This window comes from Salvia splendens, chromosome 6 (genome assembly GCF_004379255.2).
Source record: "Salvia splendens isolate huo1 chromosome 6, SspV2, whole genome shotgun sequence".
Classification (NCBI taxonomy): Eukaryota; Viridiplantae; Streptophyta; class Magnoliopsida; order Lamiales; family Lamiaceae; genus Salvia; species Salvia splendens.
In genome coordinates this window covers 16,673,688-16,745,019 of record NC_056037.1, presented here as the reverse complement: position 1 = coordinate 16,745,019, position 71,332 = coordinate 16,673,688, and the positions used below count along the sequence as shown (strand labels likewise).

At 38.6% G+C, this 71,332-nt stretch overlaps 6 protein-coding genes and 1 long non-coding RNA gene across 10 annotated transcripts; 3 read left to right on the top strand and 4 right to left on the bottom strand.

The window, feature by feature from the left end:
• The first annotated feature begins 18,338 nt into the window (after positions 1-18,338).
• On the top strand, positions 18,339-19,486 carry LOC121807171. Its single transcript, XR_006051766.1, has 2 exons — positions 18,339-18,694; positions 19,246-19,486. It is a non-coding gene; the product is annotated as an uncharacterized LOC121807171 (long non-coding RNA).
• Positions 19,487-21,212: 1,726 nt separating this feature from the next.
• LOC121808656 (thioredoxin-like) lies at positions 21,213-22,808 on the top strand. The gene is made up of 2 exons (XM_042209252.1): positions 21,213-21,516; positions 22,349-22,808. The coding sequence occupies exons 1-2, from the start codon at positions 21,327-21,329 to the stop codon at positions 22,660-22,662; spliced, it is 504 nt and encodes a 167-aa protein (XP_042065186.1). The 5' UTR covers positions 21,213-21,326; the 3' UTR covers positions 22,663-22,808.
• Positions 22,809-23,259: 451 nt separating this feature from the next.
• LOC121808655 (general transcription and DNA repair factor IIH subunit TFB4-like) lies at positions 23,260-27,396 on the bottom strand. 4 transcript variants are annotated; one of them, XM_042209250.1, is made up of 12 exons: positions 27,202-27,396; positions 27,018-27,095; positions 26,807-26,901; positions 26,390-26,639; positions 26,214-26,260; positions 25,748-25,785; positions 25,616-25,661; positions 24,738-24,791; positions 24,555-24,623; positions 24,217-24,293; positions 23,777-23,872; positions 23,260-23,486 (listed from the first exon to the last, which is right to left on the bottom strand). In XM_042209250.1, the coding sequence occupies exons 2-12, from the start codon at positions 27,046-27,048 to the stop codon at positions 23,408-23,410; spliced, it is 882 nt and encodes a 293-aa protein (XP_042065184.1). In that variant the 5' UTR covers positions 27,049-27,095; positions 27,202-27,396; the 3' UTR covers positions 23,260-23,407. The 4 variants fall into 4 exon arrangements, with proteins under 4 accessions (XP_042065184.1, XP_042065183.1, XP_042065182.1 ...); XM_042209249.1 differs by having other exon boundaries at positions 27,018-27,062; XM_042209248.1 differs by having other exon boundaries at positions 27,018-27,062; positions 27,244-27,396.
• Positions 27,397-32,334: 4,938 nt separating this feature from the next.
• LOC121808885 lies at positions 32,335-33,998 on the bottom strand. The gene is made up of 3 exons (XM_042209448.1): positions 33,300-33,998; positions 32,954-33,037; positions 32,335-32,874 (listed from the first exon to the last, which is right to left on the bottom strand). Exons 1-3 carry the CDS (start codon positions 33,996-33,998, stop codon positions 32,335-32,337), a joined length of 1,323 nt encoding a protein of 440 aa, XP_042065382.1.
• Positions 33,999-37,901: 3,903 nt separating this feature from the next.
• Positions 37,902-40,158, top strand: LOC121809752 (E3 ubiquitin-protein ligase RMA1H1-like). The gene is made up of 2 exons (XM_042210527.1): positions 37,902-38,056; positions 39,183-40,158. The coding sequence occupies exon 2, from the start codon at positions 39,188-39,190 to the stop codon at positions 39,953-39,955; it is 768 nt and encodes a 255-aa protein (XP_042066461.1). The 5' UTR covers positions 37,902-38,056; positions 39,183-39,187; the 3' UTR covers positions 39,956-40,158.
• A 1,858-nt stretch (positions 40,159-42,016) lies between these two features.
• LOC121806597 (protein FAR1-RELATED SEQUENCE 5-like) lies at positions 42,017-43,686 on the bottom strand. Its single transcript, XM_042206706.1, has 2 exons — positions 43,552-43,686; positions 42,017-42,994 (listed from the first exon to the last, which is right to left on the bottom strand). The coding sequence occupies exon 2, from the start codon at positions 42,947-42,949 to the stop codon at positions 42,194-42,196; it is 756 nt and encodes a 251-aa protein (XP_042062640.1). The 5' UTR covers positions 42,950-42,994; positions 43,552-43,686; the 3' UTR covers positions 42,017-42,193.
• A 787-nt stretch (positions 43,687-44,473) lies between these two features.
• On the bottom strand, positions 44,474-50,070 carry LOC121809845 (MLO-like protein 11). Its single transcript, XM_042210667.1, has 15 exons — positions 49,275-50,070; positions 48,857-48,914; positions 48,464-48,699; positions 48,259-48,375; positions 48,011-48,071; positions 47,633-47,727; positions 47,301-47,375; positions 46,640-46,725; positions 46,210-46,259; positions 46,036-46,076; positions 45,703-45,873; positions 45,564-45,599; positions 45,232-45,299; positions 45,108-45,168; positions 44,474-45,014 (listed from the first exon to the last, which is right to left on the bottom strand). The coding sequence occupies exons 1-15, from the start codon at positions 49,413-49,415 to the stop codon at positions 44,625-44,627; spliced, it is 1,686 nt and encodes a 561-aa protein (XP_042066601.1). The 5' UTR covers positions 49,416-50,070; the 3' UTR covers positions 44,474-44,624.
• Between the last annotated feature and the right edge of the window lie 21,262 nt (positions 50,071-71,332).

Genomic DNA, 71,332 nt, shown 5'->3' with positions numbered 1-71,332 from the left:
CTTCGGGGCAGACCTCGTTCTGGTTTTAGGAGGACGTCCCGGTATAGTTTTTCCAATTGAATGATGGGGAACCAAATTGAAGAAAAACGTGAATGAAAATGCATAGAAGCTGAACTAAATTAACATATGCAGTGGACTAATTGGAAAAAACGTGCTTTCTAAAAAAATTTCGATGGTCTAAATTAACATATGCACTGAACTCACCAGCACAGATGCAGTTCAAGAAAACAACATCCCGCTTATCTACAACTAAAATTTAAAAGGTTAAATTCGTAGATTGTTAAAGTCGTAGAACACAACAAATACCGTTCAACTTTGCCCGCCTTGTGCCCACCATGGTGAGAATCGACAGATAGCTAGGGTTGAGAAGGAAGACGGAAGAATCGATTCTTGAAGATGATTAGAGTACAGCGCCGCATTGTGGGAGAAGAAAGTGGGGTTTTTTTTGTTTTACCCTAATTCATACTCTCATGAATTACGCATAATAACTTTCACAAGGTTTGACTCATATACAAAATGACTATACTGTCCCTTGGATGAACTAATTAATTGACTGGATGTATGACATAATTAAGATGTAGTAGCTTTAATCTTAGCCATCAAAATTTAAATCTAATGATCAAAATTTAGTCTCTAGTTCTACACTAAGGAGGTGTTGTGCATATAAGGGGACCCTTCCCTTCCCAATAGGTACTTTATAGCCCTTAAGTTTCCGAACATATAAGTGATGATCGGCACGAACATATATGTGTAGCCCAATGTCGGAGGTATATACTCCCCGCCTTCAAAGAATATGTACTTTAAATTCGGCACGAGTTTTAATATAAAATTGGTAAAGTAGAGAGAAAAAGTAATTAAAATATTCTTATGGGATGAAGAGAGTATATAATCGTAAATTAATTTTAGAATATCAATTTTGTTTTGTTTTCTACAAGGAATTTATAAACTTTACTCAAACGTCATCGTGATCTTACCTAAACCCCGTATGTATTTGGTCGCGTTAATAGAATTGTACACTAATTTTAAAATATCAATTTTGTTTTCATACATAAGTAAACCTATTTACGTCATCACATTTTCTAATACATAAGTAAACCTATTTACGTCATCACGTTTTCTCTATCAAGTCTAATTAGCTAATAAAAAAAGGATTCCAATTTCCGTGATTGCTTTACATGTCATCCAATTAATGTCTTATATGTTGTTGACCAATTAAATATGAAAACACTTGATATTGCTGGGCCAGCTACGAGCATCCGCAATAGTGGACTTCATGTACACGTCCGATCGGGACGTCCGCTATTGCATCGTTGGAGGCGAACACGGGCGTCCCTTGCAGACGAGAGGTCATCCGCGGATTTCAGCGGACGTCCGTCGTGACATCCGCTATTGCGGTAACACGACGGACGTCCCAAATTTTGAATTTATTTTAAAAAACTCTATATATACTGCTCGTTGCAAACTCTGTATATACGATTTTCTTAAAAACTCTAACGCATGTATTATCGTCGAAAATGAAGGCCTAAAACAAAAACATATCATACCCTTGACCCCCTGACTCGCTGACCGGGCAGCGAGACCCCGTTCGGCTAGCGGCAAACTATACAGATTCAAGGCATAACATGTAAATTGTTTTAATCGTTTTTTGGTTTGAGATGGTTTTTTTTTGTGAACTATGTATTTTTTTTATTTAAATATGTATGCTTTTTTTGAAATAAAATGGTTGCATTTTTCCCGTATTCGTGTCGAAATTTTAATTCCGTAAAAATTGCATATTTGTGAATTTGTGAATTTTTATTATTGTGGATGTCCGTCGGGATGTCCTTGGGGATGTCCGCTATTGTGGAGTGGGATGTTCTTATGACGTGGCAGGAGGTGTTTTAGGATGTCCGTCGGGATGTCCGCCGGGACATCCGTCCCTATTGTGGATGCTCTAAGCTGAGAAAGATGAGTATACTAATTGATACTACTTCTATACTGGTTGTGCATCTCATATATAACTTGGCCAATTCTGATGATTTTTCAAAGTTGTTGAAAGATATTGTAATGACTATGTCAATAATTGTCACCTTTTTCCTTCCGCAAAAATTATGAATCAAACTAATCGAAATCGAGAAGGTCATTTTGATTATTTGTTGATAATACACAAAGCAAATTATTAATATCAATTAAGTATTAGTGTAAAAATAATGAGAAACCATTCATGTTTGCGAAATTGCATAAAATAAATCCTATAGTTACTCACGGTGAACCTTTTTATCTACAGTATATTTTTTAAATCTTTCTACGCATTGATCCTTTACTTTTTATAATATTTTCTCTGAAATCAAAATAAGATATGCTATAACTTAACCACTAAACTACATTACATATATTCTTCAACAAGAATTTTAATAATAGCACAGGTATATGTAGTATTTACTTTTTACATTGAGTCGATTTCATAAGGAACATTGAATCTGGCCAGCCACGTCCAATTTAAATTCCAAAAACTATGTAATGCGAAATTTTTCTACTAGAAAATTAGAAATAATTACGAATCCGGAACATTAAAACGTTAGATAAATTCAAAAACATTAATTCTGGAATCCCAAGTGAGGAAATTTATAAACATATATTTTTGGATTTTCGAGTGTTCTAACTGAACAGTTTAAAGCACTAGAACAGAAAATAAGTAGAAGCATAAAAGCATTAGGCTTGGTTAGACCTGCCCAAGGTTTACCAAACCACCGGCTACGGATTCGAACCGAAACCCTGAGAATTTACCCGAATCGAAACTGTAGATTTTTTAACCGTGGTTCGATTCAGGTTCAAAATTTTTTGAACCGAAACCGTGTCAGAACCGCCGGTTCCAAACTGGAACCCCGAAAAACCGTGAAACCAAGCCGGAACCGTAAAAAAAAGGCGGTTCGGAACCGTAAAAAACTGCCGGTTCGGAACCGAAACCAAAACCGGCGGTTTTGGAACCGGAACCTTAACCGCGAAACACCCTCGCAGTTCGGCTCCGGTTCGACAATTTCCAAAACCGGAACCGCCGGTTCCGGAACCGTGGGCACCTCTAGGCTTGGTAAAGCTCACGCACGCAGCTGCCCTCCCACCCAATCTTGGGTTGTGCGCAATGACGATCACATGATTTTAATATTGTGACAAGAGATCCAAGATTTGAGAATGAACAATATAAATTAAAGATACATAAGATGACAATGTCGATGACAAAATAAATGAAGAATAGATTTTTTTAATAAAAAATAATTTCATAATTAATCTACTAATATTATACTAGTAGTATAATATATATGCATATTTATGAAGCTAATAAATTATTTTGTATTCATAAATTATAAAGATCATTACTACGAATTAATGAGAATCGGGAAGAGTTCATTCTGGATCTTTCGGTCCAAAATAGATTGGGGTCTCTCCTCGTAGCTCAAGTCCGGATTCAAGGCGACTTCTTGGTAATGGATCACGTGCTTTGGGTTAAACACATATTTCCGTAACTGCGACACATGAAAAACGTTGTGCACATTTCCAAGGCTTGGTGGTAGCGCCAATCGATATGCAACTGGGCCCACTCCTTCAAGAATTTCGTAAGGCCCAATAAATCGCGGCTTCAATTTGCTCTTGACGCCAAATCGTGTTATCCCTTTTAACGGGGATACCTTCAGGAAAACTTTGTCGCCAGCTTGAAATTGTAAGTCGGCCCGTCGGACATCCGCGTATGATTTCCGTCTGTCTTGAGCTTCTTTTATCCTTTCATGAATTTGTCGAACAATTCTAACCATCTCTTCAACTGCATCGGGTCCAAGTATTCTTCTCTCGCCAACTTCGTCCTAGTACAGCGGCGATCTACACTTTCTTCCGTATAATGCCTCATACGGCGCCATGTTTATCATTGCCTGAAAACTGTTGTTGTAGGCGAACTCAATCAGTGGTAGTGCTGCCTCCCAACTTCCTCCTCGGTCGAGTACCACGGCTCTCAGCATATCCTCAAGAGTTTGGATCGTTCTCTTGGACTGTCCATCGGTTTGCGGGTGAAATGCTGTGCTGAAGTTCAATTGAGTTCCAAGTTCTTTCTGTAGACTTATCTAAAATCTTGAGGTGAATTTTGGGTCATGGTCGGACGTGATAGTCACTGGGACTCCATGCAATCGGACTATCTTCCTTATGTAAATTTGAGCTAGCTTGTTGGAACCATAGCTTATGAGAATCGGTATGAAGTGCACACTCTTGGTAAGTTGGTCTATAATTACCCAAATGACGGTGTTCCCTCTCAGAGTCCTTGGCAATCCCGTCATGAAATCCATGGCGATGCGCTCCCATTTCCACTCCAGGAATCTCTAGTGGCTGTAACTTTCCATACGGTGTTGATGTAGAGCCTTCACTTGCTGGAAGACTAAACATCTCTCAACAAATGACGCTATATCCCTCTTCATACCATTCCACCAAAAGGACTTCTTCAGATCTTGATACATTTTCGTACTTCCTGGCTGGGCGATGTAAGGAGTCTCATGTGCTTCACTCATAACTTCGTTTTTGAGTTCCTCGTTATTCGGTATGCATAGTCTTCCTTCGAAAGTGAGGGCGTTGTCACCTTCTTCACTAAAATTCTCAGATTCGCCGGTTCGCACTTCTACACGAATTCCCTCCAATTTCGCATCCATCCGTTGTGCTTCAATAATTCTCGACCTTAGATCAGGTTCAACAACTAAAGTGGCGATTCGTGCTTCCACTATTTCAGGTGCCCTCACCACTTCCAAACGCATCTTGCTAAACTCGCGTATCATGCTTTCTTCTTTGGTGAGAAAAATAGTCAATTGGGAATGGTCCTTTCGGCTCAAAGCATCTGCCACTACATTTGCTTTGTCGGGGTAGTAATTGATGCCACAATCGTAGTCCTTCACCAATTCGAGCCATCTTCGTTGCCGTATGTTCAAATCTTTCTGCTCGAAGAAATACTTCAGGCTTTTGTGGTCCGTAAAGATCTCACATCGAACTCCGTAGAGATGATGTCTCCAAATCTTTAAGGCGTGTACTACCGCTGCTAACTCCAAGTCGTGGGTTGGATAGTTCAACTCGTGTGGCCTCAATTGTCAGGATGCGTAGGCAATCACTTTGTTGTTTTGCATTAATACGCAGCCAAGTCCCACCTTCGAAGCGTCAGTGTATACCACGTAGTTCACTCCAAGGTCTGGCACGGCTAGAATCGGTGCACTAGTCAGCTTCTCCTTCAAGAGTTGAAAACTTGCCTCACACTCCGGGGTCCAATTGACTTTTACCCCCTTCTTGAGTTGTTAGGTCATGGGTCTCGCTATCTTGGAGAATCCCTGTATAAACCTTCGGTAGTATCCTGCCAAGCCTAGGAAACTCTGAATCTCGTTTGGTGTTGAAGGTGCTTTCCACTGTTGTACCGCCTCAACCTTGGCGGGATCCACTCGGATTCCTTCTGCCAACACAATGTGACCAAGGAAGTTTACTTCATTAAGCCAAAACTTACACTTACTGAATTTGGCGTACAATTTCTCACTCCTCAACGTCTCCAAAGTGATTGGCTGGTGTTCCTCGTGTTCCTTCTCATTCTTCGAGTAGACGAGTACATCATCTATGAAGACCAAAATGAATTTATCCAAGTATGGGTGAAATACTCGATTCATCAATTCCATGAATACTGCAGGTGCATTCGTCAATCCAAACGGCATTACTACAAACTCATAGTGACCATATCTTGTGCGAAAAGCGGTCTTCGGTATATCTTCTCTTCAGACCCTCAATTGATGGTATCCGGACCTTAAGTCCATCTTTGAGAACACACCGGCTCCTCGGAGTTGATCGAATAGGTCATCTATCCTCGGCAGTGGATACTTGTTCTTGAGGGTCATTTTGTCCAATTCTCTATAGTCGATACACATCCTCATCGACCCATCCTTCTTCTTCACAAAAAGCATAGGCGCGCCCCACGATGAAACACTGGGTCTAATGAAACCCAAGTCCAAAAGCTCTTGAAGTTGTATCTTGAGTTCTTCCAACTCTTTAGACGTCATTCGATATGAGGCCTTAAACACCGGTGCCGACCCTGGCTCTAGGTCGATTGTGAACTCCAATTGTCGATCTGGCGGTGGACCATGCAAAGCATCTGGAAATTCTCGTACCACAACAACATCTTCCACTTTCATTTCTTTATTCTCATCTCCTTGTAGATAGACCAGATAGGCAGGCCGCCCTTTTCTCAACATCGTAGTGGCTTGGAGTGCAGAGATGATAGACGTTTTCCGGTTCATCATGATTCCATGATACACAATTGGTTCATTTCCAGGGCTTGTAATGATATTTGTCTCGCCTTACAACAAATAGTAGCAAAATTCGCAGTTAACCAATCCATTCCCAAGATTATATCGATATTCCCCATTGCCATGATTTGTAAGTTGTGCGCGACTAGCTTAAGTTCTCCCATAACAATTTCTACATTCGAGCATGTTCGAGAAATCTCTATTACCCCTCCCACTGGTGAGGTCACCATCATCTTATGTTCAGATTTATTAGCTGGAAAACTAAATGTGTCCACACATAGTTCTGATATGAAAGAATGTGATGAGCCCGTATCAAACAATACAACTAGAGGTGTATCGAGGAGTTTGCCCATACATGCCAAGTTTCTGTTCTTGTGACTCCCTTGTTCAGTCTTGGGTTGTTTATAACTCAGCGCATATGCTCTAGCCTGGGAGGGAAGTCTTGGGTGATGAGGTTGTTGTTGTCATGGAGGTTGATCACGATTCACCCTTGGTTCCGCCGGTGGTGCCCTCAACTGCTGACGGAATCCTTGATTGTTCTGCCTTGATCCCATCCCCACATTCTTGCTCGGACACTCTCTAGAGAAGTGGCCATTTCCTCCACAGTTAAAACACTTGGTAGTGTTCTGCATTATACACTCTCCGAAATGGTACTTGGAGCACACATTGCATTGTGGTGGTTTGGGTCAGAAGTCACCCCTCTGGTTAGAAAAATTTTATCTGTCCCCATACTGTATTCGGTTTTGGGTGGGCTGGTACCTCTTGTTTTCATAGTGGGTCATATTCCCATCCCACTTCCTCTTCTCCCGGGAATGATGTGGTAGAGGTAAATCCAATGTAGTGTTTTCCGTCACCCTGTCCTTGGGAATAGCTTCCTCAACATCTAGTGCGAGGGCTAACGCTTTCGCGTATGTAAGTCTCCCACGGCTAGCCAATGCCATCTTTATCTCATGCCTTACTTAGACCCTCACGGAACTTATCAGCCAGCTTCTCGTCGGTGTCAACTTGTTCCGGTGCATACCGAGTCATATCACAGAGCGCGCGATCATATTTAGTCACAGACATGCGCCCTTGGGTTAAGTTGTAAAACTCAGCCGCCTTTGCTTTTCGGTAGCTCTTTGGTATGTACTTGTTATATATCTCCTCCTTGAAGTTCTCCCAAGTCATTCTACCCACTTGATCTCGTGGCGTGGTCTTCATCTTGGTATCTCACCAGAAGTCGGCTGACCCAGTTAGTTGGTAGGTCACACAAGTCATTCGTTCCTCATCGTTGCACATCAGAACTGTGAAAATGAGCTCTAGCATGCAAAATAGCATGCAAAATCATCCCCTTTTTGAAAGAACATAGTATGCTAAAAAATTAGACTTTAAGAGAAATAAATTTAATATCAACAATGCATGCATAAATCTCACCCTTCATTCTTAGGTATAAACTCCGAGCTCATCTCAAAAGTCAGTCCTCTTCTTTCCCCAAAATTTGTCCACTAAGCCAAGTCTCCCAAGCCACTTCATCTTACTAAATTCATTCTTCTTAATATATAAATTCTGCTGGCCTAAACCCAATTAACACATCAGCCCCACTCTGCTATTGAAATCATTGGCCCAAAAGCACTTAATTTACTTGCCCCATTGAAATTTGAAACTAACACACTACGTCTACCTCATCTCTCAACACAAGCACAACATCAAGTCGTCTCCCTTGTGGGGTTGTTTGTGTCACGACCGTCTTTTAGGGTTAATAAATATGGGTGATGATTAAAAGAACTTAATAAACAGATGAAGAAAACTAGGGTTTCAATAAATAGTTTGATCAATAATTAATATTTAAAAGAAACGACCAAGGGTTTGACATTATCCAAAAGATATCAAGTTTTCAAATATCCAAATAATTAGGTTCAAAGCTAAATAAACGATGAATAAAAATAATGTCTCAGCGGAAACATTCAAGAGAAAGAATGTCGTCATGTGTGGAGACACAACGACACTCGAAGTTCAAAGATAACCAAATAATACTTCAATTTTAATTGCTCAACACCACCAATTGCTCGTCGCCGCTCAACCTGCACATAAGGAAAACACATGCAGGGCTGAGTACTATAAAAATACTCAGTGGACTTATGCCGGAAAAAAGTTATCAAAATAATATTTATCATGCCATCCATAAGTAACCATCGCGGTTTAGCTATAGAAAGGCCCGAGACACTCAAAATCATTCTCATTGTAAAAAGTCGACTGATCAGTCATTTTCCCATAAACGTTAACCATATCTGCGCATACATGACATGGAGTGTGTGCTGGGGTTTGGAGCCCCTTGCACAGCGGAAGACATGCATTCACAAATAAATCATACATATGGATCTATTTGACCGATTATGGGATTAATTGATTCACATGTTAAACATTGAATTGCATACAAGAACGCACAAAAATCATGCTTAAGGAATTAAAATCCTAATTCATGATATTCTACGGTTTAGGATTACCGATCTGATTCTCCAAAGAATCGACGATTGCTTGCGCCTTCTCCACGTGATGTTCTTCGTACTCAACCACGAATCTTCTAATCTGTGTCCCGAACTCAGAATCTGACCTTTGGGTGGGCAAAGCTTGTCAGAATTGGAAAGGACTTGATTAGAAAAGAGATAGAATACCAGTTCTGTCAAAAACTGGTTTTTCGTCCACTCCCAGAGGGGAGCACGAAAATTTATGATTAATTCTTGATAAATCTCCTTTCTAATCTCCTTTTATATTGAGTTATATTGGGCCAGATTAGGGATCCATGGAGGTTGGACTTGGGCCAAACCTGTTGGACTTTTACTAATTAAATTGAGCCCCAATTTAATACAAGTCCGACAAAATATTATTATCAGCCACTACAGTAAAATAATATTGACTGTCTGTCCAATCCCAAATTACGAGTAATCCGGGCTTTACCTCTTTAATTTATTATTTCCCGTGTTTAAGATATAAATATCCATTAATTAATTTAAGTCTGCTATTTGACTTTAATTAATTAATATCTTTTTCCAAGAGTTGTCTAGTTCAAAATCTTTATTTATTATTCTGGAATAAATTCCAACCGGCCGGGTTTCTGAATAATAAAACCTTTTTCGAACACCTCATGAGGATATTATCAAACTGGACTCACCCAGCACACGATTCATTGCAATAACAATACTAGCACCTCTAGACATTGATCACCACTACCCAAGATACCAGGATTCTTGGATTGCGAAAAATCCGCACCATTTGATAAATCAAAGTAGTGCATAATCAATATCGTATGCTCAATGTTATGTCAACAATGATTAAGAAATAACAATCACCGAGACCTCGTCTTTCAGTAAATAGCAAGAAAGACTTATCTCAACTGTTAGATCCTTCAGTGCTATACCACACCAGTGTCGTTTATTTCCAAAGGTATGGAAACATGCGGACTGACACTGCAACCTTTCACGATAGGTAGCCAAAGTCTATCTAGGTTGTGAAATTCTATTTCTCTTCTACAAAGGACCGACTGCGTCACCTTCTGTGAACGTCGTTCACGACCAGTCTACTATGCAGAAGAATAGACTTATTTGCTTCTTATACATTTAAATGTTTGAGAAACATCTTATAAATGCATAAGCAAACACCAATGCGATAAAATTAATTCTTCTCGCCTTGGGTTAAAAGTGGATTGTAGAGTTTATTGTATACAAGCAATTCTATCCGTGCAACATGCTCGAAATATGCTTTTCAGTATACCAATCCTAACAATCTCCCACTTATACTCAAAATCATGCTTTCGAGTATACCCACTGCCAAAACTCTCCCACTTATACTCTAAGCAGGTCTCGGGCCATGATACATCGAACTACCATACTTTTCACCTCATGTGTAAAACATGTTGCCATATAGGCATTTTGTGAAAAATTCTGCCAGGTTGTTCTCTGATGATATCTTGGAAACCATAACGTCTTGCTGCGCACTTAATCCTTAATTAATTTCATACTTCCTCTCTATGTGATTGCTTAGCTTTATCAGATCGTGTTTCCCTCGAGTTAGACACATGGGTAGAGTAATCATAACAGAATATAATACTCATAGGCATACTCGGAATCACGGTCAAAGCTATTAGAAAGTTACTGAGATGAACAACTACCTTAGTAGTTTTCGATGAAACCACACTTGTAATTTTCATGATAGAGTCTATGATTTGATCAACACTCCTTCATGTCTTAGTATTCAAATCTTAAAGTGAACACATAGTCAGAGGATGACTCGATCACCGATCAATTATAAAATCGAGTCGATGTAACCTAAAGGACATAACATGGATGTCTGGTAAACTAGAGCATACCGTTTAGTCTTTTTCAAGTACTATAGTATATTCTTTACCAATCCAATGTCCTTGGCCATGGTTAATATGATATCAAGCATCTATGCCAACAGCAAAGCTAATATCTAACTTAGTACACATCATAGCATATATGAGACTTTCAATTATGGAACTTGTCGCATTCTTCTTAATCTCATTCAATGTCGAAAAACACTTGACTTGAGACAAAATAATTCCGTCTAGAAAAAGAAAAACCTTTTCTTGGAATTTTCAATGCTAAAGTGTCTAAGTATTGTGTAGATGTAAGATTCTTTAAGAAAACATACATTCTTTTTCTAGCAATCTAATGACACAGATGCTTAGAATGTAACTAGATAATCTTAAATCCATCATCCTTAAACTGGGTAGACGACCAGTTTCCTACGCTAGATAACCCTCTGAGTTGTTTATCAACTTTTATAGATGTCATCATCGTAGAGTACCAAGAATACCAAATATAGTGCACTTTCAACTTTCTTGCCCTGTATTACATAACCATTAAGATGTTCCATGCAGATGATCTGCTCAAGACTTCTACTTAAAGAAAACTGTCTTGACAATCATAGTACATACATCCTAATTTATGTAGGCTATAATAGACAATATACAGATCGACTTAGGCAAAAATGGCAGACGAGAATATATAATTCTCTCTGGGTATAACCCTTTGTCATTATTCTAGCCTTTTGAGATCCATGCTTACACTTGCAGGTCACTAGTATCCCACTGACTGAAATAGTCTATGGGTAGTATCGCAAGTCTTGCAAACATTATTGTCTATTTAAGATTGTTATTCAGAATCTATCATCTTATCAAGAATGATTATTTGAAAAAGTCATTGCGTCCTTGTAGTTACAGGGATTATGTTCAAGTTGATCTAAGACTGAGTCTTAAGACTCTTTTAGACCCATGAACTTATTATGTTCGCAAAGAACGTTCCCACTACGACTCGACTCTTACAATCTTAGGTACAAATGTTGATTTTCTTAGTGCATAAGTTTCTAATGGTATGACTTCTTGGTTAAGATGGAAAATAGATATTCTCATTATCTTGAGAATTACCATGTTTGTTAGGCTTGTAGTTCTCCTCATGATCTTCATCAAAGAATCTAGTATTCGTGTAAACAAACACATATCTTGCAGTGAAGATTATAGAACATGTACCTTTTCTATCATTTGGGACAACCTTAAAACATACCTCAGTACACAACTCCAATTACTTGGATACATTTTCCAAAACATGTGTTGGAATAACTCCACACCTTGAGATGTGCTGGACTAAACTTGGCTCTAGTCCACAACTCGTGTGTTGTAGAAGGTACGGATGTTATGATAGTTTCTTTAAGGTATAACTCGTTGTTTCCAACGTATATCCCATCAATGATAAGGTGTTATTGAGTAAAACTGTTCACTTATCGAACTTGTCTTCGAGAGACTTCGATATCTTCTTATATGACTATCCCATTCTTTAGAAGAACGCTTGGAGTAGTCAACTAGGATTTAACTCCCACTACTGATCTTAACTCATTTGCTCGTCTCCTATGGTGTAAACCATTGTGACTTACTAGTCTTTCTATGTTGCATCTCTATAAGTATTCTGAATCCCTTGAACCACCAAAGGATTCTAACTTATAGTGCATCAACCAGACTTTCTTGACCTTCAAGCTATTTAACAAGCAAGTTGTTAAAATCTCGATAGTCACTTGAGTTAGACAAAATCAGTTTGAACAATTACTAAGTACTTTCTTGGCCTTAAGTCTAAGTGCCATAAATACTTTATTGTTCATTGTATAAGAAGTTGAACTGTTGTGTTAAACTCAATCTTGTTGCAATTATATTGTTTAGATACTATGATGTACAATTTATTTTTCTATGGTACTATGATAGATATTCGAATCACATTTCTCAATAATGCACGCATTATAAAATGAGATATCGAACATCGCTTAATCATAAACAAGTTTAGAAACTGAAACTAAATTCTTTCGAAACTAAACTGTACCAATAAAACAGTCTTATACATCAAAACAAAACAATAAAGTGAGCATAAAAAATAGCTCCCACTGCAACAACTGCCCAACTGGATGTAGATCTCTCCTTTAGAAGTTGCATTGTTATCTAAGCCATTGTCCTTCTATATAAGAGGTCAATCCGACTTACAATGCATCTTCTCTTTGCCTTTTCACCAAATTTTTCTTGCTTTTCTTGCTTTCAGCATGCATTGATGACAATTCAGCTCTTCCCTCTTTCCATTGCTAGTCTTCTGTTCGATTGAACTAAGACATAGGAAAGATGCAGCCTTAATGAATTCGTCAACTATCATGTTATCTTCCTCCAAAAGTAATAAAGTGAATACAATGCTGAAGGTTTCCAACTTTTCAGTAACAACCTTCTTGTACTCACTTCTTATTACATTTGGCGATGAACTGAGTGTAGAAAATATTTGAGTAACTAAATCAGAAGATTCCTCAAAACATTCTATCTCTTGTGGATATTCCAATAGAATCTGGACAACGTCCTTATTGGATATCTCTTTATCATCAATAAAAACCAAGACTTGTCTCACTACTTCAAAAAAAATAGTTTGATCTTCTTCCTCAAAGAACTTGTCAAGTACATGCATAAAATGCATTCTCAAACTTTCTTTGTGGAATTTTGTCGAGGAAATGGAGGACATGAATTGGTGAATACAAACTTTAAGTTTTCAGCAATGAGAATCTTATCCATTTACATTTCCAGTCTACATAATTTTGGCCTTCGAGTTTGATTTCATTAAGGTTCGCATACATTATTAAGAATTTGGATGAGAAGAAATAAAACTATTTATCACATACTATGCTTGATACATAATCGCAAACAACCACAAAACAATTTATGTATCTCACAACTGTGAAAACCAAAATAAGTACGCCTCTAGGGAGATCATACAAATTTGGATTCCAACAATTTCCTGGTCACAATACCGACGAATAGTCCAGAGACCACTAAGGTGGCATGGCCGCCAAATATTGCCTAAGCTTTAACCATAAATATTAGCATCTAGGAATTTCGTTTCTGTTTTGATACTCCTTCTAGGGAAGGTCGCACGCCACTAACAAAATTCCATAGCTACCTTATAAATATGTTTAAACATATGAACTTGCAATTTTGTAGGATTATGGCTCCCACTAGGGTGGGTCGCGATAATATTAGAAACATGCTTCCAGTTTAAACAATTTACCATTAAGAAGTCTAATCTTATGAACTTGCTATTTCGTAGGATTATTGCTCCCACTAAGGTGGGTCGCGATAATATTAGAAACTGCTTCATATATAGACCAATTTATGGAGACCATATACAACACACTGTTGTAATTATCGCTTAGTAATTTTAAACATGGTTTTTGCATAATTATCACATAAGTAGATAAGGCAGATAATCCACTTAAAATAGATTAACACCAAATAAACAGATAAATCCATTTAATTCATGGTGATTAATCATTGGATAATTATTTAAATTATTTAATAAATCTAGGAAGATTTAATTAAATAATTAATTGCTTATCTTATCCAAAATAGGAATTTCAGATTTGTTAAGATTTATCTTGGATAATGGTTATCCAAATTAATTTAGGATTTATCTAGATAGAATTGAATCTATCTAAATCCTCTTAGGATTATTCTAGATTTTACATGGATAAAATCAAATCCTAAAATTCAAGATAATACTGACATTGGATTATCATTATCTAAATCATACTAGGATATTTCAGGATAGAAATAAATCTCTCCAAATCCATAAGATAAAGATAAAATCTAATCATTCTAAAATTTAAGCAAATCTTAGATTATTTAGAATTAGAAACTAGAACATATCATATCGATTAGGATTTATTCTAGATAAAATTAATTTTATCAAAATCCAATTAGATAAAGGATTATCTTGTATTATCTTTATCCAAATTTATCTTGGATATTTTCTAAATAGAAATAAATCTATTTATATCCATAAAATTAGGATAAAATAGAATTAATATTAATTAATTCAACTAGGATTTAACTAGATAGAACTAAATCTATCTTAAATCCAAAAGATAATTACAATACTGGATTAACAATTATCTAAATCTTCTAAGATATATTCTAGATAGATACAAATCTATCAATATCTATAAGATAAAGATACATTTAATTATCTAAATCTACTAGGATATTTTCTAAATAGAATTAATTCTATAAATATCCACGAGATAAAGATAAACATGGATTTTAATTATCCAAATCTACTAAGATATATTCTAGATAGATAAAGATCTATCAATATCTACAAGATATGGATAAACTTAATTAATATTTATAGTAGTCATTCAATGATTCAACAAGATAGAATAAAATCTATCTAAATCCATATGACAAGGATAAATTTAATTATTATTCTAATTTATCTAGGATTTATCTATATAGAGTTAAATCTATCCAAATCCATAAAATTAGGATAAAATCCAATTAATCCATAATTTAATTAAAAATTAAATTTTAGATAATCCAATTAAAGATATATTAAAATCTTAATATAAATCATATCTTGAATTATTTCCAAAATTGAATCCAAGGATTTGAAATCCTAATCAAAATTTGGAAAGCGAAGTCACGGGACGAGGCGTCTCGACGTCACGCATAGGGAAACACTAATCTTGCGTCGTCGTACTCCCACTGAACCACAGCCGCCGCTGGGCTCCCACTCGTCCCGCGAGTTCGACGAGCCTGACGCCTCTGACGCTGCTGCGTCGACGTCGCTCGCCGGCGCTGCTTGCTTCTGCACGCTGATCGCTTGCCCAGCGTCACAGCTTGTCTGTGCAGTCCCCATGGTGCCGCTGCTGCTGCGTCGTCGCCGCTGCGATGTCGCACTCTCAGCGGCTCCGACAACAGATTCCTCCGAGCCCGGAAACTGCCCAAGAGAGGCTCCCACTCGAAAAACTGTCGCCGCTGTTCTGCGTCGTTGCTATCAAAGCTGCTGCTGAGTCGTCGTCGCTGCTGCGACGTCGACTTCGCCGCCGCCGCCTCGCTGCTGTTGGATCTTGCAGATCGCCGCTGCTATCTTGCAGCTGCGTCGCTGCTCTCGCTGCACCTGCTGTGCCGCGTCGCACAAACTGCCTAGCCCACAGGCTTGGGCTGCCGACGCAGCCTGCCCCTTGAAACCCGACGGAGAATTCCGCGATTTGATTCAAATCACGCACATCCATTACGAATTGTAAACCAAATCACATATTGAATGCATAATCACGTATAAGAGAACCAAGTTTGAATCCATGTAATGATTACCCATTCATTGAATTTAAACCATCACATTATCGCACAAGAAATATACGCACGCGCAACTTTGTCTTCTTCGTATTTAGTGTTTTTCAAGTTCGATAAAAACAAAAACATAAACCAAACGAAGAAATTCATGCATTCAAGCAAATCACACAACATGAAATTAATCCACATAATCAGAGCCAAAAATTGGCTCTGATACCAATTGCGGGTTTGGAGCCCCTTGCACAGCGGAAGACATGCATTCACAAATAAATCATACATATGGATCTATTTGACCGATTATGGGATTAATTGATTCACATGTTAAACATTGAATTGCATACAAGAACGCACAAAAATCATGCTTAAGGAATTAAAATCCTAATTCATGATATTCTACGGTTTAGGATTACCGATCTGATTCTCCAAAGAATCGACGATTGCTTGCGCCTTCTCCACGTGATGTTCTTCGTACTCAACCACGAATCTTCTAATCTGTGTCCCGAACTCAGAATCTGACCTTTGGGTGGGCAAAGCTTGTCAGAATTGGAAAGGACTTGATTAGAAAAGAGATAGAATACCAGTTCTGTCAAAAACTGGTTTTTCGTCCACTCCCAGAGGGGAGCACGAAAATTTATGATTAATTCTTGATAAATCTCCTTTCTAATCTCCTTTTATATTGAGTTATATTGGGCCAGATTAGGGATCCATGGAGGTTGGACTTGGGCCAAACCTGTTGGACTTTTACTAATTAAATTGAGCCCCAATTTAATACAAGTCCGACAGAATATTATTGTCAGCCATAACAGTAAAATAATATTGACTGCCTGTCCAATCCCAAATTACGAGTAATCCGGGCTTTACCTCTTTAATTTATTATTTCCCGTGTTTAAGATATAAATATCCATTAATTAATTTAAGTCTGCTATTTGACTTTAATTAATTAATATCTTTTTCCAAGAGTTGTCTAGTTCAAAATCTTTATTTATTATTCTGGAATAAATTCCAACCGGCCGGGTTTCTGAATAATAAAACCTTTTTCGAACACCTCTTGAGGATATTATCAAACTGGACTCACCCAGCACACGATTCATTGCAATAACAATACTAGCACCTCTAGACATTGATCACCACTACCCAAGATACCAGGATTCTTGGATTGCGAAAAATCCGCACCATTTGATAAATCAAAGTAGTGCATAATCAATATCGTATGCTCAATGTTATGTCAACAATGATTAAGAAATAACAATCACCGAGACCTCGTCTTTCAGTAAATAGCAAGAAAGACTTATCTCAACTGTTAGATCCTTCAGTGCTATACCACACCAGTGTCGTTTATTTCCAAAGGTATGGAAACATGCGGACTGACACTGCAACCTTTCACGATAGGTAGCCAAAGTCTATCTAGGTTGTGAAATTCTATTTCTCTTCTACAAAGGACCGACTGCGTCACCTTCTGTGAACGTCGTTCACGACCAGTCTACTATGCAGAAGAATTAGACTTATTTGCTTCTTATACATTTAAATGTTTGAGAAACATCTTATAAATGCATAAGCAAACATCAATGCGATAAAATTAATTCTTCTCACCTTGGGTTAAAAGTGGATTGTAGAGTTTATTGTATACAAGCAATTCTATCCGTGCAACATGCTCGAAATATGCTTTTCAGTATACCAATCCTAACAGTGTGGCCACAAATCAAGTCACTAGACCGGCCAACCCATACGCTAGCACATAGTCTACCATAGGTGTACACTAATCCAAGTAGGGTTTGCGGCCCTACGAGGACCCGAATTCGATTTAAATAGTAATGGCAAAAGCCACATCAGATAGGCACGTTAAAATCAAATCACGGCATGATAAACATAGTTTCATTCCCATCGATAAAATATTTAGGACATTGTCCTTATTTAAAAGAACGCTCATCTCGACTTCCCTTGGTATCATGTTTCGCTTGCGAGGATTCACCTTTAGCATTTAGATAATACATAAATCAACACACTTTTCAAATAAATAAATAAGATGCATGCATCCTATGTCCCCAACTATTTTCCTTGTTCAAGATTACAAATTTTTTTCTAATTAAAAGCTTAGGTGTTTCGATTAATTCCGGCCGCTCACTTCCAACAAATTATATTAAAACAAGCACAAACCAAATAAATTAAATGGTCCAAAGGAAGAAATAAATTTTACTCCCAAACCAAACCATTGTACGTACACTTCCTCTTTTAATCAAGTATAATAAAAAGAATTTAAAAAAAATTCCTTTCTTTTCCCAAACACAGTGCACGTATACCCATTTTCCTTCCATCACATTCCACCTTCACCAAACACTAAAATTGAAGTAATAACAAGAAATCAAACTACTCCCTTTCTCCATCTACACGTACCCACTCCATTCACTAAAGTCAACATAAAAAAAATTAAAGTAGTAACCAATTTAAATAAACAGAACATTTGTCTACTGTATTTCTTCAAAACTGAACACACCCCAACTCCATCTCTCTCCTCGACCTTCCTCCCCAAAAGGAAAGAACTGATCGAATCAAAACATATCTCAAAACAGAACAAGAATTAAAACTCCAAATTTAAAACTCAGCACCCCTCACAAAATAAATCCCGTCAGCTCTCTCCCAAAATCACAACCCCAAAAGAACAGAAAGAAAATTAGAGCTCCGTCGTTTTTTTTCCAAATCGTCGTTGCACCTGAGTCGACGCCACTGCTGACTCCGATTCGTCGCAGCCACTGTCCGTTCACGACAGGTGAGATCTCTCTCTCCCTTTCCCCCAATCTAAATCTTTTATTAAGTTTTTTTCTAATATGTTCGATTCAAACATTTATTTTTGGGCACACATTGGAACTTTAAGAATTGAGCTCGAAGGTAACTAGAAGGCTACTAAAAGTATTAAAGATTAAATCTTTATCAAAACACATCATTCAACAGTTTCAAGAACATTCAAGGATGAACTAAATTCCCATGGGTTTACTACCGTGGTGATATGCAGTGGAATTTAGGAAAAGAAATATACCTTTGTTGCAAAGGGTTGCAGGGAAACAATTTGAAAGACTCTCGGCTCTCTTACTTTAACTATTTCTTCTCAACTGTGATTTCAAGAATTTATATTATGGAATCAAGATATGGAGGTTCCTATTCATGTGATTGAAGAGAAATTACCTTTTGCGGAAGAAAGAAAATACGACTGAATGAAAGTGTGCCTCTTCTTTTTCTTTTGTTTTGGAGGAATGAGGAAACTGCATTGTGCAGTTGAAGCAAATATATGGAGTTAACATATTTTGGTTGGAGATTTTTCAGGGACGTGGGGATGTTGGTGAAACCGTGTGATGTTGGGAGGTGGAAAAGATTTGAAGTAAAATTGGGCTGCAAAATAGAATTAGGAAGAATTAGTTTTGGGCTTCACAAATGACTTCATTTAATTTGAACAATTAGGCTAGATATAGTAGGCCCAATTATTGGATTTAATTCCAAATACTTGTAAACGTAATTTCTATTTTCCATTAACGATACTCATCGCACACATCAATTTCTTAACCAATACAATTCGACAAATTTCTAGCTCTCATAACAAATTATCAATTATTCAAAAACAATTAAATTCACCTCACATCAATTATTCAAAGCAGTCACGTCACATATTTAACAAAGTTGACCCAGTCAAAATTTCCAACTCAAAATTAGGTCAAGAATAGTATCCAACAACAATTCCACTCGACAATTAATCCACGGACTTCGCAACATTAAAAGCATTAAATGCAAGTACTTTAGGGTTCGAAAATTATGATTCAAAAAGTGGGGCGTTACATCCTACCAACCTTAACAGAAATTTCGTCACGAAATTTGTTACCCTCAAGTAAAGAGTTCTGGGTACAATTCCATCATCTTGTCCTCATTCTTCCACGTGGCTTCTTCATGCCCATGATTTTCCCAAAGTACTTTCACACAAGCAACAGGTTTATTTCTCACCTTCTGGATCTTTCAGTCCAAAATAGATTGGGGTCTCTCCTCGTAGCTCAAATCCGGATTCAAGGCGACTTCTTCGTAATGGATCACGTACTTTGGGTCAAACACATATTTTCGTAACTGCGACACATGAAAAACGTTGTGCACATTTCCAAGGCTTGGTGGTAGCGCCAATCGATATGCAACGGGGCCCACTCCTTCAAGAATTTCGTAAGGCCCAATAAATCGCGGCTTCAACTGTAAGAAATTGATGCCTCATTTGACGGGGATACCTTCAGGAAAACTTTGTCGCCAGCTTGGAATTGTAAGTGTGTCCGTCGGACATCCGCGTATGATTTTTGTCTGTCTTGAGCTTCTTTTATCATTTCACGAATTTGTCAAACAATTCTAACCATCTCTTCAACTGCATCGGGTCCAAGTATTCTTCTCTCGCTAACTTCGTCCCAGTATAGCGGCAATCTACACTTTCTTCTGTATAATGCCTCATACGGCGCCATGTTTATCGTTGTCTGAAAACTGTTGTTGTAGGCGAACTCAATCAGTGGTAGTGTTTCCTCCCAACTTCCTCCTCGGTCGAGTACCACTACCTACTTACCATTTATAGTAAAAATAAAATATAATTCTTATTGTGAGACAGGTCAAAATAGCATAATAAGACTCTTATTGTGTGACAGATGGAGCAACTACTAACAAAGGCTATTACTCCTTAAAAAAAGAAAGAAAAACCTAGAGAAAACGTAGCTACACGTCCGATCATGGGCCCAGGCCCACCGCCAACGCAGCTTCCAGCATGTGGTTAGGCCACTTTTGGGCCTTTCTTATATTATCTTCAGAATATATGGTCATCAATCCTTTAATGTGTAAGAGTTAAATAAAAAGTTGAAGTTGGAGGCTAAAACTTGGATTTTGCAAGGCAAAGGCAGAGAGGTAGAGTAGTTGTAACGAATTTTGATAAGCAGTATTTTAGATCTCATCTTTTGCTCATGTCTTTATACATTGCAGTAGTAATCATGCGTTCCGTAGTTTCACCTTAATTTAATTAACTTGATAACCACATTCACTTTTCGTTATTGATTTCATTGTTTTGCTTATACGAGAACAACTATTTCTAATGAAATCATTTGAATTTTATTTTTTTTTTATTTCTATAGATTTAGCTAAATAGTAGTACTATATTAACTCTAAGCCCAGTTCTCAAACAGACCCAATTTATGAAAGCCCAACAACAGAAACAGACCCACCCCATTTCCCAAAATAATTATTAATAATAATAATAAGAGCGATAATTTTAACGTGCAGGTATTCCTCATCCATCCATTGGAAATCAAAATATCATAGTTTCTCTCTCCTCCACTTATCTACCACACACACCGCCCTCGCCCAACACACATTCTGTGTGATTCTGAGTATTCGCCATGGCCGGAGTCCTCGAAACCCTAATCATACCATGCGCCTCCGCTCTCCCCTCCGCCTCCGTCCGATTTCCCCAGCTGAGGGGTCTCAAGATGCTACCAACTCGCTCCTCCCTAAATCTGAGGACCACTCACAAATTTGCTCCACCTCGCTCTAGAATCGTTTGCGAGGCGCAAGACACAGCTGTTGGAGGTCTGTCTCTGTTTTTTTTGTTGATTTTATGCAGTTAATAGATTAATCAACTTCATTTTTAATTGAATTAGTATCTTGTAAAATTGCTAACACTTTTTCCCCCTTAGGTTTCAATTCCCCGTGCTTAATTTAGTGTTTCGATGTATTGATTCCAGAATCTGAGCTCAATTTTCCTTTCTCTGATGGTTAATAGAATTGATTATACTCGAAGAATGCAAGTACATTAGCTGGCTCTCTAGGGACCGTTTACTATTGAAGATTGACAGAGATAGTATAAAAGTAGTGCTGGCTAATCTGTTGTTTGCAAGCATACATTTAAAAGCTGGGGATATTATAAGGCTGTTGATAATTTCTGCTATTTAGGATTACTTTGATTTATATTCAATTTAAAGAGGTAGGATTTGATAAATCCTAGTGATGAAGATAACTTTGTTATGCACTTCGGGGGTGTTCGGTTTATAAGATTGTATCCCGGGATTAAATATGTAGTGTGTTTGGTTCATGAGATTCAATTCCACAACTCAATCCTAGATGGATAATCATGGGATAATTAGTCTTAGCTAACCCCCTGTGACTAAAATAATCTCGCAACTCTATCCTAGATTATATCTTGACACTATTTTATCTAGGAAACCGAACACCACCTTCATGTATTGTTTGTATCCATTGGCTTGTTCTAACTGAATGATAAACTCATTGAAGTGTGAAGATTCGTTAGATTATTCATTGTAGTTGTGTTGCATATTGTGGAAAGGAATATGAATTTATCAAAAAAGAATGGAAATCTTCCACCTTATGTAATGGCTTATCATTGGTTTCTTGGAAACTGCAGTGGCTGCTGTTACTGATCCGGACTGGCAATCTCTTGTGATCGAATCTGACTTGCCTGTTCTTGTTGAATTCTGGGCACCGTGGTGTGGGCCATGCCGAATGATCCACCCTGTCATCGACAAACTGGCCAAGGACTATGCTGGGAAGCTCAAATGCTTCAAGGTCAACACCGATGATTGCTCAAGCATTGCAACACAGTATGGGATCCGGAGTATTCCCACCGTCATAATCTTCAAGAACGGGGAGAAGAAGGAAGCAGTCATCGGTGCTGTTCCAGAATCGACGCTGACAACTTGCATAGAAAAATACTTGTAGAACTGTAAGTGCGTGCACATGTATGTATCTTCTCAGAATTCAAGCTCCCTCCTTTACTTGCCGACATTCCTAAAATCACTGTAACGAACCTTATGAAAATAATGTATAGTTGATGCAGATTTAAAGCATCATTCATATTTGTATTATTGGCTTCTTAAATCCTCTTGAACGAAAGATAAATTCTATACTTGGGATCTTCCCTTAAATGTTTCACGTGATTTAAATTTAAAAAAAAATAACTTTCATCCATATCAATTCAATAATGCATTTTTAAGTTCAACTAAGCTTATTTAGGTTAGATTTTCAAGTGAGCTCATCTACAGTCACTTCATGAACACATCAATACTTTGTGAAAAATAAATAGTTACTACTAGATTTAAAAAACATTTTGTGAGGATAATTTTTCAGATTGTTTGGCAAAGATCTATATAGTGGTATGCTTGATTTCAATAGCTGAAGTTACAAATCTGGTAGTATAATTACTTTTGACAAGCTTGAAAAAAAAGTGAAACATCCAAGTAATCATCAATGACTTTGCTTTTTAAAATGTGCAGTGGGGGCATAAGCTACTAAGGTTAGCATTGATTATACTTAGGGTTACGGGGAATCTATTAGGAAATTAGAAATATTAAACAAAGCTACAGTAGATTATGATAGCAATAACCATAAAAAACATTGAGGCCAACAACTCAATGGAAATACTAGTAGTATACACTAGAAACCGAGTCTCGAAGCAGCTGGGAACCTAACCGTCAACCGGCATCTTCATCTTCCTGTCCGGTGTTGTCGAGGAGTTCTGTGTTTGGGCCTGACCGAACACAGATCTGCATCATCAATGAGAATCATATTAAGACACATCATACAGCCATAGATCTCCCCCTCTTGTATTAGGGCATTAGGCAGATGACTTATCTATTGAGTTGCCCTATAAACTGAGAGCAAACATGGCCTAAATATAGCCCTTTTGATGGTTCACCGAACTAGACAGATGGTTATATGAATTAGCACACATGAGTACGAAGTGATAGTAATGCCATCGAAGGAAATTAGTAGCTTCTACATATAGACAATGGAATTGTAAAAGGTTTATATAAATGACAAAGCTGCAACTCACCCGCAGGTTGAACATTTCTTCTGATGCTTGCAGAATATAGATAAACAAACCGAACAAATGTAGCCCATATCAATTGTGTTTTTGTGGCAGAAACACCTGCACATTGATAGGATAATTAGGTCATATCTCTGGTTGAGAAAAGGTTCAGCTCTGCATGAGTAATAGTATCTACCAGTAAACGAACGGCCTTCAGAAATTAATCTAATGAACAACATGGATGCAAGAGATACAAGGACCGAAGATTCTAGATAGGAGCTTCTATTAAGGAAAACCAAAATATAAATTTGCATACTTTATCATGGGCAGTTTCCATACGGCATATGGAAAACCAAGAAAGTAACACGAGGAGTGGGTTTTAGCTAACATCCCTGGAGATGGATATAAGGAAAAATAGACTATGAAAGATGAAAATTATATGTACAAGACATAAAGTAACTTACGATGCACGAAAGTCTACTCCAGCAGGCTTAGGAAGTTGTAAAAAGTAACGAGAATGCAAATCAGTAGCAAACACAGTCTGCATGTGACAAAAATCTCACTTTAGTTAGTTTAAGAATATGGAAGAAAACATCTGGAGCCTGCAAATCTATTCTTGAATTCCACAGATCTTACAATCAGCAAATTGGTCAACATAAACATTGCAGTCAGAGTTAGATTTTTCTTACTCCAGCCAACTAAAAAAATCCAAGCTAGAGAATTTTATTTCCGACAACAAGAACATATCAAGGTACTAGTGTGTTTATTATTTTCACATATGCCAATATGGAAATGTAATTACCGAAAGATACTGAAACAGGCCGTCGAATATCTGCGGCTTCAGATATACACCACCAGTTATATAAGAAGCCTGTCGAAAATTATGCACGTTATTACCAAAATGCAAAAAAGAGAAGCTCAGCATTGTTATTTTATAATTACATAAGTTAATAAATAAATTGATATCATCTAATGGATACGCTACCTGCTGCAGGAAAGCAGAGTGTTGAGCTCCCAGCACGCATGAATCTATAGGAACCTGAAACAGGGATAGATGTAGAGAAAATTGGCCAATGATCTAAGAGATATTTTTGGTTATTGCATTGTTGGGTGATGAAAATCAAGGCCAATGTGCAGAGATGAATAAAGGAATGATGGATAGCTTATGATACTTAATATTTGTACTTCTGATCATACATTCCTTAATTAGGCTGGTTTCCTTTTATCTATCTCAAACATGTACCTAAGGTAATAGGCTTGTATAGTTTTTTCAATCAGCATCGATGAGAACTTCTGTTAGGAAACCCCATCCAAGGGTTTGGCAAAAAGAGCATAAGAATAACCCCACTCTTGTGCTTTTTTAAATTCTTAGGTAAACTTACTGCCATCGTGCAAGTATATTACTTAAAAGAATACCATATGATACAGAATTTCTACACTACCATGATTTAGGTATCAATAGCATCCATATTTCATGGGACTGATGAAGCTTCTACATCAAATTCAACGTTATGCTCAATACTAATGATGTAAGATTGTTCCTTATGGCCAAGAATATGAAAAGTAATGGCGGTAGGTTTTTCTGTTAAAAAAACATGAGATATTGACGCAGTCAACCTGTAGTTTGCCTTGATTTTCATCACCAAGCAATACGATAACCATAGAGAGACAGATGGATTCACAGGATCCATAGTAAGCCCATGGAAGATGACAAAAATACACAGAATATACAAAAGGTCCAAATACAATTTGCTTCTTTTTCTCTTCATATAGCAAGCAAAAGAAATTTCTTTATTACTTGATTACATGTTGATTAAATTAAGAATGGATTTATTAAACGAAAACTGAGAATAGAAAACGTACCATTGATCGCTGAGCAGAGAAAATTGAATTCATGATAGCTACATATCTGCAGGGAACAAAGAGTCAGCACGGGGGACTAACTAAGGCAAAAGTACTCTTTTTAGATTCATGAAGGAAAAAATAAGTACATACTGTCCAGGTCCATCTGGAGATCCATGTAAGCATAATATCTGCAATAGTATATTTACTTAGACTTTAGAAATTATGTAAGATTTGACAAAACTAGGAAATGAATACAAGATCTTAGTTAAGAAAAAAGGACTAGTGCAAACATAAATCATTCAAAGAACTAATGCTGGTGTATTTACAAGGCATTCAGCGACTGGTTAGGTTGAGGAAGGATAAGGGATGTGAGGCATTGGACAGGGAGAAGTTACTACAGGGTGAAATGTGACTTTGCTGTCAAGATTCTCAGCGCACCTTATATCTAGTCCAACTGGAGTTTGAACGATTAATCTTGATTTTTAGTGGAGTAAGAAAATTTGCATCAGAGCGAAACAAAAGCTAAAGTCTTATTACTTCATCAATTTTTTATTATTCTATTCTTCCCAATTAATAATGCAATATGTCTTCAGTAGCTACTCCACCGTACACTTACCCGTGGCTGAGGATGAAGTGGCACTGTTCGAAAGACCCTCTGAATATCTATTTGGTCTCAAAGTCATGGGAATCAAATAATACAATATTAAAATAGACAACCACTACAAGAGAACATTAGCATAATTGAGCTGAACATCCATGCATCGCTATCAATGAAAAGGAAGAATAGGATACAGCAAAGCGCCATTGAGAGGGAACCAGATAGCAGTGAGAACCCTGGGCCATCCACAGACTCTTCACGACAGAGTTCCTGGTCATTGTCCACAAATTCCTCCAATTTATGCAGTAAATCCTCTGCCCGTTTATTTTGGTTCTGTGGGTCTGATGAATCAAATATGTAACCACAAGAATTATAACCAGCTGCAATGACAACCACTTGATTCATCTGATTCAGCAGAAGTATAGAATTCAAAAATGCAAGTACCTGCATAGAAAAATATCCCATTACCTGCTTTACCTATTGAACTATAAATATAGAATTCAAGAATGCTGCAAAGAAAACTCCATTCATATATCAAATTTGCATATAAAGCACAAACCATGATGTTGTTTACATGAAGTGATGAAACTACACTCGGTAAAGGAAATTACATGAGTCAAGAACTTGGAGAAGGGTAGCGTGGATTGAGCCGAGTTCCAAAAGAATGGGTTCGTGTCAATTAGCACCATTAACAGACTCACATCATCTGCAAAATCCAAATTTGCTTATCACAATAAGGTCAGATAAGAACATGAAAACTGAATGCATACTTCATAAACAATGCGAATGATTTCCTGATACACAGATAGAAGAAAAGAGGACCTGCATAAAGCTTGGATGAGACAGGAGTCATCTTCCCTCCGTTTTCTGAAATTCAATGAAGGAGCAACAATGAAGCTTCTAGGAAATTAAAATATTAATAAATAAATCATGTGAAAATCAATCACAAGCTGCATATTTGTGAAGTTCGGTAGTGCTTTGAAGATGAAAATTAATTAAGGCTCACATTTAGGGCTTTAGGAAGTGGGGAAGATGGAAGCAAATTAACCTTCAATAGCGACGGCGGCGGCGGGCGGCGGCTATTGAGGATGGTAGAAGCGAAAATCAGATTCAGACGGCGGCGATCACGCAGACGACGATCACTGCGGCGGCAACCGGTGGCGGTGGAGAACGAGCAAGGGGTAGATTAGTAGAATAAATACTCTAGTGTCCAACCATTATATTTTTAACAAAATTATTGATAATTTTTATACATATAAAATTTATTTTTTATGCATATAAAATTAAAGTTTTCTTCCACTTTTGATAATACATTTTTATTTCGCTTTGAAATTTTCTTTCAATTAATAGTATAAGTCATATAGCAGACTTGAATATTAATTAATGGATATTTCTATTTTCAATACGGGAAATGATATAATTAAAGAAGAAGTCCCAAATTATGATTTTGTTCGTCCCCCGTACTTTCTAATTTGGAAACTATTTTCTCTCTAATAAGGTGAGATCAGTTCTCCATTAACAATACTTTAATGGAGTACTTTTTCTCTCTACCTTATTTTTACTTTATCAAATTTTCATTAGAACTCGTGTCGAATCTAAAGTGCATATTTTTTTAGGACGAATAGAGTATATCTTCAGTAAATGAAAATAATATTTAAGTTTTGGCTTATTTTAAATTATGAATTGATTTAATTGGTAAGCTAAATTGTGGCCCACGTCCAATCATCCATACATCTCTGATTTGGCCAAACAAACAACCTAATATAAAAAGGGGACAAGCCCAAAACATTGAGAAGTAGTCAGCTCATAATCACGCCTCTCTCTCTCACTCTTGAGATTTTCGAAAATTAGGTTTATCCCTAATGAGTTCTTCTGTCTTCAATTCTTGTATGGATCTTGTGGAACTGACGAGCTTTGCCCACATGAAGATCAATTCTGAGTTAAGTGAACAGATCAGAAGATTCGTGGTTGAGATCAAGTTCAAACGACAGAATTAAAGTGGTAATTGAATTCAGTCCTAAATTCTATGGTACGCTTTGTATCTTATTGCATTAATTGATTTATTATGAAATTATATGTTTAATTGCATGATTGTATGTATCAATTATATGCATGTGTTCATCATGTTTATGATTTTCGAGCATGCTAGCTTTCTCTACATATGTAGATGTAAATCAAACGATCATCTAAAATAGATCTTCCGTTGTAAACCCAACACTAATCAAGGTGTGATAAAGTATGAGTACAACTTATTTAAAGACAAACTGCTCAACAAATTCCTAAAAATAACCCTCCAGCATTCTTCCTAATATAAAATAAGCTACTGAAATTAATTCAATTGCTAAATCACACAATGATTTCTAAAATTTAGAACAAAATGATAATATGAAACAAAATAAATCAGCCACTAACATAAAATGTGTTAGTGGTTTATAAAGTTTAGCCCTAATCTTGACACTTCTTCTTAGTCCAAACTTCCAATTAAAAACACATAAGGCAAGAAAAAGTTCAAACTTAGATGTTGCCAAGGCCTTTGTGAGAATATCAACCACTTGATCGCCGGTGGAAACTCCATCTTGCTCGATCTCTTGATTCAGATTTTTCTCACAGATTAAATGATGTCAGACTTCAATATGCTTTCATTCGAGCATTAAAAAAGTGGGTTTAAAGCAAGCTTTATTGCACTTTCATTGTCACACTTGATTTGCACAGAATAGTCTGCTATGTTCAGTATATCTCCAATTAATCTCTTCAGCCAAATGCATTTTTGTGCAGCCACGGTTGTTGCAACATATTCTTCTTCACTACTTGGCAAGGCTGCAATATCTTGCTTCTTTTATCACCACGAAACTTCAGCTGGTCCAATATCTATACAGTATCCTGAGGTTGACCGATAATCATTAGAGTCTCCATCCAAATCGGCATCTACAAACCCACTCTACAAGAAGTTATTCTACACTTGTATAGGAGCCCAGGACTTAAAGTTCCTTTCACATATCGTAAAGACTCTTGCAACATCCAAATGATGAATCCTTGGATTTTAGGGTTTGGGGTCTAAATCCTAATCGGCATCTACAAACCCTCTCAACAAGAAATCATTACTACTCTCATACAGGAGCAAACCCTCTCAACAAGAACTCATTACTACTCTAGTACATGAGCCTATGACTTAAAGTTCCTTTCACATATCATAAATACCCTTGCAGCATCTAAATGATGAATCATTGGGTTTTGTATAAATTGAGCAACAACTCCAATGAGTATGAAAAATTTACTTTGTGATAGTCAAGTAAATTAAACTCCCAACAAGTTGTCGAAACTTCATAGCACCTGTTAATGGCTTTCCTTTATCTTTCTTCAACTTGAGATTTGGTTCCATAGGTTTAGTCATATTCCCTTCGTTCATAAATAAATGTCCCATTTTCGACCGCCTCGAATTTTGAGAAATTGTTTGACTATATGTAAAACAAAGATATAGAAAAAGTCAGTGGGATGTAGGTCCTACTTTGATATATTGATTTTATAATAAAATGTGAGTGAGGTGAGTTAGTGGAATGTGCGATCTACTTGCTAAATATAGTAAAAGTGAAATGAGACATTTATTGGGGTATGAAAAAAAAATGAGATATTTAATAACAGACGTCTTTTATTGACAAAACAATCAGTGTGTATTGAAACTTCCAAGTACAATTTATAAAACAATCAGTGTGTATTGAAACTTCCAAGTACAATTTATTTATAGGCAGATTGCTTAACAAAATCCCAAAAACTCTTTATCTATAAAACAATCAGTGTGTATTGAAACTTCCAAGTACAATTTATTTATAGGCAGATTGCTTAACAAAATCCCAAAAACTCTTTATCTCTCTTCCTATATAATCCACTAATATAAAATGGACAATTGATATTAAATCTATTACTATACGTCTATACCACTCTGCACATGATTCCTAAAATCTAGAACAAGATGATGACAAAGAAACTAAATAAATTAGTTACTTAAGCTTAATAAGTATTAATGGAAGGTGAGATTCATTTTCTAAAATAAGAATTTCTAATTTAGAAAATAGAATAAAAAAAGAATTTTTATTTTAAAAAAACGGAGGGATATATATTTTTATTTTATAGTTTAGTTTGCATGATTTTGAATTATGCAATGTAGTATTAGTTTTAATATTAAATAGTACTTTTGCTGCAATATTAAATAGTAGTACTTTTGACGTAATTATATAGTGCTTGTGCATTCAAAGAGGTGGGAGAGACATAACTTGATATCTGAATTTACACATCTTCTTTCTCATCAGAAATGGACCTGAGCCCAATTTATTGGTGTATGAAGCTTTGTTAAGCTGCATCGCATTGAATACATAATTTCTCAATATATGGTCTTATACTATGCTTATAATCAATTGCTAACTAAATCACAAATTAAGACTAAATTTAAGCTATTAGATTAGGAGATCTTTAAACTAAAAAAATTATTAAATAAACTTAAGGATATTAATGTCAATTCTAATATATGTTTGTATTAATCACTACGTAACTCTCTCGATTTAAATTATTTTTTCGTAAAAAATATACTCCATCTGCCCATAATAATTATCACTATTTTCCATTTCGGTCCGTCCCACAATAATTGTCACACTTCATTTTTACCATAAATGGTAAGTAGGTTCCAACGTTCCACTAACTTTTTCAACCAACTTTTCATTACATTTATTAAAACTCGTGCCCACAATAAAAGTGACAATTATTGTGAGATGGAGGGAGTATCAAATTAAAGGTAATTTGATAAGGATTCTAACCAGATCTCAATTGCATATGTTCCGACGAGGATCGGATGACGAAATTTTATACTTCCTCCGTCCCCGAATAAGAGTCGCTAATTTCCTTTTCGGGATGTCCCCCAATAAGAGTCACTCTACCCACTTACCATTTTAGGACATCAAAATCACCCTTAATGTTTAGCAAATTTACTGAGAATGCCATTATTTACACTTAAAAAAAAATTGCAAACCCATTAGGGTTTGCAGTCAACCCTAATTCTCGATTCATCTTACGCACTCTCGACTCTCTCTCTCACTGTATGCCCTCTCACTCATGAATCCTTTCCCCCTCTGCCTCAATCAGTCTCCCCGTCCACCTCCCTCCGACGCGATGGGCACCGTCATGCCTGAAACACCGTCGGACTGGGTAGATTACGACGCAAGTTGTCGTCGGTCGGTGGTTCACGGTGTTCCACCGTTCATAGGCGACGACGGGGCTGAAGGGCCGACACCTCCCGATCTGGTCCTTTACGGATCTGAAACTGAAGCTCCGTCCGAGGGATTCTACGGTTCTGAAACCCTAGATCCGTCCCCATTTGAAGTCGGATCTGAAATCGAATCGCCGGTTAAGTGTTTCGATGGCTCTCAAACTCAGCCTCCGTCCGAGGGCTTCTACGTTTCTGACAGTCTACCTCCGTCCCCATTAACCTCCGGATCTGAAACTGAAGATCCGGGTAAGGGTCTCGACGGATCTGAAACTCAAGCTCCGTTTGCCCCCTTTGACGGATCTTGGACCAATCTGCCTTCACGTTCTGTGAATTTGCTGGAAAGCGAATCACCTTGTCTTGGTTTGGATGACATCGAGGAAGGAGCTATGCAGCCGGCGATTGAGCCAAATAGAGAGTACACCGACAATTAAAAAGCTATGCTATTAATCATGTTTCCTTGCATGAAGGATATCTTCTGATTTGTGAGTTTCTTTCTAATTCAGAGCAACCCCCTTTTAGGGTTTGGAGGCTTTCTGATGTAATCTATGCTTATGTGCATTGCTCAATGTTAATGTAATATTGGTCAATGTTTATGTGATTTTGAGCCACCCCTATGTTGATGGTTTGGAGGCTGATTTTAATGTGATGTTGGTCCATGTTTATGTGATTTTGAGTCACCCCTATGTTGATGGTTTGGAGGCTGATTTTAATGTGATGTTGGTCCATGTTTATATGTTATAAAGGGTTTGGAGGCTGATGCCATGTGATGAAACTTTTCTGATGGCATTAACAAAAAATGCTGCCTATGCACAAAAAAAGAGTTTACATCTTAAACACCAACATATGTTGGTGCTTACACTGTAAACTCCAGTCCCTAACTTATGTCTAGTACCCTAAAGCATGGTTAAGCCGCCCTATGTCATATGTGTCCCCAATGTTGTTTTCAGGCAGCTTTAGATACTCCAAGCTCTCTCTCACCAAAGCTTCTTCAACCTGAAGTTGTAAAGGCAGTCCCTCTGTTCTTTGCAATCTGTCCTTGTTCATATGAGGGATCTTGTAGTCATTCTTCCCATGCACTTGTAATATTGTTGTCAAACAGCTTTGCAATGTGATGAATACTCTATTCAGAGTCTGTGGTGAGAGTTCTTCAAATGAGGTAAACACATTCCTAAGCAAATCATCTATACTTGTGGCCATCTTGTCATCTTGTAGTGACTGTATTGCCCTGAAATACCCAAGGTCTAACACATTTGTGTCTGGGGAGTTGGGTGGTTGGCTAATTAGATGGAATTCAAATCCATCAGTACTAGCAAGTGTCTCAAATAGTTGATCAGCAGCTCTAAGGTGAGGTTTGACATTATCTTGTTGTATGAATATCTTCTTGCTTGCATTGGCTGGCCATTTGGCCTTGATTGCTGGTATAATCTGGCAATGATATGTGTATGTGACTACATGATGATATGAATACTATCTGATAGCTTTATTGACATAAAAAGTGGCATACCTGGTTTAGGAGACAAGTTTTCATGACTTCCTTGGTAATTGATTGAACAGGCTTTGGCCATTTGGCCTTGATTGCTGGTATAATCTGGCAATGATATGTGTATGTGACTACATGATGATATGAATACTATCTGATAGCTTTATTGACATAAAAAGTGGCATACCTGGTTTAGGAGACAAGTTTTCATGACTTCCTTGGTAATTGATTGAATAGGCTTTGTCTACATTGTCCCTTTTGGCCTGTTCTTTGAACTTCTTTGGGCCGGTATCTGTTCTGTGAATGGGAATAACCCTATTTTACCATCAAATATGATGTCTCCATCAGGCCCACAAAGTGGCCTACTCACAGCAGCCATGAACATCACTTTAGTGATGAATCTCTTGGACTTACATGACCTGTATGGCACATCTTCTTCCGGCAACAGGTAGTATCTATCTGATGTCTTTGTCATGTAGAACCATTTCTCGTCAATATGAACCATGTTGTGCATTGAATGGTAAAGAAGTTTACCTTCAGCGAGTGTTGGCTGAATATGAGAAAGACACCATTTCATCCTTGCAATTTTGTTGGTTTCAGTAAGTGTAGGCTTGATAGCACTTGTATGAGGTTTCAATTGATTACTCTTAAGAAATCTACCAATTGTTGTCTTGCTTACTTCCATCTTAGAAGCAACCTTCCTTATGGTTGATCTCTCAAGTATGGACAGGTTTCTAAACTTGTCTTCATCTAACATGAGTTTATCTTTGTGTTGATAACCTGTTACTTTGCCTTGCATCATGACAGGTTCCCCTCTGTCTATCTGATGCTTACTGATGTGCCATATTCTCTTTGCTGTCCTTTTGTGGATGTTGAATTTTTTGGCAGCCTCTGCACAAGAACCTCTTGGCAGCACTCCAGTCGTACTTCGCTGTAGAAGAAACTGCGCAATGAGGTTTTTTTTAGGGCTAGTCAATGCTAATGTAGGCCGATGCCATCCACCCTGCCCCTGCCACTGCCCCTGCTGCTCCTGATCAGGGACCAACACTCGGACCACCTCATTCTCCATTACCCAGTGATGAAAATTTTCTGAGGGTATACTAAAAAACCAATAGCTTTTCCTTTTTTTTTTGGTTAGTGGAACTAAATGGAGAGTAGAAATGAATGTATTTATAGGAGTTGGTGAACACTTTGAATTTGCTTGTACATTTTCCCTCCTTACTTGTAAGAATTCCTTCCATTAAATGAAAGTGGCCTTTCCTCTCAATTTTTGGGGGGAGTTTGAATTGATATGCAACGTGCCCTCTCTATTTCCATTGCACAGCTTTAATTTTGCAATTATAGTGCAACTTGCACCTTTTTTCATTCAATTTTGGGGCAGTGAACATTGAATTTAGTTAATGACTATACAATTAAATTTAATTGCATTGTTTTTGGAAGTAAACATTGAATGTAAATTGAACATTAAATTTAAATTAAACATTGAATTGATTCAATTACATTTATTACACCAAAAGTCAAAGATGTCCCACATTCCACTACCTACCTCCATTTACTACACCAACCATTCAAACACTTCCTTAAAACACGTGCCGAGTCAAACAACGACTCTTAATCGGAGACGGAGGAAGTAATTTTTATTTCAATTTTCATATATGTTGATAAGTAGATTTATTTCATGTTGGATAAATGTAAAAAGCTTTACATTTAAGTTGACAAGTTAAGGTTATAAAATAGAAAGCCAAAAGTCATAAACACACATTCAAAGTCAAAAGTCATAAAAACACATTCATATTATAGCAGAGGCAAGTGAGGATTACTCATTTTCACTCCCAGCAAACTATTTATGCAGTCTAGAGTATAGACAAACGACTATGTGACAATCAAATCAAATACAATGGAGATAGATATAAAAACCAGTAGTACTATAATATTAATGATGTGTCGATTAGTCTCCCTTCTTATCAAAACAACCTATATTTTGATTTCTAATTCTAAGTAGTAGAATTAACTAACTTTATTTTCTTTTGAATGCTATAGTAAGTATAGTCGTGTATTATCCAAGTTTAAATTTAAATTTGATACATCACTTTCGAGCTATCCCCTAATTTCTTTTTAAATAAATAAATCTGATTAATCAAAAGTTTGTATATTAATTAAAAAGTTTAAGGAAAAAAATCATACATTTACAAACAAATAACCCTTAATATATTTAGGATAAATAGTTATTTATATCATAAAAGTTTGATCAAAATCTGGTCTATCGACCCACAAAGTTTGAAATCTGCTAATTAAATCACGAAGTTTCAATTTTTCTAGTTTATCCAATGGGTTGAATTTTATGTGGAATCTTTACATCTCTACATTAAAATTCATCTTGAAGTCTCAATCTAACTTTAAGATCAAGCTTCTTGTGATTACACTTTGAATTTACATGCATCTTTTTCGTGATTTAAATTTCAATCCACGTCAACAAAGATTCCACCTAAAATTCGACCCATGGAATAAACTACAAAAATTGAAACTTCGTGATTTGACTAGCGGATTTCAAACTTTGTGTGATAAATCAGATTTTGACCAAACTTGGTAATTTAAATTTGCTATTTACCCATATATTTGTCCGAATTTTAATTCATTGAATGGATCCATAGTATGGTGTAGATGTTCAATTAATATTTTTATGGAGTAGTACCTTAGAACTCGAATAACTTTTGAATCAATTAATATGTAACATGCCCCACCTTGATTTGAAGACATGTTTGCATTAAATATCACAAATCACATTATATGTATAGTAAATTATAGTGGCCGGAATAAAACCATCAACTGCCATTTCATCTGTGAAAACGGTTTACGCGGCAAAGTTAGCATCATGTCGTTTCTCACGCAACCACACTGCATTTTAACTCTCTTCCCAATCTTATCTAAAAAAATGAGCTGCAAAGCACCAATTTATTATTCAAAAACGTTCCACCACTCCAAATTATTTTTTTCATAATTTATAACCAACAATTATTTTACAAAAATAACTTTATTGGAGTATTTTTATTCCTAATATATAGTACACCTTAAATTTTTAACTTATATAGCTTAATTATATAATAATTTCACAACTTATAAGGCATAAGCTCTTAGGACATTTCCAGCATGTGGTATTTTTGTTGCTTTCAATGGGGTATCTCTTATGCATCCCAAACTATGCAATGGCAAATCTACTCTTATGGCGTGGTACATCGTTCACAAAGTTTGATATGAAATCTTGGTTGTCAATGTTCCACATTATTACTTGGATTGTCAATGTTCTATATGAAATCTCAATTCCAAGGCCTTAACCCGAATTGAGAGTTTTGAGAAAGAAATGTTGTTTTGGCACCTCGGCATATGGACTTGGAGTTGGTGTCACTATTTTCCCTTCTCACCGGGACTAATTCTTGATAATTTGGAGGAAGTCAAGAAGTGGGCAGGTTCTTGTCAACTCGAGGCTAGGTGGTAAGCTTTTCGTGACCTTCTTGACAGTGGTTTTATGGCTCCTATCGCGTGTCGTAGTTTTCTTTTCTAGATTTGATTAGGGTGGAGTTTATTGCTCCATTTCTTATTGTTTTGGTGTTGGTTTCTGTTTGTACTCCACAGCTTGTTTCTCTTAGCTCGAGCATTTTGATTAATAAAAAAACAGGGTCAAATTCAGGAAAGAACTATTATTGGTCATATGATTTATATTTATATGTATAATTCGAAAATCGATTTTATTTGGTTTTGAAAATACCAAATCTGAAACCAACCGAATTCAATAATTTTGGTTAGCTTGATTTAATTTCCCATTTTCGGATTCGTTTTTCATTCTTATGCAATAAAACTCAACCTATATAAGAGAAAATTATGGAATTTGACCTTTAAATCTTTGATTTTTCTCGAATTTATTTTGCATGTACAAGATGTATATTTGCTGACCACATGATCTAATTAAATTGCACTTGTACATTTAAAAATTTCAAACTATATTATATCAGTATAATGTCATCAAATGCATTCCTACTAGAGATTTGTGCTTGCCTAGGGGATTGGGAAATGCAATGTATATGACCTGAAACATGCATCCTGATTGAGATACATCATGTACTACAAAAGTTAAGTATATGTGGCTGTGACTAATCAATAATTATTTGGAGTAATAGTAGTATTATATATTATCAATTTTTGGATTCTCTAAGTTTTGTAGATATTTCAATTTAATATATGGCTAGACCGGGACGTCAAGCCATCTGTCGTGGTCCCTTTCCATTAGATTAAGTTCCCTATTTTTCGACAATAGAGATAGAAAAAAGAAAACAAAGCAAAAGGCTCTGTACATTTAAAAAATACTCCACCAAATAAATAATTTTACATTATTATAGTGGCATCATGATGAACACCTAGCAAAACAACAAGCTTATTTTCAACGACAATTGCTAATTTGCAATGACACTCTAGTAGCATCGCAGTCATGTATTAAAAATGTCATTGCAATTGTTTAATTAACGTTGGATGAGTCTTATGACACTCAAAGATAAGGTTGCTTCATAGTCAAAAGCAGAAATTAATCTCCTGATTATTTAGTTAAAGTTGGATGAATCTTATGACACTCGATCATATCCAAATTGATTTTTTACTTTTTGATGGCGTAATGAATATTAAAGTTGGGTGCCAACAATTAGCTTAACAACATAGTAGCATCGCAGTCATGTATTGAAAATGTCATGGCAAATAAAAGATTTTTAATATTGCACAATAGTTAAAACGATTGACTAATATTATTTCTATTATGAGGAATTAAATAATTTGATTAGTCCTCGATGTAAGTGCTCATTAGTAATTAATGTAAATAAAAAAGAAAATATAGTAAATCAGTGGAGCGGAGTGATTGACGGAGAGCGTGAAAGAAAGGCGCGTGCATTCGACTCCGGCAAATAATAATCTAGTGCAACGCGGTGTAGGTGACCCATTTCCCAATCAGCTCTCTATATAGCATAGGTCACATCGATTTCTCGTTTCCATCAAACCGCCAATTGTTTCTGCTTCTCCCTCCTCTCGTCAAAATTAACCTGCTGTATCTGTGCTTCTCGCTCTACACTCCGCTCTTCCTTTATTTTGGTAAGCTTTGTTCCGCGAATTTCTTTAGGTTTCTTCAGTTTTGCAGAATTGTTTGTGTTTACCTTATTTTTTTTAGATCTCAAGCATTTCATTGTTTTCTATTTTTTAATTGAAGGTGCGGTAAAAAAAAAAGTGAATCGATACCTTTGTTTCTCATTATCCGTGGTTTGTTTTTGTTGTTTTTTGTGTGATGAGTTATGAAATTCCTTGAATTTGAAATGTCTCTCTTTTGTAATGGAATGTTTCTGTTTTTAGTTTGTTTATTTAATTTGGAATTTTCTAATTTACAAGGTGATTGTTTGAGAATTTTTGAAGGATTGAGAGTCTAGGAATGGAGAGGATTTTCTTTGAAAGGGCTGATGTGGTAGTAAAAAGACTAGTGTTTGTTTACACCTTTTAAGGGAAAATTTGTAGAAAAGGTGCTGGAAGATATTTATGTGAAAAAGTTGCTATCTGTTTTATAAAAATCAAGAGATTGATTTCATTTTAAATGTGATTTAGGCTTGAAAGTGAGATGCAGAATTAAAAGAGAGTTTTCTAATTGAACAGATGGGAGTTTAAAGCTGTGTTTTAAGTTTCTTGGACAAATCATCTTCTTTTCTTCTAAAATTGTTTACATTTGTCATTTCTTTTCTTGAACAGTCTATTTAGCACTTTTTAATTGACACCATCGACTATAAAATCCTTACAATTCAAGCGGCATAAGATCAGCTTTTATCTAATCTGTTTGAAAGCTGTTGAGTGCCTGTTTGGCTATATCCAGAAAGACTAAATTCTCAATCTTGGACCCATCATCTATTATTTTCTATATTTAAAAACCAAATAAAAGCCTGTGATAGTTTATGAGATGCCCCAGCCCAGGCTGGAAAATTATTTGTCTTGTTCCTTTCATGGAAGTATCATTATACTTGGCCATTTTATCTGTTGAAAAATCTCCAACATGATTCAGCTTCAACCTTTTATGGTTAATCCCATTTTTCTTTGTATTCTTTCATGTTTTGTGGGATTACAAACATAATTTCTTTTATGTTCTTTCTTGGTGATGCTACCAAATTGTTTTTCTATGATATTTATATACTATGAAAAAGCATTCCTTTTCCTAATATGTTTTGTTACATGTGTGTAGTTATCATGGCTTATGAGCAAAGCTTTAGTGCCCCAACCATGCATTTGGGATCCGAGGCTGATGTCTCACACAAACAAAAATGGAATTCGGTTTCACAGGTAGCCGAAAACCCAAATGGAGGGTTTGATTGCAACATATGTCTAGATTCATGTCACGAACCTGTTGTAACTCTGTGTGGTCACCTGTACTGCTGGCCGTGCATATATAAATGGCTCCATGTTCAGAGGTCATCGTTTGAGTCAGATGAACGGCCTAGATGTCCGGTCTGCAAGTCATTCATCACTAATGCTTCTTTGGTCCCCCTCTATGGTCGGGGCAGGTCTCCATCCGAGTCTGAAGCCAAGAAGTGGCAGTTGGATGCAAGTGTACCTCCCAGGCCACCAGCACTCGGGTTGAGTACCTTGCTTGCTACTTCACCATCAGTTTCTTCCGATTTGAATCAGCAAAACACTCCAATCCCGTTTCAGCAGGAGAACCAGATGCTCAATCAATACCAGTACTTCCCCAATCAATTTGGCAACTATTCTTCGATCCCTCCACCCACTACCAGCTTCGTTAGTCCGACAATCAGCATGGTCAGTGAAATAGTGTTTTCTGGTATGTTTGGGAGCACAGACACCAACTTGTTTGCTTATCCGTATACAAATTCTTACCCCTTAATAGGAAATGGTAGCCCGAGGTTGAGAAGGCACGAAATTCAGCTGGAAAAGTCGCTGAACAGACTGTCGATCTTTCTTTACTGCTGCGGTTTTCTGTGCCTTCTCTTATTTTAAGTTTGTAATTCTAGAATCAAGTGTTGTATAGCTGTGTATAGATCATTTCTGGGAGAGGAGTCGAGTACATATGAGCGCGTTAGAGATGTTGTTGATGATGATGATGATGTACGAGTGGGTTTATCTTTCTGTACATGATTTTTTTCTTGCTAGGGACAGGAATCAAACTCACAATTATATTTTACAGAGCTTTTTCCTTGTTATGTTTGTTTATTTGGTCCTCTGGTTAGGGTTGTGTGTGGTGATGTTCAACTGTAAATTTTGAAATTGCTGCTGAGAATGAAGGCCGAAATATTTATATTCATATAGGGTACTGTCTCCAAAATAATTCAAGTAGTATGGCACAAAATTATAACACTATGAGAGCGTCCACTATAAGGTGGACGCGGCTATAGCCGCGAGCGGGGCGGAAGCGGGGCGGTAGGCCCGGCTATTATAGTGGAGGGGGTGTCCGCCGCGAGGGTGGACGCGGCTGGTGGGGGGAGGGCGGCGGACGAGGCTTCGCCGCGAGTGGGGCGAGGACGCGGCGGTGGGTGTATAGGCGCGGCTATAGCCGCGGCTATTATAGTGGCTGATATCCGCCGCGGCTATAGCCGCATTTTTTGAATTTTTTTTTTCGTTTTTTCATCTATAAATACCACTCCCCCTCTTCCCCACTCCCATTTTCACAAAATCCATACACCCACTTTCTACAAAAACACTCTCTACAAAATGTACCGAGGAGACGACGAATCACCCGACACTGAGGAATCGGGATATGACAGCAATCCATCTCAGCCGTCGGCCCATCATTCGCCGCCATCGCGTTTGGCGGATATGCTTCTCAGCCGTCGGGATTTGGCGGATATTTTATTTTAATTATTCGTTGTATAATTTTACCGGTTTGCAATACAACGAATATTCGGGCCTAATTACCTCGTATTCTAGTTATTTATACTGCGATTATTTAAATTACACTTGATTGAAACTAAAAAATATTTAAAAATGAAAATTGATTATAAAATTTGGGGCTATTGGAGTTGTCCACTATAGTGGCGGAAATAGAATTTTGGGGCTATGGACAACAAAATTGGGGCTATGGACAAAAATTGGGGCGGGGCTATTGGGCGTGTCCGCCTTATAGTGGACACCCGGAGCCTTTTCTCTCATCTCTGCAAGTTTAGGATCTTCGTCACCGTCCTTAAGCTCGTTGTCTGATTTGATTGCATTGTCTCTTATGTAATTTTTGAAATTTTAATAATTTATTTTTTGTTATTGTGTTAGGTGAAAAGAGAAAATATAATATTTATATTATTGTAAGAGAGAACTTCTTCTAAAATTAGAAATGTGGCATCTTTAGAGGAATAAACTAAATATGATGGTGATATATTTTTTATGGGACAAAGGGAATAGTAATTATTTTTATCAAAATAAACTTTATTTTCTTATGTGATTAGATTTAATTATATAATTTTATTTTCTTATGTAATTAGTTATATGAAATATTTTTTGATATAATATCTAATGCTCCCTCAGTCCCTGAAAATTTCTCACATTTCATTTTCTGCACTCGTTTTGAATAAATGATAATAAATAGTTAAAGTGGAATAAGTATAAAGTAAGAGAGAATAATGTAGAATAGACTCTCATGGTTATTTTATTTATTACTTTACTATCTCTCCACTTTAGCTATTTATCATCATTTTTCTAAAACGAGTGCGAAAAATGAAATGTGATAAATTTTCAGGGACGGATGGAGTATTACTTTCGTTCATGAAAAACAGTCTGAATAGTGGAACACATATTTTAATGAAAATTTGGTAAAGTAAGAGGAAAAAAAAAAGATTATTGAAGTATTATTATTGAAAAATAATACACCCATTGAAAAAGATAAAGATTAATTTAGATGAATTGATAAAAAATAATACTGTAATTATTTTTTTGTAGTTAGTACATGCATTTAATCACCGGGAGAGAAGATGTCCACTATCAAAAGGTTCGTCGCAAAGGCGGGTTCCGTCGCAAAGGCGGGTTCCGTAGACCTGTGGTAAAAACAAACAAAAACATTGAATCCACAAGACATGAAAACTCTCAATTCATATTCAATTGATTGTGCGCACAATTACACACTTTGAATCACTATTCCTACAACAAATGTACAAAGGACTAAAAAAATATTATGCAAACTTCTACAGTGAAATCACAGAAATCTTGATACTGTTTTGTTTCTACTTGTATTGTGGGAAAAACATGATTTTGTCAACATAATCTAGGATCTAGTTGATCTTTCCTTTCCATCTCCCTCACACTGTTCATAATGTCTTGGATCTTATTTCCGAGAGATCGATCGTGTTCCTCGATGTGTTCGAACACCATTTCCAAATGCCTTTTGTATGCAGCAACCTTCTTTTTCTCGGTAGCCAGCTGCTGCGATAGTTCCCGAATTTTATCATGCTCGTTGGGGTATTGATCGTAAATGAGATCCTTACGGCCCTTACCGGGAGTCAGAGCGTGACTATGCTCCTTGACGAATTTCGTAACTCTCCATTTACTCGAACACCCTTTTCTAACTAAAACCATGGCTCTGCAACCGACCCTCGTCTCCGCCCTTTGGCGCACCATCTTCTCCCGTTTCTCGCCCATCCTGAAGCCCTCCCTGTTGCAAACCAGTGCCCGACCAATGGCAGTTCCATCACGCATTGATCGAGAAAGCTTGCTGACACGGACTACGAAACCAGCTCTGGTCGCGTACGCGTTGTAAAAAGCATGTGCTGCAGCTTCAGACTCAAACTCTTGGCCGATATATGGTTCGTCATTAGGGGTGATGCAATCTACATCCTGCAACTCGAACAATTCCATCTCGGGGGAATCCTCGTCCACTTTAATATCTAGTCCGTGATGGAGCACCCTGTTAGCAGAACTCGCGACAATCGCATCTGTTCCTCCTTGGTGATCGGTAGAACTTCCTACGACCTCGCCATTTACATCACTGTTTATCTCATAATCCATCAACATCTTGAGCAATCAACAACTAGCTCCTAGCTACTTCAAGATCCATAACTGCAAATTAGGATCGCCTTCAGTCGAATTCTACGATCCAACAATTCATCGACTTCTATCGACATATAAACACTACTGGATCATTTTAGGGGCTATTCGGTTTGCAAGATTATATCTCAGAATTAAATATGTATTGTGTTTGACTGTTTGGTTCATGAGATTGAATCTCACAATTCAATCATAGATGGTTTGATAATTAGTCATAACCACTCCCTCCAACTAAAATAATCTCAACACTCAAAACTAGAATACATCTCATGATTATTTTACCTAACAAATCAGCCAGTTAGTATACTTCCTCTATAATTTTTTTGATGCCAATTTCAGAATATAAATACTAAGGAAGCCCTATATTGTATCTACACAGTTGAAAACCCTAAAAATACAATAGAATTCCAAAAAAAGGAGTAACAGAATTCAAATCAAATGTTTGCAATCGGCGAGATTACACGATTGTCATATTATAAAAAATCTCAATTTCAATAAACAAAAAAAAATCAGAAAGGAAAATGAGAGGATTCAGCAGATAGCGGTAATTGACGGAGAAGGAAGCGTACCGGAGGCGGAGGGATGGCGTGGCCGCCGCTGACTTAGAGGAGGTGAAGTGGGGCCGGCACCACCAGCAAAACAGAGTTGGGATTTTTCATTTTTAGAGATGGAGTGAGTATATAACTCACTGAATATTGGAAATTTTCTCTTAAATTTCTCATTTTATACTTATCATTATTGCATTCTACTATTTATCTTGATTTTATTTATTTAACCTCAACCAGGAAAAAGTCTAACCTTACTCTTTTCAAGTTCCATAGAGAATCGGTTCACAGGGTTCGAGAGAGGGTGTTGACGAGTGAAAGAAAAATAAATACTTTTTTCGCCCTTGATTAAGAGTCATGTTTTTACATTTCAGTTCGTCTGAGAATAAGAGTCTCGTATCATTTTTACTATAGACAGTAATAGGCCCTACATTTTCTTCGCCCGCGATTAAGAGTCATGTTTTTACATTTCAGTTCGTCTGAGAATAGGAGTCTCGTATCATTTTTACTATAGACAGTAATAGGCCCTACATTTCAATATTCAATTTAAACCAATCACATACAAATAAGATATATAATTCACTAACCTTTTTCCATACATTTTGTTAATATTTCTTAAAATCCATCAGAAAGAAATTAGACTATTGATGGTGGACAAAAGGAAAAAGGAATAGACTGAAGTTACTATATGAATATAAGGAATATATTAAAATTACTATCTACTATTTAAATTGAGATATCATATTCCTATCAATCTAGTTCAATGTGTTACTTTCTTTTTCTTTTATTCAATTTCAAATTATTACCAGAGATAAGAAAGTGTCACACTATGATTTTGTGACCTGTTTTTTGGCTGCTGGAAAATAAATAGCTAGCTGAAAATCTATAGAGAATCAGATATCTTGTTTAGTCATTAAAAATTTGCAGATAAAAAGAAAAAAGGAAATATGTTTAAACTATTCATTCACTCTATAAGCTTTGAAGATTTCTACTACAACAACATTCTGTTTGTTCACATCTGCTTTAATCTACCAAAGTTATATTACAACTACTGCCTGTAGAAGTATTAACAACAAACAATAATTCTCGTTTTCGTCCTAGCGCGGCATGGAGGAAGATCTTGGTGCCGTTTCTTGCAGAATCCTATAAGAAACCGAGGTGGAAACAGAAGCAGAGGGGCGAAGGAGAGGAGTACCAACGCGAGTTGAAGCCTCATTAGCAGATGGCGGGGATTGATCATCGCTGATGTCAACTGTGGTCTGTTGGAGCTCGATTTCTGCAGCTGACTTAGGGGCGAATCGGGGACTATCTATCAACTGATGGTCGTCATCTTCCTCGACTGACATGACCGTGCTAGTATCTGTGTGAATGGTTGAATCGTCTGTGAAGACGCCCATTTTTCTCCTCCTCCGAGCTGCCTTTCCCCATCCGTGGATCGTCTCTCGTATGTTGTGTGGGATCATGGCAGCCTTGTAATTCGTTCCCATCTTAATAATGAAGAGAAACAACACATTAGAAGAGAGCATTGTAACATAGCGAAACATAGATTCGTGCGATTGAGGATTTAAGCTTCGTATCACCTGAGTTACTAATGCGTAGAGTGGCAGGGTGCTGTAGCTGCACAAGAATTGCCCTGCAAACCTGGAGAAAAAAGAAGTTTATCGACTTCGGATCATCTTTGGGGGGAAGGGATTTAAGGCGTACCCAACAAATAGTCGTAAATAGACTAGTAAGTGGTTCCTTATGAAGCAAGAATTGTAGCCAAACTGCCACTGCAATATAAAGATAACAATTGTGAGAATTTCATCAATAATGATGTTGTGATTAACAAAAAGTTAAGCTTTTTATAATCTGAGACATTTAATTATCCATTGGAAGTGTGACATTTGAAGGAAAACCATAGTTTGATGCATGATAATTCGGACTATTAATGCTAGACATTCCAACTTAAAGGACTTGGATCCAATTTCATCACACCCTCGTTATCCTTTCACGTCAAATTCTTATACTACATATTGAAAGAAATCAGGACGTACCCAGAACCAGAAGAATGAAGCGAGCTCAAATGCGTTCTGCCAGAGTGTTAATGTAGAAATCATTAGTTTAAATTTACGTTGCACAGGACCATAACATACACACAATTTCACTAGTAAAATTCCTATAAAAATGGCAAACCTGGAATAGGATAAAATGAATCAAGGACAGCAAAAGTTCTGGCTTCTTGAACCAAAACAGTTCATCCCGGGGTCTAAACTTAGGTCCGTTAAAGCTCCCTGTTATACCCGCACTCTCTAATGCCAAGGTTGCTATGATGTGTTGCAGCTTTGTGCCAACAAGTAGAACAAGCTGCAATTAAACACAATGCGTTTTTTTAAACGAAATGGTCTCATACTTTTTGTCCCATTTCAGCATGTAACGTATTGAGCAAAAAATATAGTTCTAAGCTACAATCTCGAATATATGTTTCCAAAGATTAGAAGCATCATATGTTTTTGTTTTGCAACTTACAGTGACAGGAATAAGTGCAATCCAGAAGTATAGATTGGATCCTGCGATAAAAGTTAACAGCAGAAGAATAAATGAGTCAAAGGCGTATATAGTTTCACTGGAAAATGACCTGGGCCAATCTAATAATTTCCTAGTGATAGAGAGAGTTACCATAGAAGCTTTTAATTAACTAACCTTTTACATTGAACAGCATAAAAGCTACAACAAATCCCCAGAGTGGAGCACTGCACAAGAAGGGGGTGTCAAAAAGCCTCCACAATGACCATAGTGTAACAAAATATTATGGATTTGAACTAATCGGTTTAGTGCACAGCTCAAGCGAACTTGTACTAGAAGCATGATTTTATAATTAGATTACATAGATAGCAAGTTATTTATGCAGGATAGCCATTAAGAGCATTTAAATTTATCAACATCAACTCGAATTATTTTGGCTTCACTTTCAGGGAAAACGTAGGAGCTTGAAATTCTGTTAATCTAGTATAGAACTTTTGCCTTTGTTTAGGAAGAATGAGCACAATGTTAAAGTAATGGAACATTGTTAAAATTATTAATATTTAATAATAGGAGAATAGTCGGAATTTGAAATGACAATATTCCTTACCTGACACCAACTATCCTTTGAAATTCTTCTTCCATAGAACGAATCATATAGCTGTGGAAATCATATGTTGATGTGAGGTTGTGGTTCTGCCATATTAAGACAGAGAAACGTAAACATTAAGCTTAATGTGTCCAAGTATGTCAAAACTTAAATTGATGCAAAACCAACAGAAAAAAAACATAGCGAAGTGGTTGAGGCAAATCCATGAACGGGAGGAACAGATAGATTAAAAAAATATTTTATCCATATCATTGATCAAATAACTTGTTGTTTATCTTGTGGGGTGCATTTCTCTATGGAAAGTTGACGAAGTAATTATATACGTAACTGTTTGAAGAAAATGGCATATAAAAGAGAACCAAGAGATCAAGTATGACTATATCTACAACCATTGCTTTCATGAATGTCAATGGCATCCCTACAGATAGGCATTTCTAAATTCCAAGATGATTCATCCTAGTTATACATTGGATGTTACTCTATTAGTTGTCTGCAGTCTAAACTAACATTATTTTGCAATTAGTTGTTTTGATTGTCGATGTAGCTGGAAACAAGATGTGAAGTGATGGAAGTTTTGCGTGGAGAGTAATGCTTTTGAACGTAAGTTCATATATATGTTTCCCAATTTAGAGAATAATGAAATAACTTGATGTTCACATACCGTGATAAATCCTTGTCGAAGGGTGAGGTAATCAGCACGAACAACTGAACGCCCAAACTGGCGGAAGAAGCATGTCTGGATATACATCAATAGTATATAATCAGATTAAAGTTCAATCTAGCCTATCATAAATATAGTATAACATCATCTATATTGAACGAATATTTGTTAATGAATGGAAAATAAGAAGTTAGCTACTGAAATAAAGAAAAGTTCACTTAGGCAAATAGGTATGGTATCGTCAGTAAATGATTCAAGATTATGCTATAATTGTAATTCACCTTGCACAAAAATAGTAATGCACTATTCGCGCAAGATTGCAGTGAACTTACCACCCAAACGAGAAAGTTGTTCCTCTGCATAGGAGTTGATGTATGGACTCTCACAAAAGTTGATTGTCTTTGCATTGTCATTGCTCTGGTTTTTTCTGCACAGATGAAAATGCACAAAGAAATATTAGAGATACTGACTCGGTGATACTCAAATTGTGTGTCTTTGTTGAATTTTCTGTTTTAGTTCACTTCTAGAGGAAGCCTAGGTAATAGTTTAAATGCTATCATTCTGTGAAGGGAAATTAAGCAGAGGTTAGCAGAATTGGCAAAAGACTTCATTTGTACAATCTATCCTCAAATTCTTCTAAAATCCATGTCCTCTTAAACAAATTCATGTTGAACTTCAGTATAAACAAACTATTCTGGATTAGTATTTACCACTTAATGAATTATGCCTGTCCAAGTGAGCCTCATCCTCCCACGCCCTCCAACTGTGAATCTAGCAGAAATATTAAGCAACGACGATTAGAACTCTTAAAGGGAAAACAAGGTCATGGATATTCATCAACTTAAAAAAAGAATAACATAGTAGAATCACATAACTAGATAACATGGTCGAAATAAATTTAGAAATACCAAATATGAAAATTTTCAGTAGTAAATAAACCGAATTATCAAAGTACTACCTTCACGATTGCTAACAACATCGTTAAGCAGCTGTAAGATATGTGTGTAATAGCCATAACAAAAATGAACCTATGGAGCTGCTCAAGTCCTTCGTATGATACAAACGGTTCATAGTTCTGCACGAGAATATAGAGATATGAAAAGACAAACCATGGGGAAAAAACACGAGTCCCTATTCTGACTCATGATATGATGAAAACTGACCTCTGAGCAAGTATTCTGATTTAGACCCATTAATACTCTCCCGTGTGAGCGATGACCAAAGAAGACCATCAAAAGTCCACGCTCCTGTAAATGATTATCTTCTGTATCATCATCGACTTCTTTCCTAGTGCACGGGGCAAACGCACTATCATAGAACTTGGAAGGGATGCAAATATTCGATATAATGCTCGATGTTGCTGTGAGGAGAAGGGATATGAACCCTAGAAGCATCAACTCTGTCAAAGCACATCGTCAATAAGTGAGTGAAGGAATGGAAAAGAACAGATGTTGCAACAATATAGAAGCAACAAAAGCAAAGTCCATCACAAAAAACGGTTCTCATTGTACATAACAATACTCTCAGCAGAGAATTGCACAAAAACGTCATATTACCTTCCTTCATTTTCTCAACAGCAGCGAGCAAAGGTTTCCGATCAGTTTTCTTCAACCACTGAAAGTGAAATTATAAGAATGCATAAGTTCAAGGAAATATGACATTCAATTGTAGACAGAGTGGGAGCCAAACATTCCTACTTTTTTCGACGTTTTTTTTACATTCATAACTAGTATCAACACAAATAAGATCGTAGTAACAACAAAACTACTACTTAAAGCTACTATTTCCTCAATTTGTAGAAGATTTCAAGACTAAACCCAGAATAAATAATAAACATTGTCTCCAAATCATCAATTGCAGAAATCAAAACAGAATATATCCTAAAAGCAAACAGAGAAAACCTTGTATTCTGCATTTATGAATTATCCAAACAAGAAACCTGGCAAAACAAGAAGCAAACAGAATGGCACTCACAATTCCCAAGCGGTGAATGGATCGCTCCACGAGCAGTGAAACGGCAACAAAAATGGTCAAAACAGAAGCCACAGACCATGTTGGAGTCAGAGCCAACGACCTCAGATCCTTCTCATTTTGTGAGGCTTCGGATTCAGACATTCTCGAAGCTCAGACCTCAAAATCCAGAGCTCCCCCCAAACTCCAACCCCTCAATTAGACAAAACCCAAAATAAAAAATCCAAACTTTGTTTCAAAACTCACACTAGTCTTAAAAAAAACGCGTAGTGATGAAACCATAAATGCAGCCGCTGCTTCAGGAGTGAAGAAAATGCAAAGTAGTTGTGCTAATACTTTAATCTATGCCGCGAAAGACGGTGGAATTGGAATATACTAGTTCAAAATCAACATTTGACTAAGATGGGACTCCATTTTCTACATGGGAAGACAAAGCAAGATTTCATTTTTTTTGTCACCAACAAGAAAAAGGAAGAGTTTTGAGATTAAAAGCAGAAATTGATACGGACAAGAAAGTTCTTCTTTAGAAAATAATTTAATTTAATTAAATTCTGACAGGAAAAAATGTGTTGGAATAGTTGAATCAGAGTGCATCAAGTGTGTGGGCTGGCTGATGGCTGGCGCTGGAGTTGTAAAAATTTCTAAAAATTCATTCTTTCGGCCATAAAAGCGGTGTGAGCTCTCCTTCCTACCTTCCTTCCTCTCTCTCTCTCTCTCTCTCTCTCTAGAAATTAGCATCAAGCTCGACTACATGCAAGATGCAATGTCGGGACTGGGGACCGACCGCGTAATTGATGGACCAAGATTAGGGATTAATTAGTAATCAATCTTTCTTATCCCAATATATAGGCATAGGCATAGGCAAAAGAAAATTGAATATACTACTCACTCCGTCCAATAGAAATAAGACTTTAAGGTTAATACGGATTTTAATATATAATTTGGTAGAGTAAGAGAGAAAGAGAAAAAGTAATTGAAATTATGTAGCGGATGGTGAGACCCATAAATGATAAAGTAAAAGAGAAAGAGGAAAAGTGTTGCCATAAATGGATATGGACTATTTGTATGGGATGGACGAAAAAGGAAATATGACCTATTTTTATGGGACGGATGGAGTATAATGAAGGTGGCGTTGAGATTGCCGAGTGATATAATTATTGTCTATGGGTAGTGATAAAATGCAAACTCTAAATATTGTGCAAATTCCAAATTATGATCTAGACCGTTGAAAAATGTCAACAGATGATAAAATTACATCAACACAAAATGTCAACACAATGTAAACACAACATCAACCGTTTACACTGTGTTGACATTTTCTGTTGATGTAATTTTATCATCTGTTGACATTTTTCAACGGTCCAGATCATAGGTTGGAGTTTATACAATATTTAGAGTTTGCATTTGAATACATGTCTATACTCTGTGTTGACATTTTCTGTTTGCATTTTTCAACCGTTGACACTGTGTTGACATTTTCTGTTGATGTAATTTTATCATCTATTGTCATTTTTCAACGGTCCAGATCATAGGTTGGAGTTTGTATAATATTTAGAGTTTGCATTTGATTACATGTCTATGTGAAATGTCAACCTTTTCTAGTTTGTAGTCACAAATATAAGAGCTTCTACACATTGGGATAATACATTTTATGCAGAAGTAGACATAGATAATCATAATTTGATAATAATGTCTGCATCTGGATTTATATGATGTCAAAATATGAATTTTGCTATATAATTTGATAATAATGTCTGCATCCCAATCCCGTCCCTAATTCAGGCCTCAAGTCCCCTCCACGTTATCATTCTCCTAAATTTGAGTCTCAGGCCACAACTTCTCTAACCCTGCAGGCCCCATCCAAGGCCACAACTATTAAATTACACTATTCACAACTTCAACATATTTTACTTGTACAAATTGAAAGCGTTGAATAATTGTTACACAAGAAATTCATTTTTAATTCAAAAATAATAAATTATAAATTTAAAATAAAAATAAAAATTAGAACATTAAAAAAATGCAAAAAAAATTAAAAATTAGAAAATCACGTGGGAGCTCCGTCGCCCTTCTCCCTCTCCCTCTTCTTCCTCTTCCTCCATCTTCTTCCTCTCCCCCTCCATCTTCTTCCTCTTCCAAAACCCTAAAAAATTAGACATTGGGGCAACGGGTCACGGCCCGCTTCACCTCCAACGCTGGGCCGGGACTCTTGAATTGCGGCACAGGCACGCCTAACCTTGAGCTGGGCCGAACCCCGGGCGCGGCCCCGAGACGCGATTGTGTCACCGGGACCGTCCCATGCCAGAAATTGGGGTGGTTTACGCTAGGGGCAGCGGGCCGGGACCCAAGTGCGGTCCGGCCCACAACGTTGGGGGTGCCCTAATGAGAAAACATCTCCATATAGTATAGGCCATATAATCTTGATTTTTGATTACGTATGTTTTCTCCACGTCGATAACGTGACATAGCATAGCTTAATCTCTTATATGTAGTCTATGTTAATAATACTACAACTACTCCCTCCGTCCCCGAAGAATATGCACTTTGGGTTCGGCACAGATTTTATTGCAAAATTGATAAAGTAAGAGAGAGGTAGAGAAAAGTAAATAAAATATTGTTAGTGGAAAATGGATCTCACCTTATTAGAGAAAAAAAAATTTCCAAAATTAGAAATTGCATATTCTTGTGGGACGGACTAAAATGAAAGAGTACATATTCTTGTGGGACAGAGAGAGTATTACTTTTCCTATTATGTCTCTATATTTTGTTGTTCTACACACATATTATAAAGAAACAAATCATAGTCGAGATATAAAACATATCTATCCTAAAATATACCAAGATCCACGATTTGATAATTTCTTAAAGACTATCAATTACTCCCTCCGTCAAGATAAAACATATGAGGGCATCAGCAATGGGGCGGGCTTTGGGGCGCCATAAAGCCCGCCCTATGCACCACCACGTCAGCATTTTATCCTCCTACCCTTCCACCTGCAGTGGGGCGCCCTATAGGTTTTACTATTGTTTTGTTAATTAGTTTAAATGTTTTCAAATATATAAATGCAAACTAATTAAATATTCGTCAGACAGACCGTACGAATTCGTACTAAATTCGGGATCGTACTGCGTGTCGGGGTCGAACGACCGATATTCGTCAGGTTGTGTACCCGGCCAACGTGCACCACCTCCAAACATCGGACTATTGGGACTTGAGTAATCACCAGAATCCATTTTCTAGTGTAAATTGAAAGTGAAAATGCGAATGAAAATGTTACAAATGAAGGTGGGGTATGGGGTATTTATATAAATGAATTTTTCAAATTTTAAAAATAAAAAAAATAAAAACGTGTTGCATCGTCCGCGCCATCGTCCGCGTCGCCCACAGTGGGCGGACGATGGCGCGGACGATGCCCTATCGTCCGCGCTTCCTCCGCGGACTATCTGTCGGGCGAGGACGACGCATCGTCCATCGTCCGCGCACCCACAGTGGCGGACGATGGCGCGCCCGAGGCATCGGGCGGCCTATCGTCCGCCCTACTGTGGGTGCCCTGAACTTTGGGTTCGACACGAGTTTTAATGCAAAATTGATAAAGTAAGAGAGATGTAGAGAAGAAACGTAATTAAAGTATTGTTAGTGAAGAATGAGTCCCACCTTAATAGAGAGAAGAGTTTCCAAAATTAAAAAATGTATATTTTTGAGGGATGGATTAAAAAGGAAAGAGTACATTTTCTTGTCAGGCGGATAGATTATTAGGTAATCATATCTTCTTGATCTCCAAACTGTCTCTGTTAGTGTCAACTAACTCATCTCTTCAAGTTGCAAGGTCTATTAAAGCTATGCATACTTCAATTTCGCAAATGTCAACACTTTAGTAAACATATATACTTCTACCATCCACCATTGAATTTCGCATATTTCATTTCTGTCTGTTCTCCACTAATTGTCTTATTTCATTTTTAGTATATTTGGTAAATGAGTCTTGCATTTCACTAACTCATTTTACTCACATTTTCCTATAAAGTATGACTCACCTTCCACTAACTTTTTCAACCCATTTTTTTATAAAATCAAACAATTTCTTAAAACTTGTGCCGATCAAATATGACACATTTAATTATGAACGGAGGAAGTATTCTTACTTCTAAGTATCTTCTCAAATTACCAGACTAATCTCCCATATGTGTAGAATGCAATGATAATTTAACTCCACATAAATTTTCTTTGGATGAAATTTTAGAGTTGTTGCCAAGAAAATACTAGAACTTTGACTGTCAAGATAAAATATGCAATTTTTGTTCTCCTTCAAAAGTTTATCTAATAAACTCTATAACTATACCATCTCCTAATTTCCGTTTGTCATAACTACATTTCATCCTATCTATGTAGCAGTAGATAAAATTAAGGTTGGAACGGTACAGTATACCGCGCCGAAATGGCCATACCGCATACCATACCGAAAAGTGCGGTATGGCCAAAAACCTTACCTTTACCGTACCGCTTTTTTCGGTATACCGCATACCGGAATACCGAAAAGTCGATATACCAAAATTTAGATATCGTTACCTTACCGACATTTTGGTATACCAAAATCACGGTACGGTATACCGAATACCGTATGACAAAACCTAACATTCATGCAGGAATAAGACCCCAAATATTCAACTTTACATCACCACCAACATAAGGCAACCAGAAAGAGAAAAAAACCAAAAGAAAAAACTAAGTCCTTCCAACTTAAAGTATATCGCAATGAAGGGTGAAGGCAATGAAAATCGCAGAAGCAATGACATTCCAATAAATATCCAGGCAAGCTGAAGCAATTCTTTTCAATGAGCATACTCCTACACCATTTATACTCTACCAATATGAGCATTAGAATTAACTTCGAAACATTAATGCCGGACACACAATTCTGAGAAATATCTAACTCAAACTTATATGCTCGAAATCATAATGTTGAATACTTCTTCGAGTTCTAAAGAAAACAATTGATGAATCTTGCATAGCCATGAAACAAGAACCCTACACAACTTTCACAAAAACGCACACCACCAAGGCACCAATTCCAAATGCAAGCACAATAAATAAGGGTGAAGCAAATGAACATCCCATAAAGGAACTCTAAATTCACACAAATAATCAAACACAATCTACACTCAACCAATCACTGCATTAGAATTAAATTTGAAACATTCTAGCCATGGATGCAGAATAATGAGCAAGGTATCTCAAAATCAAAATTGTGAACATTTGAGATATCAAAACACAAAGTTATAAAGTCTAACACCTTCATTCATCACTCCTTAGTAATAAAGCCCTCCTTCCTGCCCTCAAACCCCGGCCTCATCAACTTCTTCTCCCACTTCATCTTCTCCACCTTCATCTTCTCCATCTTCAACACCTGAGATGACAAAGAAGGGGAAACATTAGTCGTGGTATTAGTTAGATACAGATTAATATACACCAATGAAGAAATAAAAGTTTTGCCATGACATACCTTGGCAAACTATAAGTGTAAAGGATTGGTTCAAGTAGGAGGTATGGTTCAAATTAGTCATAGTTTACAACAATTTTAAAACTCAACATGGCCGAGTCTCTCTGTGTTGTTCAAATTAAAGATGCGAGATAGAGAAAACTGGAAAAGAGACTGTACCGTGGAGTAGACCGACAAGACGACGCAGGCGAGAGAAAGAGAAGAGAATCAATGTAGGATTGGATCAGATTAAGAAGAGTAGAATTTAGGGATTTAGTACGGTTTAGGGTTCTTTATATGGAAGCATTTGATCTGGTTTGGGGATGAAAACACGAATACAGTTTATCAAATTAAAATGGAGAACAAGGGTTGGAACGGTACGCCTTTTGAACTTCTTCTCGGCGTTCTTCGACACAAGCCTCGCACATGATTGTCGGCGGAGAGCTCAGCGGCGCTAAGCAATGGTCGAGCTCGATGTGCCGTGCTGGATAGAGGAAGAAATAGTGGTGGTGGTGTCTCAATTTTGGATTCTCAGGGAGAATTTGGTGGTGGTGGCGGAGATAATGACTTCTAGTGTTGCAAGAATTCATCCCAATTATGTTTAATAAAATTATATAATAATATATTTTATAAATAATAAATATGAATATGGTATATTTGCGGTATATACCGCCAATTGCGATATATCGCGTTATACCGCGGTAAATACAAAATGCATACCTTTACCGTACCTAAAACTGTCGGTACAGTATGATACCGTACCGAAAAGTACGGTATACCAAAAATTTGGTATTTTTGGTATTGTTTCGGTACGGTAAGTGTGGTATATCGGTATATTTTCCCAGCCCTAGATAAAATAATTTGGCGGGCTCGGAAACGCGCGGATTAAGATTGGATCAAGTTATGTGGAGGATAACTGAATCGGTTGGACCAGTTAGCAAATTGTTGTTGCCACTTAATCAAATCAATCCTCGAACCGAAACGCGCCAAAGATAATATTTATAACTCCCGATTTCACACTACCTTAACAGTAAAGCGGCAAGTTTGGGGTCTATCCCACAGAGAAGTTGGTGTGTCGAGTGTGTGAGTAGTGAACAGGGGGGTTGGCTACTACCACGCTTTAACTTGGGAGTTTTAACTACGGTTTTTATCTAGGTAGAATTCAAACTAGCTAGCTTGATCAACGGAAATTTAAACACCGGGTCAAGTAAATTGCAGGTAATAACAGAAAAGTAAATGCGCGATTTAAAAGAGAGAATAACTTCGATTAAACTAAGATACGATTACAGCGTGAAAATAAACTAAGCTAACACTTCGAAAATAAAGAAAGCGGTAAACTGAGAAGAATTTCAGCGGGAAACTTAAGTTACGCCGACAGAAATGGTTATTCTGCAGCGCTCCCTTCGGTCGCTCTTTTAACTACGCTATCTAAGCTAAACTAGAGATCTGAACTAAACTAAGCTAAGAGAGCAGAACTAAGCTAAACTAAGCTAGAGAGCTGAACTAAGCTAAACTAAGCTAAACTAGGCGGAAAGTAAAGTCTCGGATACTTTCTTGTGGTGGCGCAGCCTCTATTTATAAGCTCGATTCGGCCTCCAGCTGGATAACAATCTTGACAGGGAATATTCGCTCATGCAGAGGATGAGCGACTCATTGATTGCTACGTGCTCTTTCTTCTAGAATAACGACGCTTTTGGATAACAAATTTCTGATCGGTTCGTCCTGGCGTCTTCACAAGCTGGCACGTGTCCCCTTCTAGAACGTCGTCCTGGGTAACAGAATGGTGCGCCGCATCCAGCTCATTTCCTCACGTTTTCCTTCTAGAAACCAGCGGTCCCCACTTTAACTGCTTGACCTCGCCCCTTGATCAACTCCCCTGATTTTTGGCCTTTTTCGCCTTTTGTACGTGCTTGATCAGTTCGGCCTTGCTGCCTTGGACAAGTAGCATTTCTGCACATTTTAACACTTGTTTGCGCGATAAACCGATCAAGTAGTATATGTTTTACCCCCAAAACCGATGCATGAAATGAGCCTTATCAAACTGCTCACACTTAAAACATACTTGTCCTCAAGTATAAAGAGAAAGAAAAAGAAAGAGAAAAAGATAAGACAAATTTCAGGCATGGTTTACTTATTTCACAAGCAAAAGAAAGAAGAACAAGAACTAAAAACACGTATTCACATGTATGCATTGGACCGAATAATTTTCCAACAATCATACCCGAGGTCGAGGTCATACCATTAACCAGTAGCTTATGTTTTTGATTTTTCGCTTCTGCTTGATCAAGGAGTCAGCTTGTCAAGATTGCTCAATTTAAAAACCACTGTTGGATTCACTCAATCACTCATTTCTCACCAGAGATATTAGGACTGTTCACTAGGTGTTGCTACAAATTTAATACTTTGAATCGGACTGCACAAGATAGTTCCTTAAGGTCTTTGTTTTGGGTTATAACATGGCTCAGGGGTAGTAACTTGTTAGGGTAGGGTCCTAGGGGTTCTAAGATTAAAAGAGAAAATCACATGAGTCAAAAAGCCAAAGATTTGACTAAACTTGTTGGATCAAATTTGAGGTGTTTATTTCTTCTTCCACTTGATGCTCATTCTCGGTCAATGTTGACCCTTAGCCTTATAACTTTCGGCTTTATTTTATTTTTTTCCTGGGTCAGGTTGCAACTATTTCCTGCCCCTTTCTTTTCTTAAACCTTTTCTCAATTTTTTTATATGATCAACCTGATTGCCTAACTTGATCGACCCGGCTACCTTTTAATTTTTTTATTCTATTGCTATCCCCTTTTGTTCCCCTTGATAAATTTCATCTCCTTGACCCTCTTCCCTCATGTGATACGAAAATTTTTGGTTTTAAGGTTTCAAAGAATGGGTAAGAGTGTATGGGCTCAAAGTGGCTAACTAAGGGGTGCCTTTAGTAATGAGGCGGGTTCGTGGAACGAAGGAAGAAAAACGGCTCAACTGGTTAAATCCTAATGCCTTTAGTCCTCACTACTTGTGCAATTTTCATCTCAATATTAAAAGTTAGCCTCTCGTAATTTTTCTTTTGTAAAGAGTATTAGAAAGTGTTCTACTTTTGGCTTATAACTCACATATAGAGAGGCTTCACAGTTGGTTTAAAAATTGAGCGATTCCATCATACTTGCGTCATTCAAATTGATCAAGTTTTTGCAATCAAGTTTTACATGTGAGCGTACTGAATCCTTTCTCTAACTCTTCCACGAAGTAATCAAGTCTTTCATTTATCCGATTTCATGCATATTTCCTATCTTATTGCTATCTAAAATTTGTTATTTTTGAAAAATTATAGCATGTATGAATTTTCTGTAACTAACCCGTCCCCCCTCTCCACTGCATATGAACTTGTCCTCGAGGGACTGGATGTAGTGAAAAAAAGGGTTGGGTACAGGCAACTTCAATCAATAAACAAGGGAAACTTCTCACACTTAGACCAGATACTGGGCTAAGTGTGAGATAGTGCCAATAATCAAAACATGCTTAAAAACGAAAGGCAAAATATAGACAAAAATCATAGAAAATAGGCATGCATACTTCTCACACTTAGACCCAACAAAGGTCTAAGTGTGATAGAACCAAAAGAAAATCAGTTATACATACCCTTAAAAACAAATAAAATTAAATTGTCTTGAAACTTAAAATGAACTGAGATGGGGTGGTTGTACTTAGGTTTTCCTCGGTAGCTGACTCGGAAATGCTGAAGGTGGCCTGGAGGATGTCGGGCGTCGAGTTGGAGGAGAGCTTGGAGAGGGAGGTAGTGGTTGCCCAGCAAGGACCTGGTCTTGAAAAGTCCAACATTTTGGTCAGTAGGACCAGTTGAGAATTCGAATTTTCCACCAGCTGCATCAGTATATGTTCCATTCGGAGTTGCATTCATTGTCAGCGCTTGCGGCCTTCTCTTGCTCCACCCTCGGATTGGATGCCCGATGTGTGTCCTCCTTTTCCTCATCGGCGAGGTCTGCTGGGGTCTCTTCCGGTCTCGTCCTCCTTATGAGTTGGTTTCTTGGTTGCTTCCGCCGGCCAGCTGCATAAAACTGTAAACCCCCTTCTTGGGTCTTTTCCAAAACCTGAGTTCTAACAAAGAAATCAAGGTCAAACAATTCAGGACTGGGGCATAGGGTAGGGTGCCCGGCACACTCCACAATCCAGTTTCTCTGCAAATAGGCCCCAAGGAGGTGGCAGACGTTAAGGTGGCGGCCGATGCGGGTGGCGATTTGATTGAAAGCATATGCCAACCAGAATCCCAGGTGGACCTTCTTCTGCTCTTTCATACACCACATGAAGTAGAGTTCGGCCAGGGTGATGATTAAAAGCGTATTGCATTGTCCGAGGAGATTGCATGCGAGGTAGATCTGAGCCAAACGGAGGGCATGATCATCAATGCGGTCCCCTCGGGATTCAGAGGCTGTAAAGCTAGGGATACGCCCACTACATATGGCTTTCCAGGTGGCCTGCTGACTGAAATCAGGTTTCTTCTGAGGGAAACCGATGTCACGCCCAATCCATACTCCTTCTGTCACCTGCTGTTCTGTGTAGAGGCCCATCCGGATGGAGAATTCATTGAGGCTCATCAGCTGGTCTTGGCCGAAAACCCTAAAGGAGATACTTTTGTCGTTTAGGTCTGAGCTTCCGGAGAAGCGGAAGGCTGTGAAAAACTCCTTGGCCAGGTTCTCCGGCACAGGGGTTTCATCGACTTCCAGCAGCCACTCGAATCCGATGCTGGCAATGTAGGCGGTGAACCTTTCTTTCATCTCGATCTTTTCTAGGGACGGCTGGTGTAGCATCTTCCCCGCTTTCAACCTCTTCTGGGAGGTCACCCTTTTGTGAACCTCCTCCTGCAATTTAGGATCGTCAAATTCTAGCATTTGTTGGAGAAGAGCCGGGATTAATACTACGCGCCGAGGAGAATAGGTGGTGGGCGGAGATGCTGCATGCTTCCCCTGTTGCCTCTTGGTCGTTTGGTTCCAGCGTAACTCCTGTTCCTCTGAAATGCTGTCTTCATCTCCTGGCAGTGGTGGAGCAGGTGTAGAAGCATCTGTAATGACGACCCCTGAGTTGGCGGGGGGGGTGAAGAAGTTACGTGGTGCGTAGGTGTCGTTCAAGTGAGGATATATCCTACTGGCAGGATAAAGATCCTAACTAAGCCTAGACCTCGTCTTCAAAGATTCCTCAACCCACTTCTACTGATCAGTATAGTGGAGGTAAGGGTCGAATCCCACAGAGATGGTGCGTTTAAACTACTGCGGTGATGTTTTGGAGGGTTGGTTAGCTACCACGCTCGGGTTGAGTTTCTACCTAGGCGAGTAATTAAAGGGTGGCGTCCTACTGACTAGGATGGGGGAGCAGATCATGGAATGCAACTGTGTACGTGGAAATGAGGGGACATGGTGTAACAGAAATTGTTTGGAAAGGACGGTATTTCTATTTTTGGCTAAACAGAATATTCAGAGTGTAGTGGAGGTAGTGGTGACTAGGCTGACAGATCTGCGGGTACAACCAGAGGTGAAGGACAAAAGAAAGCAAAAGTAAATAAAAGTAAGGTGGTCCCCAATCTGGATGTAGACATCGTCTTCTCCAACAACACAACTTAAACTCAGATAACAATTCCAGATCCAACCCGGCAAACGCAGATTAACAACTCGCGAACACAGATCTAAAACTAAGAAATCAAATCTGAAATCAAACGCTGAAACTGGACTTCTGCATGCTGGTCAACATGAAAGATCGATTCAGAAAATAAAACGAAGCCTTGCATGCAACGATCTACTTCCAGATCAAATAGTACATGTTTACCTATCCTAAAGAAATTTGTTACGTAACAGAATTTAGAGATTTAGCACTTAAAACACCGAGAAATCTTAGATCTAAGCTAACTAGACAAGGAAAGAAAAGAACACTACAATGAACGAAACGGAAATCAACTTCATAGCATTAACACGTTCGGATATCCAAAGCAAGCATTTCAAAACAACAAAATCCCAAAATGTAACAGAAATCCAACGTAAAGACGGAGAACTAATTAAACTACGAAAGCAATTTAAAGATTGTTTGCCACTCCGGGCGATAAAATCTCTGACTGGAACTACGATCTAGCTAACTGGAACGGACGATGACTGGAACTCGGGAACATTCTGAACGTCAGGTGATCATGGCTCGGCGAGGCAAGAAGTGGACACGGCTGAAAGACTGAAATTACCGAGAAAACTCTCTACCTAAAGATGATGGTGAATTGAAGTCTATCCCCCCCACTACTTTTTTCTCTCTCCAACTTGGCTACCTTTTATAGGGAGGCTACCCTTGATTTTAGGGTAAATCCTCGCTGCAATTTGACTTCTTTGCCCTTGATTGTGGGTAATCCGTCCCAGCTATCCGTCTTCTTCATCTCAAGCCGTTTTAGCATGTATACGGATCAGTATGAGACCATGCTGGCGCTTTTTCTACCCGAACACTCCGGAACTTCCCTACTGGCCAGAACACTTATCCTGCACACTTTGAGCAACTGCTTTGCAAATATAATCATTTAAACCTGTCATACTGACCAGTAACCGAGGCCTAGAATACGACTTATCAAACTGCTCACACTTACCACATGCTTGCCCTCAAGCGTGAAGAACAAACAAAAAGCAATAAGTCGCATTCTAGCCTGGTTACTTCCCTGCCCGACTCTACCTAAAACTGGACTCTAGACTATAACGACGAAGAAGAAAGAAAACACAAACACAAACACAGAAATACATAAAACACTAACAGATTGGGCTACATTTTCAACCATCCCTCCCCTCGGGATCAGGTGCAATCCGGCCTTAGACAGCCTTGAACTTCTGCCGCCCCCCTCTTTCTCTCCCAGTCAGTACATCTGCTTGTCAAGATCGCCCACACTCTCGGTCAACCACTAGGTTCACTCAGTCACTCGCACCTCACCAGGAACGTTAGGACTGAATTCTCTCATCATGCTCAACCAAAATTGCTTTGGACTTAGATCTCACGTGCAGCTACTGAAGGACTTTAAGGCTTGTAACGGGGCTGTTGGGTTGTAGTGTTTTGGGTAGATGTTCCTAAGGCTCTAAGGTTCAAAAACTTCTATTTAATTTATGAAGGGGGATTGTGTGCATCAGGCTTCTGATCAGTTGCTTTTCTTAGCTGGTGCTTCTGGCTTGAGTTTCCAACTGGTTAGTAGGCTTCTTGTGGCTTCGCCACCCTTATTCCTTCATTTTTTTTGTGTGGTCAAATCTCTGACCATTTTCTTCTTTTCTTTCTTTCTTCCTCTCTTTTTTTTTCTTCGTGGCTTCGCCACCCTTATCCCTTCCTTTTTTTGGACCTGGAATGTCTCCCTGGTCGATTTTCTTCTAACTTTCCTGCCCAGCTGGTTTCTGCTTTTTTCACACTTCTTCCTAGCCAGTAAGCTCCATTTGTTTCATGCCTTACACACAGTCCCAGGGGCTAGGGGTGTTTATCTGGGTATAAAAGGTTAAGAAAAAAGGGTTCTAAAGGTGGTGGTTTTTTTTTTTTTTTTTTTTTTTTTTTTTATGGGGGGGGTTCCTACTGCCTTCAGTATTTGCTACCCGTGATCACTTCACCCTAGGCAAATTGTGGCAGCCTCCCTTTTCTTTAAGTGTATGTGGAAAGTGGTTCCACTTTAAGGCTTATAACTCACATTTTAGAGGGCTTTCGTGTTTGGCTCTAAGTGTGGGCTTTTCTCTCATACTCACATCATCCATACTGGTCAGGAGGTACTAAGGAGAGTGGTTTCGGTTTTCCAGCTTGTCTTATCTCCCTCAATTCCCCTCACCTCCAGCTCAGGACGGTTGAGTTTTAAGCCCAAATCAGCACACAACATAAAAAAACTAGACCTAAAAAACACAAAACGAGCACAAACACAGAACACACATATATACATCATACTGGCCATTACGTCCCCCCTCCTACTTCACAAGTGTCTGCCCCAGATAAGGCTGTGAAGTGGAAAAAAAAGTACTGGCCAGTATGGTAGACACACAGACAACAAAATAACAAACAAAAATAACAACTCAAACAGAAACTTCTCACACTTAGGCTATGGAATAGGCTAAGTGGGAGAGGTTTGAACACCGGACAAAATCCACTAAACAAAGAAACACGTATATACAAAAGAAACACAGAAAACATGCTACCAAGAAACAAACCCTAACTTCTCACACTTAGACTATGGAATAGGCTAAGTGTTATGAAGTGGGGTTTGCTCGCAAACACAGATTATACTACCTAACCGAATACCACAACATAACAAAAATACGAAAAGTTAAAAAAGCTTAAAAAAACTAACTTGGTCAGTAGGGGGGGGTCTATCGAAGTCGCCTGCTCCTTCGTGGGGCAGGTGGTGCAGGTTGTTCCTTCGGGTTGTCCTCTTCCGTTCCAGTTTCATTTTCCTTCGCCGGCTCCTCGGCTCTTGCCGGCACCTCGGCGTCCGCTGTCTCTTGCTCATCTGCTACTCCGGTCTCTTGGATATGTGGTTCATCAGTCCGGCCACCATGGCCACTCGGTCCTGCAGCTTGCTCCTTCCTCAGGTAGGTCATTTCTTCTAAGATGTTATCCATACTGGTTAACATTCTGTTCATTGCTTTTTGCATCTTGGAGTTTTCCTCCCCGAGATCTGATACTATAGCTTCCATGGCCGCCTGCCTCTGATGCATCATATCCTGCTCTGCAGAGCCCTTCAACATCCTTTCCACAACTCCTGCCAGCTTGATCACCTCTGCCTTCAATTGCTGATTCTCCTCTGCTCCACACCATTCCAGCACTGCCACCCTGCAAAAGCTGCACACGCTTAATTCAAATTTACGTCCTATCCACAATTTCCCTCTATACTTACCTATTACGGAAAATAATTCAAAATGGCACTTAAATACAAATTGGAGTGACACTAAATAGGTAATCTCTTGGTCAAAGTGTACCCCAACCCTAATTTAAGGCCCGAAAATATATTTTTGGATTTTTAGAAAATTTTCAAGCATGCAAAAATTAATTACGTATATACAGTATTTACATTCTCCTTAGGTAATTTGGAATCCTACCTGGCCAGTATATGCAGAATATTATCAAAATGAAACTAGCCACGTGGAATTCCAAATTCCTATCTTACTAATCAGTATGTGACCTTAGTATGTGGTAGTAGTGGAATTTCATCCACTACCCCCACCTCACTATTATCCCTAAAGATTTTCAACCTATGTCCATTCACAACAAAAGGCTCAGAGTTAGAAAGACTCCCTGAAATCTCCACCGCTCCATTAGCTCGGAGGGCTGTTACGATGTACGGTCCTGTCCACTTAGATTTGAGTTTCCCGGGCATTATAACTTCAATCTCGACTGGAAAAGTAGTACTTTCTGGCCAACATGGAGCTCCTTGGTTCTCAGATTTCTATCATGCCATAATTTCGTTCGCTCCTTGTACCACATGGCCGAGTCGAAAGATTCCAATCTAAGTTCTTCAAGCTCCTGTAATTGCAGCTTCCTTTCCTCCTCACAGGCTGTAGCATCCATATTCACTTTCTGTACTGCCCAGTATGCTCGGTGCTCGATCCCTACAGGTAAGTGGCACATTTTTCCAAAAACTATTCGGTAAGGGGACATACCAATGGGGGTCTTGTAGGCTGTTCGATATGCCCAGAGAGCATCCTCTAATCTCACGCTCCAATCCTTCCGAGAAGGATTTACAGTTTTTCTCCAAAATCTTCTTTATCTCTCGATTAGAGATCTCGGCTTGGCCGTTAGCTTGCGGGTGGTAGGGGCTTGAAAGTCTATGGTGCACACCGTACTTTTTCATTAAAGCTTCAATTGTACGATTACAAAAGTGTGTACCTTGATCAGAGATGATCGCCCTTGGGACTCCGAAATGGCTGAAAATGTGACTCTTTAAGAATTTGGCCACCTCCTTTGCTTCACACGTACTTGTGGCCGTCGCTTCTACCCATTTGGAGACGTAATCCACCGCGACTAGGATATACAGATTGCCATAGGACGAGGGAAAAGGCCCCATGAAATCCATTCCCCATATGTCGAATAATTCACAAACAATAATCGGTACTTGCGGCATCTCATCTTGGGCAGATATTCCACCGGTCAGTTGGCAACGCTCACAGCTCCGGCAGAACTCGTATGCATCTTTGTTGAGAGTTGGCCAGTAAAAGCCGCTATCCAGAATCTTCCTTGCTGTCTTCTTGGATCCGAAGTGCCCTCCACATGCTAACGAATGGCAGTGGGTCAACACGTCCCGCTGTTCCCAGTCAGGAATGCACCTTCTTATCACTTGATCGGATCCTACCCTCCATAGGTAAGGGTCGTCCCAAAAATAATATTTTGCCTCACTCTTGATCTTCATTCGTTGGGCTTTGGTAACACTTGGTACCTCTGGAAGTTCTCCAGTTACTAGGTAGTTGGCCAGGTCCGCATACCATGGCTCCTGCCCTACCTTCTCTTTTCCTTTTGCTGCATCATTCTGACCAGTAAGTTTGTACACTTCTTCCCAATCAATTTTTCTGGGTGCAAAAATCACCTCACATAAGTGTTCCTCTGGAAACTGGTCGTGCACCTCCTCGCTGTTTCCTTCTTGCACTATTCTGCTCAAATGGTCTGCCACCTTGTTTTCGACTCCTCTCTTATCTTCCACCTCCCAATCAAATTCTTGCAACAAGAGTACCCATCGGATCAAGCGTGGTTTTGATTCTCTCTTGGTAACTAGATACTTAAGGGCTGCATGGTCAGTGTATACTACGACCTTAGATCCCAGCAAATATGGCCGGAACTTCTCAAAAGAAAACACCACTGCCAGCATCTCCTTTTCGGTGGTATCGTAATTCCGCTGGGCTTGATTTAGAGTCTTGGACGCATAAAAAATTACGTGCCTCCTCCCATCGATCTTCTGACCCAGCACGGCCCCTACCGCAAAGTCGCTGGCGTCGCACATTACTTCGAAAGGATGGTTCCAATCAGGAGCTCGTATGATAGGTGCGGATACTAATTTTTCTTTGAGAAGATCGAAAGCTGCCTTGCATTGCTCATCAAAAACGAACTCACATCATTTTGAAGCAGTCTGGTAAGGGGTTGGGCGATTTTGGAGAAATCCTTTATAAATCTTCGATAAAATCCAGCATGTCCCAGGAAACCCCTTATTCCCTTCTGATCAGTAGGGAATGGTAATTTGGATATGACATCCACCTTGGCTCGATCCACCTGGATACCTCTTTCTGAGACTACGTGTCCTAGGACTATCCCTTCGGTGACCATAAAATGGCACTTCTCGAAGTTCAAAACCAGACTCTTTGCTTGACACCTTTCCAAAACTATGTCCAAATGATGAAGGCAAGAGTCGAACGAGTCTCCGTAAACCGTGAAGTCATCCATAAATATTTCTATGCACTCCTCAATCAAATCGGAAAATATGCTCATCATGCATCGTTGAAACGTACCTGGAGCGTTGCATAAACCGAAAGGCATGCGACGGTATGCATAGGTTCCAAACGGGCAAGTAAAAGTGGTTTTGTCCTGGTCCTCAGGATCCACGTGAATTTGGAAGTACCCGCTGTACCCATCTAGGAAGCAGAAAAATTTTTTCCCAGCTAATCTCTCTAATATCTGGTCGATGAAAGGCAAAGGAAAATGGTCCTTCCTTGTTGCGTTGTTCAGCTTCCGGTAGTCGATGCACATTCGCCAACCCGTGACCAGCCTTGTTGGAATCAGCTCGTTCCTCTCATTCTTGACAACTTGGATCCCGGATTTCTTTGGAACCATGTGGATCGGGCTGACCCACTCACTGTCCGGCACTGAATAGATAATCCCTAGCGACAACAACTTCAAGATTTCCTTTAAAATTTCCTCTCGCATGTTAGGGTTTACCTTCCTTTGAGCATCTCGATGAGCCTTCGCTCCCTCTTCTAGCCTGATGTGGTGCATGCAAACGTCGGGGCTTATCCCTACTAGATCTGTAAGGCTCCATCCGATTGCCTTCTTATTCCTATTCAACACAGTCAGTAGCCGCGCTTCTTGTTCTTTTGTGAGACTGCTGTTGATGATTACGGGATATGAGTTCTCCTCCCCGAGGTAGGCATACTTCAAGTTCGATGGTAACTTTTTTAGCTCGACTTGGGGTGGAAGTGTGTCTTCGGGTAGAGGGTTTTTCTGGGCCTCCCCGTCTTTCTTTAAGTCTTCCCCTGAAGGTTCTTCCGTACTGACTGGAAGCTTGGCCCCTGCGGCTCCAATGAACGCCGACTTTTGACAGAATTCCTTGATCGCTCCTTCTATTTCTTCGTCGGTCAACCCCTGGCTACTGATCAACTCACACCACGCAGCAGCTTCTTCGTCGGCCTGATCACAAGCATCTAAAGCCTGGAGTTTTTCCTGTAATAGTTCGGTCTCAAGAAAATCTTGGACTAGAGGGTCAATCACATCAACAAAGCATAGATTTTCAGAATCAATGGGTTTCTTCATGGCATCATTTATATCAAAAGTAAACTTCTCACCATTAAAATCAATGCAAATAGTCCCCTCGGCCATATCCACTATTGTCTTAGCCGTTCTCAAAAAAGGTCTCCCTAACAAGACTCCACTAGACTCTCTCGCTTCATGCTCACTCATTTTGATCACATAAAAATCAGCAGGGTATGTGAACTCCTGTACTCTAACCAACACGTTCTCTAAACTCCCTCAGGACTTATGCACGACCTATCAGCCAGCTGGATCAACACCCTAGTGTTTGACAGCCTCACTCCTTTCAGTCGGTTATAGATTGATAATGGCATGACATTAATGGAAGCTCCAAGATCACACATCGCATGTTCAACCTTCACATCCCCTATAGTTATGGGTAAAGTGAACATACCTGGATCGGCCCTTTTGGGCGGCAGTTTCTCTTGCACAATTGCGGATGCGATCCCTTCCACCATGATTTGTCCATCTTTTTGAGCTTTCCCGGCTATGAAATCCTTAATGAATTTTCCGAGCGGGGGTAGTTTCACGGCTTGGAGGAATGGTATGGTGACGTCCAACCTTCCAAAAATCGACAAGTAGTCGACCGGGTTCTCTTTCTTCCTCTTTGTAACAAATCGGAATGGGAATGGTTTCTCCCCTTTTTTCTCTTCTACGGGTTCCTCAGCAACTTTCTTTGGTAGCTCTTGGGTCCGAGCCTCCATTCTGGGATTTTTCTCTTGAGGAGGTTCCTTCCTGGTCAGTAAGGCATCGGGTTCACCTCTTATACTTGGTGTATCATCCAGGAAGAATGGATCCTGCATTCGAGGCATGAAATTCCCTATTTCCTCAGCTGAAATTGTCTCGCCTCCTATCTTCGTTCCATTCGATCCTTCACTCGGCTGTTTCGGTTGAGGTGCATCATAAGTAGTTCCTGACCTCAACGTGACCTTACTCACATTTGCCTTCTCGGGCATTTGGACTGTAGATGGGAGTTTTCCTGCATTTCCCTTCAAATCACCCATCGAACTGGCCAGTTGAGCTAACTGCCTATTCATCATATCCATGTTCGCCTTATGTTCTTTCTGGGCATTTTGCATCCCCTGCACGACCTCATTATGGGCTTGCAATTCTCCTTTGATGTTCTGTTGTGATGCTAGCATTTCACTCATCATGTCCTCAACGGATCTCCTCGGCCTGTTCGAGTTTTGGAAATGACCCGGCCCTTGGTGTTGATAGTTCTGGGAGGTTTGCGGTCCTTGATTAGGCGGGTATTGGTTATATTGGGCAGGAGGAGTGTACTGATCTTGAGGATATTGATTCTGGTGCTGGGCTTGGAATTGATTCTGGTTCTGATGGTGTTGGGATGCTTGGTTTGGTTGATTTTGGTAGTTTTGGAAATTTCTCTGATGGGGTGGCACGTAAACAGGGTTCGAGTTTGAGCTTTGTGGGTTATAGTTTTGGGCTTGTTGGTTTCTTCCTGACCAGTTGGGCTGGAAGTCTGGGTTTGCTGGTCCACGGTTAGGGTTTTGGTTCGGGTAAGGGTTATATTGGTTCTGGCCTTGACCTTGGTTCGGGTGGTCCCTCCATGGTGCGTCCCGTTGTCTCCCCTGGATCCAATTCCCATTCTGGTTAAAATACCCAGCAGCATTAGCTTGCTCCGTACTGATCAAGTCATTCGGATGCTCGTATTGGGCCCCTTGATTCCCCTGCTCTGCACCCTTGTAGTTCCCAGTTGGGAGAGGTGGTGGAGTGCTCTTCTCGATGGCACTCAAAAGTGACTTCTTCAGTTCATCCATCTTCAAGTCCATTTTCTGCTCCAGCTTGTTCTCCTGATCAGTAGTCGATGCAACAGCAGCCCGCTCTCGGTTGTATCCTTCCCTTGAATGGTCATACTCTTTCTTTGCATTCAGTAGCTTCCTTAGGACTCTCTTTGCTTCGCTGACCCGTAATTGCGTGAAGCTTCCTCCCGAAGATGAATTGGCCAGGTCTTTGGTTACCGCGTTCATGCCCTCGTAGAAAGTATGATGTACTTCAATGTCCGCCATGCGATGGTTGGGACACGATTCCAAAAGACCCATGTATCTTGCCCAATAGTCGCTCAAGGGCTCGTCATATCCTTGCTTCACATTCGTTATTTCTCTCTTCAGTGCGCTTGTCTTAGATGACGGAAAAAACTCGCCCAGGAATGCTGACTTGAAGTCGGCCCAAGTCTCAATAGAGTCAGGGGGCAAGCGCATGAACCAGGTGTTCGCTTCCCCCTTGAGCACAAATGGCAGAGCTTTCAGCCTATAATCATCTTCAGTCGCTCCTGCTGGTCTTCTCTGCGCTCTACAAATCTTACAAAATTCGTGAAGGAACTCATACGGCCCTTCATAGCTTTTCCCGCAGTATGTAGGTAGAATCGCTATGACATGAGGCTTCACGTCACAAGCAGTCTGTCCCGGGGTGACCACGATAGCTTGCGGTGGTTCTCCTTCGGTATGCGCATTCAGCGTACCGATCTCTGGATCTTCGTCCATGTTGGCAGCCATTCCTGGATTGCCTTCCAACAGTGGTAACTCCACGGGAATTGGTCCTTCTATGGTGTACTGTTCTTCGTCGCTACTCGTGTCTAGGTCAGACAGAGTTGTTGACAGGCCAGAACGAGTGGTCACAAGTATGGATCCTCGCTGAAGTATCTTCGGTTTCCACGGATTAGGATCCGAACTGCTTCTCATAAACTGAAACAAAAGAAAAAGAGAAAAAATTATACACAATATTTACGCCAAAGTATCACACACAATAGTATATAAAACGCCATCCATCCCCGGCAACGGCGCCATTTGAAGAAGTTACGTGGTGCGTAGGTGTCGTTCAAGTGAGGATATATCCTACTGGCAGGATAAAGATCCTAACTAAGCCTAGACCTCGTCTTCAAAGATTCCTCAACCCACTTCTACTGATCAGTATAGTGGAGGTAAGGGTCGAATCCCACAGAGATGGTGCGTTTAAACTACTGCAGTGATGTTTTGGAGGGTTGGTTAGCTACCACGCTCGGGTTGAGTTTCTACCTAGGCGAGTAATTAAAGGGTGGCGTCCTACTGACTAGGATGGGGGAGCAGATCATGGAATGCAACTGTGTACGTGGAAATGAGGGGACATGGTGTAACAGAAATTGTTTGGAAAGGACGGTATTTCTATTTTTGGCTAAACAGAATATTCAGAGTGTAGTGGAGGTAGTGGTGACTAGGCTGACAGATCTGCGGGTACAACCAGAGGTGAAGGACAAAAGAAAGCAAAAGTAAATAAAAGTAAGGTGGTCCCCAATCTGGATGTAGACATCGTCTTCTCCAACAACACAACTTAAACTCAGATAACAATTCCAGATCCAACCCGGCAAACGCAGATTAACAACTCGCGAACACAGATCTAAAACTAAGAAATCAAATCTGAAATCAAACGCTGAAACTGGACTTCTGCATGCTGGTCAACATGAAAGATCGATTCAGAAAATAAAACGAAGCCTTGCATGCAACGATCTACTTCCAGATCAAATAGTACATGTTTACCTATCCTAAAGAAATTTGTTACGTAACAGAATTTAGAGATTTAGCACTTAAAACACCGAGAAATCTTAGATCTAAGCTAACTAGACAAGGAAAGAAAAGAACACTACAATGAACGAAACGGAAATCAACTTCATAGCATTAACACGTTCGGATATCCAAAGCAAGCATTTCAAAACAACAAAATCCCAAAATGTAACAGAAATCCAACGTAAAGACGGAGAACTAATTAAACTACGAAAGCAATTTAAAGATTGTTTGCCACTCCGGGCGATAAAATCTCTGACTGGAACTACGATCTAGCTAACTGGAACGGACGATGACTGGAACTCGGGAACATTCTGAACGTCAGGTGATCATGGCTCGGCGAGGCAAGAAGTGGACACGGCTGAAAGACTGAAATTACCGAGAGAACTCTCTACCTAAAGATGATGGTGAATTGAAGTCTATCCCCCCCACTACTTTTTTCTCTCTCCAACTTGGCTACCTTTTATAGGGAGGCTACCCTTGATTTTAGGGTAAATCCTCGCTGCAATTTGACTTCTTTGCCCTTGATTGTGGGTAATCCGTC

What these genes read in the sequence shown, in the direction of transcription:
- LOC121808656 (XM_042209252.1), top strand. Translation starts at nt 21,327, where the DNA reads ATGGCCGGAGTCCTCGAAACCCTAATCATACCATGCGCCTCCGCTCTC. An exon ending in GCAAGACACAGCTGTTGGAG is followed by an intron (nt 21,517 to 22,348) that starts GTCTGTCTCTGT and finishes TGGAAACTGCAG; the next exon opens with TGGCTGCTGTTACTGATCCG.
- LOC121808655 (XM_042209250.1), bottom strand. Translation starts at nt 27,048, where the DNA reads ATGACTCCTGTCTCATCCAAGCTTTATGCAG. An exon ending in CCTCTCAATGGCGCTTTGCT is followed by an intron (nt 26,261 to 26,389) that starts GTATCCTATTCT and finishes GAGACCAAATAG; the next exon opens with ATATTCAGAGGGTCTTTCGA. An exon ending in AAGAAATGTTCAACCTGCGG is followed by an intron (nt 23,487 to 23,776) that starts GTGAGTTGCAGC and finishes TTGATGATGCAG; the next exon opens with ATCTGTGTTCGGTCAGGCCC.
- LOC121808885 (XM_042209448.1), bottom strand. Translation starts at nt 33,998, where the DNA reads ATGGAGAATGAGGTGGTCCGAGTGTTGGTCCCTGATCAGGAGCAGCAG. An exon ending in AAGTGATGTTCATGGCTGCT is followed by an intron (nt 33,038 to 33,299) that starts GTGAGTAGGCCA and finishes TATCATTGCCAG; the next exon opens with ATTATACCAGCAATCAAGGC. An exon ending in AAACTTGTCTCCTAAACCAG is followed by an intron (nt 32,875 to 32,953) that starts GTATGCCACTTT and finishes TATCATTGCCAG; the next exon opens with ATTATACCAGCAATCAAGGC.
- LOC121809752 (XM_042210527.1), top strand. Translation starts at nt 39,188, where the DNA reads ATGGCTTATGAGCAAAGCTTTAGTGCCCCAACCATGCATTTGGGATCC.
- LOC121806597 (XM_042206706.1), bottom strand. Translation starts at nt 42,949, where the DNA reads ATGTTGATGGATTATGAGATAAACAGTGATGTAAATGGCGAGGTCGTA.
- LOC121809845 (XM_042210667.1), bottom strand. Translation starts at nt 49,415, where the DNA reads ATGTCTGAATCCGAAGCCTCACAAAATGAGAAGGATCTGAGGTCGTTG. An exon ending in TGTTGAGAAAATGAAGGAAG is followed by an intron (nt 48,700 to 48,856) that starts GTAATATGACGT and finishes GTGCTTTGACAG; the next exon opens with AGTTGATGCTTCTAGGGTTC. An exon ending in CTTCATTCTTCTGGTTCTGG is followed by an intron (nt 45,300 to 45,563) that starts GTACGTCCTGAT and finishes TTTATATTGCAG; the next exon opens with TGGCAGTTTGGCTACAATTC.